The 72,089-nt window shown below is 44.0% G+C and overlaps 1 pseudogene; it reads right to left on the bottom strand.

The window, feature by feature from the left end:
- Positions 1 to 14,084: 14,084 nt before the first annotated feature.
- LOC135876295 (centromere protein F-like) lies at positions 14,085 to 29,144 on the bottom strand (annotated as a pseudogene).
- Positions 29,145 to 72,089: the final 42,945 nt, after the last annotated feature.

Genomic DNA, 72,089 nt, shown 5'->3' with positions numbered 1-72,089 from the left:
TTGGATATAAGAGGAGTCAGGGTGACCAGACAGCAAGTGTGAAAAATCGGGACAGGGGGTGGGGGGTAATAGGAGCCTATATAAGAAAAAGACCCAAAAATCGGGACTGTCCCTATAAAATCGGGACATCTGGTCACCCTAAGAGGAGTTGACTTGGACTGTGAGTCCCACCAGAGGGGAAGGTCCCTGGCCTGTCCCCCTGACCCAAGGTGGGTCAGCAGAGACTGCGGGGATTGTTCTCCTTCCTTCTCCCCATGCTGGCCAGTGATGAGGTTAGCTGAATGAACGGCAGGTTTGAGCCACAAAAGTGTCCAAACTGACGGCTGCCGTGAATCTCTGAGGTGAGCAAATCCGCCAATAAGCGCAGGGCCCACCAAGGCAGAGGAGGAACATTGTCACAGTCTTAAGATGGTCCAAAAAAGGACAGCCAGATTAAGACAGTATCGAAACACAACTTCTGGTGGAAATACACTATTCTCCAACACACAGCTTGCAGAGTTCCCCTGTGAGTCAGTAAGGCCTAAATGGCACCAGTTCTTACTGATTTCCAGTTTAAATTATTAATTATTCCAGTTGCCCCTCTGATTTCTTTACCTCAAAGTTTCTCCTGAGCTCATTTGCCTTTGACTGGCTTGCCAGTAAAGCCCGTGATGCTCTGCACAGCTTCTGTGTCAGCTCATTGGAGTTGTTTTCCAAATGGTGTTTCTCGGCTATTGCCTATGAGGAAAACACATCACATTTTATTTGTAGTCATATTTAATCTATTTGAAAAAATTAAAAATTCCTGATGTCCCTTTAAATGATGAGCTCCAAAGATACGTTATAAAACAAAGCAAAAAGAATAAGCTATGTTCTGCTTCCTCTTACAGAAAGAGAACTTTGGAGTAACTGTTGACTTCTGCGTTGTATAACTAAGAGCAGAATTTGGCCCTAATCCTTGAAACTCAGCATGATGGCTTTAAAAAAGTACAATTAAAAATAGCCCAGATATCTGAAAAATCCATCCTCCTTTCACTGTCCTGTCCCGGGTTCTAGATTCTGTATCATACCAAAAACAGTACATGTTAAGGTAACACAAATCTTTAACTCAAGACTGGGCAAGGATATGAAAAATATTTTCAGGCACATTTTCAAGTATATAGTTGTAATGTATAAATATATTCATAATTTAAGCAATATTTATAGTACAGTCTGTTAATCATTGGGAATCCTAACCACAGCTTTCTTTTAAGTTCAATCATAAGGGCAGCAGATTTAACACTTGCTCTCAATTTTTTTTAACGTAACATTTTGTCAAAGCAAGCACCTATTAGGTTTAGAAGATGCTTCCCCATTCCCACTCAGTCCTCAACTGCTCATTTGAGAGGTAACATTTAGCTGTTGGACTGATGATCAGCTATCACCAAATATGCCATTGAACAGCCAACAAACAGAAAGGATCAATACCAAACTAGACTCAATTCTGTACAATCCAAATATCAAGAGATTGACAAATTACTCTACCTTTTCCACTTACTATATATTCAAGGAATAGGTTACATGTTCTTAAAAACCAGTATTGGTACACCTTAATTCCCCGTATTTATGGACCAACAAAGACATTCAGCTTGCACCTCTGTCTCCAGAACTACATTCTTCGGGGGTAAGGGAAATTAGTGTAGTGCTATGCTCAATCTTAAATTTATCACCTGACTTTATATCACTATCTAAACCAGGAAGTTAACAAGACCATAACTGTAACACCACCAAATTCTAACTGGTTTTCAACCTTTTTAATCTGTTTTATATCTGTCATAAGAGCTCTATAGTACTCCAAATTAAAAAGGAAGTAAATTTATTACCAACATCAAGAGAGAAAAAAATGAGAATGAAATAATTTAGTTCCATTCTAGAAAGGAGTACGCTTTTCTGGATAAAAACCTTTAGACGTCCAAGTTTCAGTATGAATCGAGTGTTTCAAGAGTAAACATGGAAAGAAGAGTATGTGTAGTGGTTAGTATTTTCTCCTCTGTAGAAAATGTTTGATTAATGTGCTCACACAGCTAGGATGACACATAGCTATGCCAGACAGCGATCGTGGACAAATTTAGAACCTCTGTATTAAGTCAGTGTAGACCATGTGTATCAAAAATAAAAAAGCAGTTTTCTATTAGAGAGTGTGGGTAGAAAAGAAGCAGTGCTCAAATCCGAACAAGGCTAAAGGGAACGGTTCCAGGGCATTACCCCCAAACTGCCTTTGGGCCCATCTGCTACCTCAGTTTACCTTCAATCTTGCATCAAGCCAGCTATCACATGTGGCGATTTTACAGTAGTGCTCTCTTCCAGTTTGGTTTATTATCATAACACAACACTCAAACATACCCTTACCAGCCTCAATTATTCCTTTCCATTTATAATGCCTCAAGTTTTTCCAGGTCTTTATCAGAACATGCCCATCCCTGCAGTCCAGCCCCTCTCCTAGCTGGGACTTCTGCATCCTGCAGGTCCATCAATGGAGGCTTATCCCTGCACAGTTTCCAGTTCCTTGTAAATATCTTCCCCCAAAAGTCTTCTGCCTTAGAGTTCTGGAAAATTGTCACCTGTCCTCTTCACAGGCTCTCTGCCTGGGAACTAAGGAGAGAGAGAGTGTCTCTCTGAACTTTTGGGGCGTGGGGGGGGAGGGGTGTCTCTCTCTTGAATGACTACAGGCTGCCATGCATCTAAACCAGCAGGCCTGGTTTAGATGCATGCTTCCGTCACATGACCCTTGTATTCATTCCCATCATACAGGGAGATGGGCTAAACCTGAGAACAAGTGCAGCTGTGCCCCAGTCTTTTAATGGACCAGCTCACCCTGTGACAGGAACATACCGCAGCTTGCTCTGACCTGGGATGTATTTAGTTGCACTTAAATATTAGTCATGTCTAGATCTTTAAACACAAAAAAGAGGACAGTTAAAATTTTACATAAAATAAAAACTCAGCATCACCACTTCCATTTGACTAGTTCAGATATTAAAAATCCTACGTTGTCAAATTCTGCCCGTAGACCACGGTACTCATGCTTGGCTTGCTGCAAGTCCTGGCTGAGTTTTATCTCCTTGCACTGCTGAGCCACTGTCTCTAAGGCACGTAGCTGACGTAATACTTCCTAGAAATGTAGAAGATGGGGGAGGGGGAGGGAGCAGGGGAGAGAAACACACTCCTGTTACATGTTTCTAGTCAAGTTACTATAACTATTAACACTGGAAAACATGGGGGAGGGACTGTAAATAGTCTCTGTAAATAGTTACTAATTACACTAAAGCCCTCTCTTACAGAAGCAAAAAGAGTTTAAAAACCATTTTTAAGTAAAGCATAAATTCTGTTATGGCCACTAATGGCCATGACTCAGTTTGGCCAATCAGAGTAGCCTACTGAATCTGTTACACCAATACAGGTGGATGAAAAAAAATACTAGCAAATAATGGAATGAAGCTTATATATCAATTCAAAAGTAGATCTCCATAACAACATTGAGCATTACAACTAAGCAACCAGACTAATCCCCAATAATGATCCTTTGGGGGGGAAAATTCCCTTCTTTGCTATGATTACATGTTTAACTTACTGCTGTAAAAATGTTTTTTGTGAGGAAACTGCCTTAGTTTTTTTCATTTTGACTTACCATAAGACTGAGTAGCAACAGAAGCTTGGAAGAGGGGCATTCACTCCTCCCGCCTCAGTTCTGGGGGAGCAGAACTTCACTAATGCACACCTCCTAAGATCCTTAGGAATCTAGCCCATCTCCTGCAATCTTTAGGAGATGCAAAGTAGATATCCATCCAGGTATAATTAGTTTTTGAGGCTTCTTCCCAGCCCCACGGTCCTTATGGTTGGGGCTCTAAATGAATTTGAGAGGGGATTTATGTGGGGGAATAGGGCTATGAGGGTCACAGGACTTTTAGTAGAGGGTGTTGAGGTTGGTAAGGAAAAGAGAGAGCTAAGTGGGGGAGCAGAAAGTGGAGGAAGATAGGGAAGGGAAAGCGTCTCCTGGCAACAAACCTCTCTGCCAAACTTCTCTTGGCAGCAGTTGCAGGACTCCCCTCTAACAAATCATAGCAGGTTTGTCAGATGGAGAAGGTAGTGAAGTGCTAGTGCTTCCCCTCTGCTTTCTCCTAAGCACCCTCCTATCCTCCAGCAAGACACCTGCTCCATCCTATGTCCTCAAGTACCCCCACAGCCTGTTCCCACTCTCATTGCCAGCCAGAGACCCATCCTATGAAGTCCCCAACCCTCTTGGATCCCAGTGATCCATTTCCCCAAATCTTTATGTCTCCCCCACTTACCCCCAGCCTCTCTGCCCTCATACCCTTTCCAAAGGCCCACTCCTACCCTGGGCTGGCCTGCCAGGAGCAGAAGAATGCAGGTGGGGAGGGTCACACTCAGGAATAAGTGAGCCAATTACTAGCAAAATGTTCACACTTTTTTTCTGATTTTTTTTATCATCTAACAATAATTTGGGGGGGAACAAATTGGTAGCCTGCCTGCCCAGCCTACCTTGAAGAAATACGGATTCACTTCCTCTTACCAAGTTATAACCACCAGACTACTATTATCAACAGGTAGGGAACATGGTTTTAGTCAATTTAATTCGTGGTAGGCCAATAAATTGTTTCACTAACAAATGCAGATCCATCCAGCTGCCAAACTAAAAGAAAAGAAAAAATCCAAATAAAAGTAGCAAGGGAGAGTGTGACAAAGGAGAAAAAAATGAAAGCGGGAAGGTCAGAGTGGAGATACTGAAAATATTTTCCCACTAACTTACCCTCAATTTGAATACGAGCTACTAAAATTTGCCCCTTAGTAGCAAAATCAGAATAACATATTACAAAAAAGTTATTTTCCTTACACTAACTGGTTTCTTTTGAGATGTTTTGGCTACATGGATCCTGCTCTAGGTGTGCATGTGCCCCACGTGCATGAGATTGGGTTCTTTTGGGTTGACAGTGCACAGTGTAGCATCAGCAGGTATCTTAATATGCACGCACACACACATGCACCCCCCTCACACACACATAACACCTGCGGGCAAAGCAGGCCCAGCCACTTCTCAGTTTCTTTGCCAATACAGAATCCCAAAACTAATGGATTTCATAATAGTAGAGGAAGAGGACTGGTCGTGGGGTCCATGTGGGCAGAACAGCCAGAAGAACCAGAATTACTGTAAGGTAAGTAATTGGAGTTTTGTCTCCCAGTATCTGTTAACATGGATCTCACTTTAGGTGAGGGGGATGTCAAGAGTCTAATTTACATAAAGACTGCAGGACTGCCCTAACAAACTGGGCATCAGATCTAGTAGTTGCAACTAGCGAGTAGTGCTGAATAAAAGTATGCAATGAGCTCCAACTGGCTCCCTAGCAAATTTCTGACATAGGAACCTTCCTCAAGCATGCCCATGTCACTTGGGGCCTAGTATAGTTTGCTTTAATATGAGAAGGTGGATCTAATTTATTTAGTTCACAGAAGATCTTTATGCAGTCAAATATCCATTTCAAAAGTCTCTGGGTTGAAATAATGAGCCCTCTAGACCTATCCCAAATATTACAAAAAAAGTTCTAGGCCAGTTATGGAAAGGCTTTGTTCTATGGAGGTGGTAGAAAAGTGCCCTAAAGACACCACTCATATGAAGTTTTGCCTCTGCAGGAGTCAAATGAGGTTTGGGAGGGAAACACTGAGGGTGTATGCACTGATGCAAACAAAAGCCTGAGACCACTCTGAATAAGAACCTAGGGCAAGATCAAAGAACAGTCAGCTTGTCTTTGTGAAATATAGTAAAAGAGGTCCTGCCATTAACGCCTAAATCTAGCTTATCCTTTGAGCGGAGATAACAGCCACCAAAAATCCTGTCTTGATAGGTGATAAAGGCTCTAACAGGGACGGGGGGGGAGATCATTAGGTCCAGGAATACAATACTTTGGTCCCAGGAAGGTCCCTCACTTGGGGAAGTGTAGTTGCTGTAGCCAACTACACTTGAGCACCACAATCTCCAGCCCCAAGTTGGAGGCCACTCTTTCAAGCAGCTCCTGGTGGGCACGGAAATCGTCGGGTAGCAAAAGGTTGGCAGGTCCAGCCACCGCCTCGTCAGGGAACGAGGCAGCCATGGGTGTTGCAGCTGGTTCATCCTCGGCATAGCCAAGGCCTGGCCCTCAGAAACTACCAAGGGTGCCTGGAGAGAATATGAGCACGGCATGGGAGGGAACCCCCAAAGGGTCCAATACAACACTGGGGTGGCCATTGGGTGGATGGCCAGGGACCCGATGGCGGGCCTGCTGAGGGCTCTGGCCCGTAAGACCAGTGCTGATGATGCCTCTGGGGTGGGGAGGGCTCACTCTCAGACCCCGTGGAAGATTCCTCCCTAGGAGACTAGGGTGGAGCTGAGGTGGCCTCGTGCTGGTAGCCATGGCTTGTTGGGGATCACTGTTGCACCAGGGAGCGGCACCACAGGGAAGGTGACCGGTGTCTCAGAGCTGGAGATGCGCTTCACGGTACCGAGGATTGGTGCCGGGAAAGTGGAGGCCAGCGAAGTGGCGAGCGATGACGTGATTATGGGGAGCGTCGGGCTGGGGAGCGGTGCCACGACAGAGGCCCAGAAAGTAGTCTCATCACGGATTTCCCTTTAGAGGAAACCGCCTTGGAGAGGTCTGCCAAAGATGGGCCTAGGTCCCCAGGCATGGGTGGCACAGGGAGACACATCAAGTCTCTTGCTGCTCGGAATGCCTCCAACATTGAAGGTGACATGAAAAAATGTTGTGGGCCCCGACGTCTCCCAAGAGTAGGTGGTGGTTCCCAATTTGAGCTCGGTGCCCTAGGTGATGTGGCCGCTGCCAGATGTGGCTCTTGGGGAAATCGAGCAGCCCTGTGCAGGTCTCGATTTGTGTGGGGACTCCCGGGTAGGTGTGTGTGGTGCCAGAGAATGACCTCGTTCCAACCATGACTTCTTATGCCTCTTCTTAGGCATGGGAGAAGGGGAGCGGCACCAAGAAGGTCCCGGTGTCAGAGGGGCACTCCGCACCGATGCCGAGGTGCTCGACGCAGAGTCGGAGCGGCATGGTTCCAACGCAGGGCACAGGGCAGCCTCCATCAACATGGCTTTTAATCAGATATCCCTGTCTTTAAGAGTGCGAGGTCTGAAGTTTTTGCAGATCCTACACTTCTCTTTAATATGCGCCTCTCTGAGGCACTTAAGGCAGCTCGTGTTCAGGTCACTAATAGACATAGGTTTGCTGCACCCAGCCCATGGCTTAAACCCCAGGGACCGGGGCATACCCCGTCCTTGGGGCTATGTCCCTAATGGGACTCCGCTCCTAAATGCTAACTACTAACACTACAGTAACAATATACAAGAAAAACTCAGAGTCCAAAGTTAGAGAAACCACTATCGGACTTGTGAAAACAAGAAGCATTCCAACAACCGTCACTGGTGGAAAGAAGGAACTGAGAGGGCATGGGGCCAGCCGGGCCCAATGTACCAGCACATAAGCACAGGGCTCCAGAGGTTGGCAAAGCCGGCCCTAGGGGGCGCGCACACATCAAATATGGAATCGACATGAGCAAGCACTCAAAGAAGAAGAATCCAATCTTGCGTGCCTGAGGCACATATGCACCTAGAGTGGGATCTACATGGACAAATACTCAATGAACAACTTGTTCACTCTGGTAACAGCAGTCTGGAGGCAACTTTAAACTTGTGAAAAAATGGGTCTTGTCTTACCTTTTCCCGTTCTTTTCTTTTCTCGTCTAAGGAGCGACGATTAATTTCAACTTCGCTTTGCCATTTCAGTAATCTTTTCATGTTTTGCTCCATCATTTCAGTCTATAAAAAGTTTAATCATAAATCACAGTGATGCAAGGGGAATATTTATTATTTGTACTACAATAGCAATCCCGCCCCCGCAATCAGGATTGAAACCCCACTTTAGTAGGCACTGTTAAAAAAGAAAAAAAAAACCACATACATACAAGGAAGTCATGGTCTCTGCCCCCAAACTGCTTACAGTCTTCCATGACCTAGTGAACACCCACACAGGTATCCCATCCCAAACTGATAACAGATTACACTTGGCTATAGTACAAGTGTGTGCTAAGTTTCAATAAATGAGCAGCAAAACCTAAAAAAACCGAGAAGTGTTTAGGCACAGGAGATAAATTCAATGCAACTTTCAATTTACAGTGAATCAGCACATTGATTCAACTGAAAAAAATTAGTGAACTATTTTGAACAGCAAGAACAGAACAATTTTCATTGTTTAAAGTAGGTTAGACTGAAATTTTAAACTGAAAATCAATATGCTAAGAATTTCCTTTTTAGAGGAAATTCTCCTATTAGAAGTGTTTCAGTTTATCTGTCATTTTATTAAAATAATATATTGCTTGTAATTTTGGTGGTTTATAAAGAACTAGAGTACACTGAAACCCCATTTAATAAATTCCCAGTGTAATTTCTATTGTGAAAACAATCTGCTGATAAAAGTCTGAAAGTTGCCCAAAGCACACTACTATACATTTTCTCAGAACACAATACTACCGTCGCTCCTTTGCCTCTTACAGTTTCATTGTATTCACAGCATGTTAGGGAGACTTACAACCAATTTACCAGAAAGCTGTCCTAGCAGAATAACTGTTTTTCTCTCTACAGAACACATTTTTATTTTCTGAAATCTTTTCTTTAAGACAAGTAACTATTTTTAAAGGTAATAAAAAAGTGAACTGCTGATAAGATTTAAATCATCTTCATGGTTGGATGCTTTTAAAGCAAAAGATGAACAATGTATTTGAATATAATTTTAAAAGGATGTGAAAAATGCTACTGGCATATGTGGAGATATATTTCATTTTAATTTATGCTTTATTGAAGTGAGGAACTATGCAGAAGAAAAAATGCTGCTTTTGCTTTATTTCTTAATAGTTTAACACAGTACAGTACTGTATTTGCCTTTTGTGGGGGGGGGGAAGGGAAAGGGGGTGTCTCTGCTGCTGCCTAATTGTGTTCTTCTGGTTCCAAATGAGATTTGTATGGTTGACTGATCAGTTTGTAACTCTGGTGTTCGTAACTCTGAAGTTCTACTGTAAATTATGGAGCCACCATGAGCAAGCACATACATAGTTAAGCTTTGCTGGAGAACTGTGTAATGAATTGTGTTAGTCAAATATGTACTAAGTAATGTTAGAGAAATTATTATATATAATACTATAAGAAAATAGGAAGGAATTTTTGCTTTTTGTATGTATTTCTGCTGCTTTAGATCATCAGATTTTGCTGAAACAGTCTGTAAATCAGAAAACTGGTTTGTGTGTCTCATATATAAAGTTCTTGACCAAGCAGATAGCAGGGTAGAGAAGAGAGCTGTTAGCTTTCAGTAAGTCAGGTACAATCCCTCATCCCCCACCCGTCCATTCGACCAGCTAACAAGTAAAAACTCAAGACCACAAAAACAGATGAGTAAAAAGAACAAAAATTGCTGTAATGTAAGTACAACTGCATGGAACCAGTGAGCGTGACAGCAAGGAATAGATGCATTGGGAACTACACAGATATAAGTAAGTTTTAGCAGAATAAGCAAAAAATGTATTAATTTGGGTTAGTTATTGTGATTTATGCAGGAGAATCTTTTAATTAGGGGGTTAGAGTGGAATATATACGGATAAAGACACAGATGAGGTAGCTTGCTATACTGAGTCTGCACAAAGTTACAGAACAGAGGATTAAAAAAATAGATGATTGACATAATAGTGGAGAAGATACAGAGGAAAAATAGCCAAGCATAGCAGAGATTTGAAAAGAGTCACCCTGTCCCCAAGAAAGATAACTTGAGCATTTCCTTTTCTTGCCTTATCTTTTTTTGAATGTTTATGTAATTCATAGGTGATAGTAGCATTTTCTGAAAACATATATAATAAAGGCTAAAATAAATTGTTTCAGCCTAAATTGAAGTGGATTTGGTTCTCACCCAACAGGTTGACATTGGCATTTAAAGTGGAACTAAAAATCCCTGTTTCACAGTATAATAAATGTATCTACTTTCCAAGTTTAGCAGAGTTACACTTTAGATGACATTAAGTTTCTGCATAAAATAGTTTCTTACTTTGCCAAAGAAAACAATTTAAAAAAAATCACAATATTAATAAAGTTCACCACTTGTTCTCTCACCTTTTCCTGGGTTTTGAATATTCCAGTGGCAACCCACCCCAGACTCTTCATATATTCCATATTTAATAATATAATTTGTAATTCAGTCAGATTTCCAACTCATTTAAAGAAGCTAGACTGTAATAAGAAAAGCTCTTAACAGTCACACCTAGAGGTTATGGTGACAGAGTTATGCCAGTAACTCAGGTGATTTATAAGTAGCATCATTGTGACATCAGAAGTAGCAACCAATCAATCTTTCCTCTGCAATTTGCTCAGTAACTCAGGTGATTCATAAGTAGCATCATTGTGACATCAGAAGTAGCAACCAATCAATCTTTCCTCTGCAATTTGCTATCAGTCACTGAAGTGGAGAGGGCCTATTCACAGGTCAAAAGTTCTCATTGTTAAATTACTTGAACATCTGTATACAAACATGGTAATAACACTGGATTGGCTCAATGTCCCTGGCCTCAACCTACTCCCAGCCAAGACCTTCTCTCAATGGGGTCCTCACAGAGGTAGCAAAGAACAGCCATTACCGTACCTCTCCAGAGGGAAATTCTTAACCCCCATTCATATGATGGTATAATCTTCAGCATCCTGTATATAGGATGTAGGAAGCAGCAGAATTTTCTAACATTCTTAAGTAGGCAGCAGAATCTGCATGCATATATAAAAACCCTGACAGCAAAGGGTAGGTGACAACCATCACATCTACAGAAGACACATGTGGTGGTCCCTTTCCCCACGGCAACATAACTTCTTTAATCTAAGTGTGTATGGAGGGGCACAAAGGGGATGGGAAAAGAGTTAAGCTAAAGATAAAGATGAAGAATCATGGAATCCATGACTTGCATGAGCTACAATGTTCTACCAAATGCACAGGAAAATTGTGGAGCTGCAGCAATTGGCAGAGGCCAAAACATTCAGCTGAACTTCCCCATGTTCTCAGGAATTCCTGTAGCCCCTCAGAGTTTCTCCACTAATCTCAACTCAGAGTGCCTGCAAAGTTCAGAAGCTCCACCAGAACCTGCAGTGCTCCTGGTAACAACAGAACCTGAGGAATACAGATTGTTTAACCCCTATCGTACTTGTAAGCACTACAATGTTCCCTGTTACTTAGCTCCCCCATTGTTCTCTGCATAACACCGGGGGCTCTCTGCCAGCTTTCTTTCTTTGCATGGAAAAGATTTCAAAATGTCTTAAAAAAATAATGAAGAAAATCCCCAGGCAGAAACCAAACCAAACAAATCATTAAAATCTGTGAGTAAAGTTGACAGTACATGTAAGTGTTTTTTTAAATTCATAATAATGCTGCAGTTATTAAAAACAAACAAAATCAAGCATTAGAAACCAAGGTAATTCAGAGTTAAGATCAAAATAAAAGACAGCCTAACATTTGAAAGTAGGCAAGTCCCTCTGCCCCTATAGCAGGGGTGGGCAAATGTTTTGGCCCGAGGGCCACATCGGGGTGCAAAACTGTATGGAGGGCCGGGTAGGGAAAACTGTGCCTCCCCAAACAGCCTAGCTGCTTTACATATTTCCACAACAGAAATATGTTAGCGATGATGCCTGAGCTCTGGTAGAATAAATGCTGAATGAAGCAGGAGAATCCATATTAACCACTTATTAAACAGGCCCTCACACAGTCATATATGCACCTAACTGGATGAAGATCTAAAAGATTTCAGCCTTTGCAAATTAACATGCCAAAGCACGTCTGACATTCAACATAGAGAGCATAGCAGCAGCCTTAGAAGCGGGTGGTTCAGAGAAAAATATAGGCAGATGACTCTGCTAGTTCAGATGTAAGTCTGTGACAACTGTCAGTAGGAACACAGGATGTGTCCTAAAGACGCTTTGTCCGGACATAAGATAGCATAAGTTGGGCTTTGAGCAGGGAGTTGGACTAGATGACCACCTGAGGTCCCTTCCAACCCTGATATTCTATGATTATATGACCCAGGGCCTGAAGCTAGTCTCATTGCTTTACCCATTAAGTACATCTGGAGCAGGGCTTCTCTAGATTTGCAGGTCCTGCAAGTGAAGGACTTGCAAATAGCACATTTTCCAGGGATATTCCCCCAGACAAAATAAATATTTTAAATGCCAAACATTAAAGGGTATAGTGCCCTTGTTTGATGGGCAGTATGTAAATCCAGGGGACTTAGAAGAAGCCATCCTGGCACCAGAAAGAAATAGCTATTCTGGTTAAAAAAACAAAATGCCAATGGGCAACAACTAACCAGCCCTATCTATACTATGCACAAATTTGAAAAGAGCCAGTTATTTTGTTAGCACTGCTCACTGCCCATGTTCTTCTCGAAGCCAGGAGGCATGAGAAGAACTGAGTGGTGGCTGGCCTGCTCCACCCTTTTATGCCCTCGGTGCAGGACATGAGGCCGCTCAAGGTGCATGAGACTCTGAACATGGGTGAGTGGGGTACATTGCACACCGTCAGCAAACTGTGCATATGGATAACCACTCGAAGGGGGAAAAGTTACAAAGGGATAGCAGTGGTCTCTTCACTAAACCGATAATACACTGGCTTTTACAAATTGTCCTAGAGCCAGTACAAAAAGCCCTTGATCAAAACACCAGTTCAGTATGGAGACCTAATCTTGCAAACTCTTATGTGAAGGACTTGAAAACAACACATTTTCCAGGAAGAAAGATTAGAGGCTAGAGTCACTGACGAGGCAGAGTTGAGGTTGTTTGAGAGCCTTAATGATACATTTCCAAATTTTTAAATGTTGGGTTGCGATTTACGTTTAACTTAAAAATACAGGAAATTCAAAGTTAATACTTGTTAGTTTTAATTACTACAAATTTATTGTAAGGCACTCTCATTCTTAACTCGAGTTTACCCAAGTATTTAGCCTGCGATAGTTTAGAATCCAAGTAACTTTCCCCTGAATTTATGGTAGTTTAGGCTGAAAATGTTAAACTATATGACAGTGTCCCTTTAAGGTCACAATTGGCCACCAGGTGTCATTCTTGCTCTATGTAATATTATTGGTAGGGACTACGGTCCATTTTGGTCAATTTTACCGTCATAGGATTTTAAAAACCATAAATTTCATGATTTCAGCTATTTAAATCTGAAATGTCATGGTGTTGTAATTGTAGGGGTCCTGATCCAAAAAGGTGGTGTGTGTGTGTGTGTGGGGGGGGGGGGGTCACAATATTATTGTGGGAGGGGGCGTTTGCGGTGCTGCTACCCTTACCACTGTGCTGCTGCTGGTGGCGGCGCTGCCTTCAAGCTGGGAGGCCGGAGAGTGGTAGCTGCTCGCTGGGAGCCCAGCTCTGAAAGCAGAGCTACTGTCAGCAGCAGCACAGAAGTAAGGATGGCATGGTATGGTATTGTCACCCTTACTTCTGCACTGTTGCAGGTGGGGCACTGCCTTCAGAACTGGGTGCCTGGCCACCAGGCACTGCTTTCTGGCTGCCCAGCTCTGAAGGTAGCACAGAAGTAAGGACCCTCAATTTGAGAAACACTGGTCTCCCCCATGAATCTGTATAGAATAGGGTAAAAGTACACAAATGACCAGATTTCATGGTCCGTGATGCGTTTTTCATGGCTGTGAATTTGGTAGGGCCCTACTGGAGAAGATGTTCCAGATCTTCAGTGAATCATGCCCAAAGGCATGAGGCTGCAAGATGCTAAGTACCTGCTTGGACCCTTGCAGAAAATGGCAAGCTAATTAAGAACTTAAGGTTGTCCAACATAATGCATACTTTCAATTCATTATCCTCAGGATGTTCTAAGAAACATTATTCAAGTATCTTGAATCTTGTAAATATGACTGAATGTTTGACACACACTACTGCTAACAATAATTATAAAAGCAGCCAGAAGAGGCCTGGTGCAACATGGTACAGTACCTGGGCAGTACCTTGATCATGTTGTGCTGTCATTCTATTCAATTCATCTCTAATTTTGTGCAAAACAGAATCTTTTTTCTGTGAATTCCAATTTTGTTTTCTCCAGCTGGAGTTGAATTTCTTGAAGTTTGTTCATATGGAATTTCTTTTCTTTTTCTTGATCTTGTAGCAGATGTTCCAGTTCTTGAACTCTAAAGCTTAATTCTTAATTTAAAAGAAAAAGGATTAATATTATGCCTTCTACTTAAAGGTATTTACTGTATTAGTACTTTAAAGCAGCCTACACATTCTAATTAGACATATTCTATGCACTTGATAAGATGCAAATAAAAAAATAACTACTTAATAACTGCTTATCAGGTTAAATATGTAGCAATATAAAAAATTTTAAACATCTATTATCAAATTAGGAAAATTGAAAGGCCTTTAAAAGTCTAGTTGGCACAATTTAGGTTTATTTTTTGAGCTTGGATAGTGACTGTAGATCAGTTTCACTTTGTTTTTTACTAGCTTCATTTTCTGATTCTTATGTATTGGCACAACATCGCAGCGTTTAGGCCACAAATTTTGCAGAGGCTCTTTGTCAGGGGTTCTCAAACTGGGGGTCGGGACCCCTCAGGGGGTCTTGAGGCTATTATGTGGGGGGTCACAAGCTGTCAGCTCCACCGCAAACCCTGCTTTGCCTCCAGCATTTATAATGGTGTTAAATATATTAAAAAGTGTTTTTAATTTATACGGGGGGGGGGGGGGGGGGAGGCACACTCAGAGGCTTGCTATGTGAAAGGAGTCACCAGTACAAAAGTTTGAGAATCACTGCTCTTTGTTTATAAGAACTACCTCCACTGGAATTTTCTAAAACATTACTGAAACATTTCTATTTGGTCTTAAGTTTTGAAAAAGCTGCTTCTTAAGAAAAACTATTACAAACCTGTGTTTTGGGCCAAATGTAACCAAATAGTGTTCATTTAACTTATTCAATGCATGTCTCCCTTTTTGGAAGGGGCTTTAGTAAATATAATATAGGGTCTTTTTTTCACATCACTAAAACACTGCGTATCTAAAAATCAAAACTGCTTTTGTCATGATACACGTGTGTGTGTTTGGGGAGGCTCAGAATCTATAGTTTCTTTTCCACAGACTTCAATGGAATTTTGCACATGAAGAACAGTAATAATCAATTTCAGATTATTAGCGTGTGAAATAAATGATCTGATCATTCTTTTATGAAGACTTATTCCACTGGTACTCTATCTGAAAACAAACAGATGGCAGCCAATAGCAGTTGAGAATTTTCCTTTTTTCAGTCATTGACCCTTCACCCTGTCCCATCCCCTTCCTCCTCCCCCGCCCAACCCCCCCCCCCCCCCCAACCAAACAAAAAACAACAACCTTCAGGCTTCCAAAGCTGAAACTTCATCTTAGGTTCGCAATTAACTTTACGATGTGACCGTGCATATAAACTAAGCCTTGAATGAAAACTCTTCCCATTTAAACTAACAGTAAGCAAAGGGTGAGTGTTTGAATTGAGACAACTATCCTGCAGAACAGCATTACCATTTAAAAAATTATCTTTTCCGAAGACCATTTGCCAACGATTTTGTCTTAATTGGATTAAAGTAGAAATCTAAGAAAGGAGACCCATCCATTCACTGAAAAAAAAATGGAGGATACAGATACTGTCCCAAACACTTCCAAGAATGTAACAAAATTTACTGACAGAAAATCTGAAGACCAAAGACAGATGGCAGAGCAGAAGACATGAAATGGCCTTAAGTCACCGGTCACCTTATCTGCTGAAGATAAGGTTCATCCTATAGTGTTCATTAAATGTTTACAAAGACTTCCAAGGGGATATTCTGCACAGCTGCACTGGCACTATGGCTACACTACAGCTTAAGTCGACATAAGTTGTGTTGCTCAGTCGTGTGAATTAGTCACCCACCTGAGTGACATAACGTACACAGAGTTAAGCGTCAGTGTGGACAGCACTGTGTCGGCAGGAGACATAGCTACCACCTCTTGCGGGGCCTGGAGTAATTAAGCCAGCAGAAGATCTCTATCCCATCGGCTTAGAGTGGCTACACTAGAGAGCTTAAGCTTAAGCTCTCTAGTGTAGCCGTAGGGAGGATGGTGGGGGGAAAGACTTCTCATTTGAAGAAGCTCCAGATGCTCATTCTACTATGGTTTTAGTTTAACCAGGCAAGGATCTCCATGAAAAATGACTTCTTGATAGAACAGATTACTCTACAGGATCTTCCAAAGAATTAAATTCAAAAACACAATAAAACAAGTCAGTTTCTTAGCTCAGTTAATTTTTTCATACTGGAAAAACTTTATAAATCAATAAAATAATTAATAAACATGTACATAGTGTTTTTTACCCAGAGATCTCAAAACATCTTACAAGTTGAGTAGGTATTTTACCCCTATTTTATATATAAAACAGTCTTCAGTGAAGTCCTTAAACACAGACGGTTTTAATTATCTTTAAAAAAATAAGATGTTCTTATTTACAAAATAGATTTAAAGTCATAACTACACTTGCAAGATACCTTGGTTCTGTGTTTTTAATTGCTCGATGACAGAAGAATTATTACAATTGTCAAAGAAACTGTTGTTGAAATCTGTCTTCTTTGATCTTAAGCCACGGTGGCTAGGAGTTGCCTCTTGTTCCCATGGAGAATGGGAAAAGTAAAACTTCTCTTTAAAGGGGTTTCTTGACTGCTGGATGAAGGACAGCTTGGTGTCTTTTCTTGTTGCCACGAGAACACCGATGAAGAAGTCCGATGCCGAGCAATCTCTCTGTGACTCTTAGCACTTTGAGGATGAGAATGATTTATTTTCTATTTAAAAAGAGGGGGGGAAAGCATATCTACCTTTACACAGCTGACAATTCATAAGAGAATTAATTCACTACTGTATGGTGGAAATAAGATAGGGCAATTGGTCAAGCTGTCAGTTACAATTTTTGATAACAGAGTCAGCGACACAGATCATCCATCAACACAAAGTACTATATGATTCACACGAGTCTGCTTTTATACCCCCAGCAGTCAACTGACTGGAATACTTTGCCGATTAACATCACAGGCAGCTGAAGAGCGTTGGGAGAGTACTATCTGCAATTCAAATATATCTAAGCTGGCCAGCATCTCAAGGACAAGAAGTTTGACTTGTGGTTCCTTATATTTAGTAGAGCAAGTTTTTTGTTTTGTTTTTTAAGAGAGGCATCCTATCAATTAACATTGAGGTACCTTCCCTGCACATTCCTCACGATCAGATCAGTTTTGTAAAGCTAACTGTTGACATGCATAATATTCATTTTTGTACTTCATTCTAGACTTACTGTAAATTAGTTCTGATCCTCATTTGTGTTCTGTGGACAAATGTAGCTACATTTTAGACTATGGGCTCTATTCATCTCCAAATGTGTGGTGATCCCATTAGCAAGAATTCTACATGCAAATCATTCCACACACAGGAGAGAGACTCATTTATTTGCACTTACTTTTACAAAATACCTGGACTCAAAAAACATGTTTTGGCTCTAATATCAGATATTTTTCTGTCCCTAAACCTCTGACTGCCAGAAGCCGGGACTGGATGACAGGGGATGGATCACTCAATAAATTGCCCTGTTCTGTTCATTCCCTCTGAAGCATCTGGCACCATCCAGAAGCCAGGATAATGGGCTAGATGGACCATTGGTCTGATCCAGTAGGGCCAGTCTTATGTTCTAAAAATACAAAAAAGCTGCTATTGGTACTTACAGAACCTGGTTTTCCAATACATCTAACATTTGAATGGGGTTTTTGACTAAAGCACTAAGGGCCCCAATACTGTGTGATTATTTACATGAAAACAATATGTTTAAAAAGTCCTTTTTGTGTATTCTAATTAGTACTAACTTTTCAGAAATGCTGCCAGGAAATTAACCATACCCACTGCTTACTCTTCTTAAATCTATACTTTAATCTCAATGGCATGAACAGTGAGCAAATTTAATTTTACCAGTTTCCCTGAAAAATCATATGGCTAATTTTGAAGAACTGCACCTTTCTCCATTTCACACATTAAATGAGATTATAATGCTGAGATACTCTATACCCATACTTTAATCTGGATATTTCTCAGCTCTGCCTCCAGTTTTTTTCTTTCTTCAACTTCTTTATTGTATTTTTCTTGGAGTTCTTCAAACTTAGAATCTACAAATTGACAAGGAATATTTGCTAATAATCTGGTTCATTTCATACATAATATCTTTCCTATTCCATTTCTTATGTCTAATATTAGACAAGGGTGATAAAAGCAACAGCCCTCATTAATCTCTAGTGATATATTAAGACAATGACTCAAAGGGAGTTCTAAAACCAATAAAACTGAATAGTTCAGGGACTGAAAACTGAGATCTGGAACTCAGTGCCACAATGAAAATGCAACCACTAGACTGAGGGACCAATACCAGGGGTACAAATGTATATTGTAATATGGCCTGAATGAAGAATGTTTTCCCACCGTTCCCCTGGCATTAACATTCGTTTGTAGCATGACTGAAAAATCAGGCATTGAGATTCAAAGGAGCTTAAAAAGAAAAGTCAGTGGGAGTTGAACACCTAACTTCTTGCTAATGAGACTCACCACACATTAGAAAACTCAGCCTAAAGTCACATCACTCAGATTCCTATCTTGCTTCTCTCCACTTCCTTCATAACTGTAGCAGCCACTTTCTCAAGGAACACCATAGCCAGAATGCTTTGCATCTTCCGAAAGCATCTGAAATCTCAGCTTTCAAATGAGAACAAAGACTGATCTCCAACTCCAGTTAGTCAGGTAGCCAAATGCAAGTCAAATGGCAGTATCTTGTTTTAGTGTCCATGAAATTTGTGTGTTTTGTTTTGTATTGTAGATTCTGAATTTCACAACCCTAAACTCAAGCAAATTGTGCGATGGTACATTGTCACTGGTAAGCATTTTGAACTCTGAGCACTTACTACTAAATCCCTCAAGCCCCCGATTCGCCAGCCAGCGAAACTGAATTTCAATTGTTTTTAATGAAAACTTCACCTGAATATTTTGTTATAGAACATAATTAGTTAGGATGTACATATGTTATGTCCATATTAGTATCTGCATTTGAACCTTCCCTGAATCAAGACAAAGCATATTCTCGGACTCATAAAGCATGCTCACTTAAATTCCTACATATTCACTCATAGGAATTAATTTTCAAATATTGGAAAATTATAGACATTAGCAGATTATAAGCCAAACACATGGTCAGCTGTTTTCTTCATTCACCTTTTGTTTTCTTTTATGCTTTCTGGAGTGACATGTACTTTCAAAGGAATTTACATTTTATTCAATTGCATACTAGACACGGGGGGGTTGGGGGTTACCATTGTGATTTTGATTTGGTGTTAAAGGAGCAGCAAAATTCTTCTGTGGTGTACTCCTGAATGATAAGTCTCCTGTAATCAATGTTTGCTAACTTCTTTCAAGTTCAGATTTGTACCTGTTTAAAAGAGAATTAGAAGTGCAATTAATTAGTTACAGAAACAAATAGGGCCCAATCATACATTTTTAAGAGCCCCAAATGCACATTGAATGGCAATTTTGGTTCCTCAAGAAATATAAAATTAGGCATAATAAAGATATATCACTAAAAATATGATTCTAGATGACAATACGACACCTTCAACTAAATATTGGAATCTGTACTTTCACTTCTAGTGATATTGGGTTGTTGTTTAAATTTGTTCTTATATGACAGAGACAATTTGTTTATATTTTATATATACACTCAAGGTTTAATATTTCAGAAGACTGAAAACTAAAAGAATTATACACAAAAAGGACACATGGATGAACAGCAATTACAAGGATTATCCAGTCACAGCTCTGAGAAAGCTCCCTCTGCTGGACATTCACAAGACTGCGGTGTTTGGGTCCCAATATGCTTGATTTGTGCTCTTAAGCTACCCTTGGCCTGAATAGGCTGCAGCAACTGCCTTTTCCCTTGGCTTCTCTGGTACACTTCCAGGGCACAGGCTCCTAGTTCCACTTCCCAGAAATAGGACCACACGACCTAGCTGTCTTAAGCACCCAGGCCAGCACTGACCCTGCAGATTTAAACACACCCTTTTCCCAAAGCTTCAACATTGTGGGCACTCTGGGTACACAGTTCACCTCTTCAATGATATGTAGTAGTTGAACACAGACACACAGACTTTACAAGCGTTCCCAAAAACCACTCTCTGTTGGCAAGCACAATAAGTATACAGATCTGGACAAAAAAATAATAAAACCCTATACACAATTCCCTGCCTCAATTTCCTCACCACTCTTAGAGCATTCTTTGGACTTAGGTCAGAGTCCTCTAGTTCAGGATTCTTCCTCTCTCTGTCTGCCCTCCTGCACATGGTTTCTCCCCTGAATCATGGAGTATCTGTAGTCTTTTCTCTCCTTGCCCCCCTCCCCAGGGTTCGTTAGAAACCCTCTTTTATTATCTCCCCCTTCTTTGTCAGGTGACTCCCAATCAGCCTCATCAGCTAATGAAAGTACCTTACCACAGATTCTGTTACTTAGTTACCATCACTCCTAGAATTCAGATTTTGAAAAACTAGTTTAGCCTGGATGGTAGCCCTTGCTTTGTCCCAGGCTGCTCCATTTAAATGATCATCAAAATTTAACAGCCTATCACTGATAGCCCCATGCCCCCACCACTTGGAATTTTAGTCCAAGATGGAGGTGAAAAGACAGAGGCTAAAAGACCCACATTCAAAATGGAGTTTGCAGTCTGACACAGGGTCTCCAATATCAAACAATTTGTAAACTGTACATAGGCAGATTCCCCAAATGTTCATAATTAAATTGTTTTATTAAGAGTCCATTTTATGAAGCTACTGCTATATGTACAACAATCCCCCTAAGGGTCATATAACCTCCAAACTCTTTAACTTTATCACTCTCATTAATATAATATAGAGTGTTAGGTGAAGACTTTCAAGCCTGTCTCTCTAAAAAGTTTCACTAGAAAGTTGCAGTGGTAAAAATTCTGTTGTCATGGTGACACTGTCAAAACTATTTTGGTAAAGTGTATTTTACACTCTGCCACTTCTGCTGGCATGATGTCTACATAGCATTGAATTGTATTGGCAAAAACATGCTGCACTCTGGATAGGCATTCTAGTGTTATATTCCCAAAGACTCAGCATTCAAAGACTCAACTGAGTCTAACTGGAAAATAAATGCAGAGGCTATTCATGAAACAACCACATTTGGTGGAGTGGGAGTTTTGAGCCTGTCTAATGAGTGGTGGGACAATCAGTGGTTCTAGAACTTTTAGACGCAGAAGTTCATTCCTAGAGTTGCATGCTCAGCTCACCCCACTCCCCCAGCACAGAAACAGCAAGGCGAGAGCTGCCCTTACAGTGGGGAAACAAGTGGTGATTGCCCTATGGAATCTTACAACACCAGTTTGCTATCAATTAGTGGGGTAATCAATTTGGTGTTACAAAAAAAGATCAATGGTAAGGACACTCATCATTGAGGTATGCAAGACAAAAAAGCATTCCCATTCTGTGCTCCCCCTTCCTAGCTTCTGAGCATATTAAAAAAAGGTACCTTCAAAATTTATGCAGGCCTTGGTAGGTCAGAAGGGACACGTTACTGACAAACACTGGCTGGTTCAGAGAAATTCAGGACAACCATGGCTTTAGAAACACTGTGCTTTTTGACATATTGAAAGCAGACTCCCCACTCCATCCAACTGGAATTAATGACATTTCTGTGCCGATCATAGTTTATGGAAACTGCCTACCCTTAATTCTCTGGCTTAAGAAACCATCTACTAGCAAGCTAGACAGAAGCAAGGAAAGATTTGACTCTCACCTGTGCAGCTGAAGAAGGAATGTGAAGTGGGCAGAGTTGGAAGACAACAGGATAGGTGGAGGGGTCTCATGCCAAAGCTCCATATCAACAAGTAAAACATTCTCAGTTCTTATGCAATGCACAGCATGCAGCACTATCTGAGAGACCCTATTGCCAGGGTGGATGAGTGAGGTGGACGGGCTGGATCTAAAATAGGCTAGCTAACAGTTGCATTGCTAACACAGTTCAGGTAAAGGAAGCCTTAAAAGCTTACTTTGACAGTAGGAAATGGCCTAATCCTGTTTCTATGAAACTATTAATAGAACAGGTGTGTTTTTTGTGATATACATTACTTTTAAGGAATTTGTTATTGAAGTATGGAAAATGACCGGACTAATTGACAGTAGTTTCTATGACCATCAGCATAGTACAGGTGGTGTATTTCTAGACTCAATACAGGCTAGCACTTCTGTAATATACATGCATTGACTTTTTTTTTTTCTTTCTTTTTTTTTAAGAGGTATGGAAGCCTTTCTGGTTATATTACTTTCTAGCACTGCAATACCAAAAAGTCACAATAAAGTTGCACCAACTTTCAAGTATGTACGTTATTACCACCACGGCATGCTAGACATACAAAAAAAAAAAGAAAGATAACTTATAATTGACTTTACTAGCTATATAACTTGACTAGGTACAAATACAACATGCAGACTGGATGTCAGTGCATCACAGATGACTGTACGTGTAATCAAAGTTCTTTGTTCCCTGACATGTTGTCCATGGGAGTAGAATACACCAGGAACTGACACAAGGGGATGAGGTGTCTATATTCCTGCCAACACCCCATATTTATCCATGCTTTGGAGTGGGTGAACTAATGCAGTGAGATTCTTAATCAATAATTGATCAACAATTCATTTGAGCAGCTGGGTCAGCAGCAGCAGCATTTATTTTTGATTTTTGTCCTCCCTCTACCCCTTCAGCAGCTGTTCACACCCCTGCCTCATTGCCCTTGCATTTCACTTTTAGACCTGCATAACCTCACAGAGCATGTCCTTCTCTGTGCGCTTCCTCTTGGCTCTGACAGTGACCAGACAGCTGTGGAGGTGTTAGGGAGAATCTTGAGGAGAGCCCCACTGTCAAGGTTAGTGATAAACACAGAACTGTTAGGTGGAGAGGAAGGGAGGCAGCCTTCCCTGACATAACTGTTGCAGCTACTCAGATTTTCCCACCCTGTACAGCATAACTATGTGGATTGCCTCCAAATTACTAAGGCATAATGAGTGCTAGACCTTACATGAAGAGTAGATCAGGATTTCTTAACCCAATGCCTTGGGGAGGGGATGGGGTTCATTCTGATATAGAAAAAGGATAGTATTTCATAAAGACAACTGCACTTATTTCAGGAAGTCATGCTCCTTGATGATCCCAAAGAGACAAAGAAAGAGCTGTTTAAGAGGCCTTAGTCTGCCCATGGAAGTATGCAGTCATGCTGTTTTCTGCAATGATCCCCCTCAGAGGTCCTGGCAAAGTGGCACGGGGATGTGCCATATCACGGTGGGCTGGCCAAAGCGTATCTTCAACATAATGTTTGGGCAAGTCTTACATACTACTCACTGAAAAAAAGTTCTGTGAAATTGTGCCCACAAACCAGCAAGCTTTGTGTGTAAAAATTAACAGGCTGCTCTGTCTGTACCTCAAAGTACCGCAAGACACCAACTGATGGAGTGCCAACTGACGTGTGTTTACTTGCTTCCGTTCTCGGCCTCTGCTATTGATGCAGTTAGAACCTTCCCAGTGAAAATCGTTTTCAGTAGTTTATTTAATGCGATAATCATTCTCACCTACCATAATCTCCCTTCACCCAAGGAGGAAACATATTGGTGCATGTCATGGCTAGGTATGAAATAGCCCCTGGCTGTCACCCGCCTTGCTGTATCCCTCCTTGTTGTCCCCTTCCTGGTCAGGGCCAGATACCTCTTGCTCATCCATTGCTCCAGGGAGGGATTTCTTTCTCCTCACCAGAACACACAGTGTATCTACAGAGTTAAAGGGAGGAGGTAAGGTCCTTCCAGAATATAGCACCCAGCTCACTATGAGAGAGGTCATGCAGGTGGCTCCAAAATGTCTCTTTTCTTCACCTTCTGGTACCACTGCCTCAGCTGTTTTTCCTTTGTGTGGCAGTGAAACCCCTCTCTGAAGAGGCTGAGTTTGCCACAGCCTTCAGCAAATTGCTGTAAATATTCTTGTTCCATCAGGAGTGCTGTGGCTGTGCCTGCACATGCTCCTTCCCCCACAGTGCAAGGAAACTGAGCACCCCTCTCTTGGAATAGACAGCAGCATGAGACAGTGCTAGGAACCTACATTCAGTGAAAATGTAGCAGGGAACAGGAACAGATGTCGCTGTGAAGAAACACGCTGGCATATAAAAGTGAGGTATGGACAACTTCCAGGTCGCTGCATCCTGGACAGTGGACTTCAAGAGTGCTACCAGACAGTAACTCTGGAAGGGAAAGTTGCATTGTGGGATTGCAGCTAGGGACTGCTTATACTGGTACAGGTACATGTGAATCCATGACAACTATACTGGCAGTGGACTTGTCACTCTGAAAAGAGAAATAATTAATGCTGTAAAAAACAGAAGGCTTTGTTGGAGTAGAAAATTAAATGTGGACACACACCAAGCTGTGCTATAAAAAAAAAAGGAAAGTTGTCTTGGCAAAATTTCAGTGTAAGCAAGGGCCTTACATAAAAGGCCTTATCTTGACAGGCAAAAAGTATATATTTTTTTCAATCCTGTTAAGCTAACAGGTTTGAAACACAACTTTTTTGCCCAACAAAGAAAGGGCCAAATATTCAAATGTGCTGAGCATCTATGAATTCCACTGGGCTTAGTGGGAGTTTCAGGTGTGCATCACATCAGATAATCAAAAAACTTTATTTAGAAGCTTAAACGTTGTAGGAGCAGGATTTTATATAGCACTATAAGAATTAATGTGTGATTTGATTTCATCCTGCTAGCCACCCTTTTTGAATAGCAGAAAGAAATGATCCTCTGGGACTATGAGATTCTGTTTTCCCATATGCATTACAGATTGGGCCCTCTTTAGCTCTTTGTTTTAAGATTTAGTTAGTAAGAGACAGGATTCTGTATTGTGTCTATGTTAAGTAGATTAGAGGACCATTGAAGGCCTGGGTCCCAATGTAAATTGTCTTGGTTATTGATTGTAAACCTTAGCAAGGTTTAATTTGCAATGCCTTTTTGCTCGATATAAAATACTACTGTTTGTATTCCCAATCTGTTTGTGTGAGTAAGGAATGTACGCATTAGGAAAAGATAAGGTGGGAAGGCCATTGTTAAGCAGATGGTCAAGAAAGGAGGAGCGAAGACACTTATCGAGATTTGTTGATGCCAAAGAACCATCAACATGTATCCATGATTGAGGAAGGGCAAATTGACAACCCTGAGGTGAAGGCTGGTATCCCTAAGGACAACTGATTAAATCGGAACCAGGACAGGATGACCCTCTTGGAGGTGTATTGGAATGTTTACATGAAAAGATACACCAATTAAGAAGTAACCCAGTCACAAACTGACACAGCAAAATCCATAGACTTCAACAAAGAAAAAGGACTATAAGAACAGGGTGCTTGGCCATAAGACTTTGGGGGTTCGTCTTGCCACACTCCCGGAGCATTGGATCGCGACTGACAGAGCCCTGCTCCCCTCTGCGACCAATCTGGCTGGCCACTAGATTGATCCAGACTCTGGACTGATAACTATAAACATCAACTGGCAGGACTGTGTGCATGGTATGTGTGTGTGTGAGAGACAGGGCTGGCTCCAGGCACCGGTCGAGCAAGCTGGTGCTTGGGGCGGCAGCTTGTAGGAGGCGGCATTCGGCCCAATCCTAGGGCGGCACGGCCGCTTTTTTTGTTTGTTTGTTTGTTCCGCTCCGGCCGCCCTGTAGGGGGCGGTGGCGCAGAGGACGGGAGCACCCTGCAGCAAGCCCGGCAGGGCAGCCCGCAGGGGGCATGGCGGGAGGGGCTGCGTGGCAGCGCCCCGCTGAAGCCCTGGCCGCCCCCCTTCTCTCTCTCTCCCCCCCGCTCCCTCCCCTTGCCCCCACTAGCCGGGGCAGGAGTCCCCCTGCACCCTGGCTCCGGCCGCGCCGCAGGTATTTGTTTGGTTTTTTTTTGCTTGGGGCGGCCAGAAAGCCAGAGCCGGCCCTGGTGAGAGAGATTGAAAAGCATATGCTAACTGTTGTATTCTCAATAAATGCGGCGTGCTGCCTTCTTCCCTATAAAGATCCCTTGTGCTTCTTATAAGTATAACAACGTGGGACTCAGGAACCTTGTTTTAGGCACCCAGGTTTGAAAATTTTGGCCACAAACTCAAACTTCTATTTAAATATGGAGTACAGTTAAAGTAAGATAAAGTGGACAAAGACAGTAATTTGACAGTCATTTACATGTCTAAGCAAAATAATACTTAAATGGGATAACAGCCACACTTCAGTTAAAGCAGAACAGTTTGGTCTCACCTTTTAAGTTCCTGTTCTAGTCTTTCAATTTGTTTCTTGCTTGAAGTTAGTTGTCCCGCTTGATAATTAACTTGTGATTCTTTTACTTGAAGATCATGTGAAATTTTCTGCTTTGTTTTCTCAAGATTATCACACAATTCCATCAAGTTCTGGTTTTCTCTTTTTAGTGTTGCTCCTTCATTTTTTTCCATTTTCAACCTAATTTGATTAGTCAATTATAAAATATATATATATATATATATTTTAAGATTTTGATCAAGCCTGGGAATACACATCTTTATTCAGAGTGAAGCGTGGAGAGCACTTACAAAATAAACAATTTCTGCTTTATAAAAAAGCGGTATTTGAATATTTTTATTCACTACATTTCAAAGCCCTGACAGCACTGAACATTTTAGTTACACGCAAAGCTATATTGCTATTCTACCAATGTCCGTATCGCAAGGCTTCCCTGTGTAACATTTAAAATCAAAATACATAGTCACCACAAGTCATTTAATTTCCACCTAGGTATTAATATTAAAACGATTTCTCTAATCAGTGGCCCCACACCTGTTCTTGGAAGAGTTTATTGGCTATAAAAAGCACCTATCCAGACCCTTGCACATCATCAGAAGAGCTAAACTTAAAAGCCATATGACTCTGATCATCATCTTGCTCCTCTCCCTTCAAATCTGTCAATGTTAGCAACCAGTATTTCCAGAATGACTAGAGTAAGAGATCAATGCTCAAGTTGCGTTTCCTCAAGATAGCAGCTGGAACAGCCATCTCTGATCTGAAGGAGGGATGCAAGATAGTAATCAGAATAATGCAATTTCAAGATCCTCTCTCTCATGATCAGTGTTGCGTTATGTAGCATTGGAAAACAGATTTGATATCCCCAGCCTTTGCAAGGTATACGGCATACATTCCTATCCCTGACAGTTTACAAGATATTGGACTTAGAATGGTCCCAAAAACGTACTACCAGAGCAAGAGGCTAGTGACAGTTTAAGACTGAATACACAGCAAGGCCTGGATAGTGGGCTAGTGTCATTTTCCTTCACTACTTTACACAGGTGTCAATCACCGCTCACAGGGTGAGTATTAGCACAAAAACTGTTAGTGAGTAGTCTACATTTTACTGGTATGTCAATTTTTTGATGGCAGCAATGATGTTATGCAGATATTAATCTTATCAGCTATAAACCTAGGTGTTATGGCTTTTTTGTGACTAAAGCCCTGATTAAATTGGAAGCTCTGTACCTAAGAGTTATGTCCTTTTAGCTCAAGCGATAGCAGGCTGTGCTACAATGATGAAGGTTTGGGGTTCAAACTATGCTGATGATGCATAAGTGGGGGATTCTTACTGTTGTACATAATATTTTTAAATGTTTAAGTCAAGATTTCTCTAAAAGATCTGCTCTAGGAATTATTTCTGGGAGGTTCTGTGACTTGTGTTATATAAAAGATCAGAACGGATAATCACAGTGGTCCCTTCTGGCCTAAGAATCCATGAAAATAAAAGCAGCAATTTTTAATAAGCCATTACAACAGAACGTACTCCAATATTTTAAAACCACCACGCTCATCTAGACAAGTTGGTGTAAATTCTGAATGAGTCTGTTGTTGGGTACAAAAAAAGTTGAGCTAATCGTTCACAAAATACCAATGAGTATCTGATATGAGAAACTGGGTGCAAATTATCAACATGACAATTTCGGTATGTTTACAAAAATTATATTTTTATATAGTGTTCACAGATGTCCATTTGTAGAAATAATTTGTTTTACAAAGCACCCTGTACAATCAATTTATCAAAACAATTTACATAAAGGTATTTTTAAAAAAAATTTCTTTTTCCACGGTGCCTCATAAGATTAACGTTTGCACAGCATTCTAGACGCATTGTATAAGTGACTGTTTGCTATTACCGTAGCACCTAGGAGCCCTCGTCATGGACCAGTACCCCACTGTGTTAGGCGCTGTACAAATAGAACAAAAAGACGGTCCCTACTCCAAAGAGCTTACAATTTAAGTACAAGACAAGGAAAAAGGGGAGAGTACAAGGAAACAATGAGACACCATTGGTCACTAGGATAGGCAGCTTGCGTACTGAGACCACAGCTTAACTGTTGTCAAGTTTTTTGTAGGCATCACAGCAAAGGAGAGTTGTAAGGAGGACTTTGAAAGAAGATGAGGTGACTTTGCAGATGGTTATGGGGGGCTCTTCCCAAGCACAAGTTGACAGCATGGGAGAAAACACAAAGGTGAGTGTTTAAATATTTAACAAAATTTATGTGTTATGGGCTAGTCAGAGGCGGGAGTTGACATTTCAATAGTGAATGAAAAAAAGGATGCCTAGGTTGGGGGAGGCCATGAAGGAGCTAGGAGGTGAAGACAAGCAGCTTGTTTGTTGCAATAGAGAATTGAGGGGCGCCGAGAGAGGTGACATGGTCAAAGTGACAGGCAGGGGAATCTTTGCAGCAGCACTCTGAATGGATATGAGCAGAACAAAATTGTATTAAAAGTTACATGGTGCATTAAGACTATGACCTTCTGCTTCTGCTTTTGCAAAGCTGCCTCCAGCGATTCAAGCTGAAACTGTCTTTTCTGTCGTTCTTTTTTAAGCTTGTCTAGTTGACTTTCAAGCTCTTGAATCTTCTGAAGGGCCCTCGTGGAAAGGCCTTTTACCACTCTTCCACAACCCAGCTCATTTTATATCAGCTTTTTTCCTTAATACAAAGTGTACATCACTGAACCTGAATCATACAAACTTGTAAAGACTTTGGACAAGTCATAGAATCATAGAATATCAGGGTTGGAAGGGACCTCAGGAGGTCATTTAGTCCAACCCCCTGCTCAAAGCAGGACCAATTCCTAACTAAATCATCCCAGCCAGCGCTTTGTCAAGCCTGACCTTAAAAATCTCTAAGGAAGGTGATTCCACCACCTCCCTAAGTAACCCATTCCAGTGCTTCACCACCTCCTAGTGAAAAAGTTTTTCCTACTATCCAACCTAAACCTCCCCCACTGCAACTTGAGACCATTACTCCTTGTTCTGTCATCTATTACCACAGAGAACAGTTTAGATCCATCCTCTTTGGAACCCCCTTTCAGGTAGTTGAAAGCAGCTATCAAATCCCCCCTCATTCTTCTCTTCTGCAGACTAAACAATCCCAGTTCCCTCAGCCTCTCCTCATAAGTCATGTGCTCCAGCCCCCTAATCATTTTTGTTGCCCTCCGCTGGACTCTTTCCAATTTTTCCACATCCTCCTTGTAGTGTGTGGCCCAAAACTGGACACAGTACTCCAGATGAAGCCTCACCAATGTCCAATAGAGGGGAATGATCACGTCCCTCGATCTGCTGGCAATGCCCCTACTTATACAGCCCAAAATGCCGTTAGCCTTCTTGGCAACAAGGGCACACTGTCGACTCATATCCAGCTTCTCATCCACTGTAACCCCTAGGTCCTTTTCTGCAGAACTGCTGCCTAGCCATTCGGTCCCTAGTCTGTAGCAGTGCATGGGATTCTTCCGTCCTAGGGCAGAACTCTGCACTTGTCCTTGTTGAACCTCATCAGGTTTCTTTTGGCCCAATCCTCTAATTGGTCTAGGTCCCTCTGTATCCTATCCCTACCCTCCACCGTATCGACCACTCCTCCCAGTTTAGTGTCATCTGCAAACTTGCTGAGAGTGCAGTCCACGCCATCCTCCAGATCATTAATGAAGATATTGAACAAAACCGGCCCCAGGACCGACACTTGGGGCACTCCGCTTGATACCAGCTGCCAATTAGACATGGAGCCAAGTCATCCAAGGTGGCACCAGAAAAAGAGAGAACATCCTACCAGCAGACCAAATTGCTCACCATTTGCTACACAGAAAGAAGTTTTCTTACAACAGTTGACAGCAGTCACAAGAAAAAACAGTGCAACAGGAGTCAGCAGATGCTAAACAAAGATCTGCACACAAACAAACAGGTTTCCAAGGAGGAGTGTGCACAAGAGGGCTTGAGAAACAGTGACCTGCTGGCATTTGCTATGGAGTGTCTGCCGCAAATCTATTCCTACTGGCCAGTGCCCTGTGCAGGCTGGGGCCAGCACAGCACACTCCCTGTCAGCACAGGCGGCCTGCTATGGGCCACGCTTACACACGCAGCTGAAGCCAGGGCTGCAGCGGGTGGTTCAGGGAGGTTGATCTCTACCAGGGGTGGGCAAACTACGGCCTGCGGGCCACATCCAGCCCACAAGACCGTCCTGTCTGGCGCGCCCGAGCTCCCGGCCAGGGAGGCGAGCCCCAGCACTTCCCCCGCTCCCCCTCCCCTGACCGCCCTCCCCTTGAATCTCCGCCCCATCCAATGCCCCCTGTTCCCTGACTGCCCCCCACCCTGCCATTTGCCGTAGGCAGTCACACTGCAGGGGTGTACGTATGGGTCGGGGCGGTCAGGGGACAGGGAGCAGTTGGATAGGGTGTGGGAGTCCTGGGGGACCTGTCAGGGGACAGAGTCCTGGGGGGGCAGTTAGGGTGGGGGGGTCACTAGAGGGGGCAGTCAGGGGACAAGGAGCAGGGGGGGTTGGATGGTCGGGGATTCTGAGGGGGGCAGTCAGGGGGCGGGAAGTGGGAGGGGGTGGATAGGGGCAGGGTCCAGGCTATTTGGGGAGGCACCGCCTTCCCTACCCGGCACTCCATACAATTTTGAACCCTGATGTGGCCCTCGGGCCAAAAAAAAGTTTGCTCACTCCTGAGCTAGACACCTGGGAAAGAATTCTCTCTAGTAACTCATAGCCCTCCCCGTCTAGTGCTATTGGAGATATTTGCTAATAGCCGTTGCGGATGGGCCATATGCCATTGTAGGCAATTGCATCATACCATCTCCTCCGTGAATTTAGCAAGCTCAGTCTTAAAACAAGTTAGGATTTTTGTCCCCCACTACTCCCCTTGGAAAGATGTTCCAAAACTTCACTCATCTGATGTAAAGCCCTACATGGGACTATTTTTTTAATCCCACTCCCATCCTGCCTCCAATATCTACTCCCACCTGCTCCTGCATTGTTTCTTTTATATTTATCCCACTCCCAGCCGCAAAAAACTTAGATTGTGCAAATCCCACAAGAGAGACAGATTCCCCCGTGCTACCAAAAAAACCCAACCCACCACAATTGGTTAATATGTTATATATATAAATGGAATTCAGACACAATTTTTACCACTAAAAGAATAAAACAAATCTTGCTTTAACCATGTAAAAAAACACTTTAACTCCTCTTATAATAGACATTAATCTCTTTCAATCTCTCGCTTAAATTTCAGTTTTAAAACCTTTATTTAATAAAAAAGAAAAACTTGCTTTACACTGCTGAAATTCTATTTATGACCAACTGATGAGAGATTTAATGTTTTCCCACAAAATATAATAGTCTGATTTTTTTGCCCACCCAATCCCATCCACAACAAAACATTTTACCCGCTCCCATTAATATGACAGCCAATCCTACGGGATCCCAGTCCCACTGCAGGGCTCTACTTTGATGGTTAGAAACCTTCATCTAATTTCAAGCCTAAACTTATTGATGGCCAGTTTATACTCATTTGTTCTTGTGCCAATATTGCCCTTAACTTAAACAACTGCTCTCCCTCCCTGGTGTTTATCCCTCTGATTTATTAATAGAGAGCAATTGGATCTCCCCTCGGCCTTCATTTGGTTAGGTTACACAAACCAAGCTCCTTAAGTCTCTTCTTGTAAGGTAGCTTCTCCAGGCCTCTGGTCATCCTAGTAACTCTTCTCTGCACCTGTTCCAGTTTGATTTCATCTTTCTTAAACATGGGAGACCAAAACTGCACACAGTATTCCAGATGTGGTCTCATCAGTGCCTTGTATAACAGTACTAACACTTCCCTAACTCTACTGGAAATACCTCGCCTGATGCAGCCTAGAATTGCATTAGCCTTTTTTACAGCTGCATCATATTGACAGCACATAGTCATCCCTGTCTTTCTCCTCTTCTGTTGCTTCCAACTGATACGTCCCCAGTTTATAACAAAAATTCTAGCTGTTAGTCCCTAAGTGCATGACCTTGCACTTTATACCACTACATTTCATCTCATTCCTATTACTCCAATTTTCAAAGTCATCCAAATTTTCTTGTATGACATTCCAGTCCTCTCTGTATTGGCAATACATCCCAATTTTGTGTCCTCCACAAATTTTACTAGCTCATTCCCACTTTTTGGCCAAGGTCATTAATGAAAATGTTAAATAAGATTGGTTCCAAGAATGATTCCTGAGGAACTCAACTAGTAACCTCCTCCAGCCTGACAGTTCACCTTTCACTATGACCAGTTGTAGTCTCCTTTTACCCGACTCCTTACCCACCTTTCGATTCTTGTATTAATCCCCATCTTCTCCAATTTAACTAATCATTTCTCCTGTGGAATTGAATCAAATGCCTTACTGAAATCCAGGTAGATTACATCTAATGCATTTCCTTTGTCTAGAAAATCAGTTATCTTCTCAGCGATCTACTTTTTGTAAAAACGTGTATTTTATCCCAATTACCTTTTTTACCTCTATGTCTTTAACTACTTTCAAAATTTGTTCTAAGAGCTTGCATACAATTGAGGCCAAACTAAAAGGCCTGTACTTTCCCAAATCACCTTTTTTCCCCTTTCTAAAATAGAAGTATTACATTTGCAATTCTCCAGTCATAAGGTACAACCCCTGAGTTCACGGTGCCATTTGAAACACCTGAGAATATGATGAGCCAGATCATCAGGTGGTATAAGCTGACTTCAACAGAGTGATGCTGATTTATATCAGCTGAGGATTTAGCCTTTCGATGTTGAAATTAAAAAAACAAAAACAAAAAAACCCCCACAAGATTTGTAATGGAAATAGCTAGCTAATGTTATTTTGCTGTATTTAAAACAAAAAACTGTGGAAATAAATGTCCAGCTAAAAGAGAGAATTGTTTGCTAAAGTAATGATAAATCTGAACTTTCTTAAGGTAATGGTTGGCAATGCTCTGCTTTCCCAATATAGACAAAGCAAGTAAGGCTCAATCAATACACCCATTCCTTTGTGAACTATTAAATTATACATATTGCTAATGAATAGTCATTTAATTAGCACAGGAGCCTTCAATTTAAAAGTTGTCTATAATGCACACTGAACATAAAAAAAAATTAGCAATGACTTTTCAGCTGAAGCCTCGTTTAAAAATGCTATTGCCAACCTTTCTGTCTTAAGTTAGCCTTCTTGCTACATTTGCAGCTCAAATGCTGATACAGCGGTGTCCCATTTATTACAGAACCATTGCTATAGAAGAATTCATTCTTCTAAAACATAGGAACAAGTTACTTTTTTGCATGAATGACCTGAATTAGTTCATCGAGCTCCGATGCATTCACACAGGAACGCTCAGATACAAACGTCTGCTTCTGAATCACAATGGTGGCTCTTTGGGAAGTTTCACGTGGCTGCTCCAGGGCTTTGAAGACAGTAGCTCCAATTATTAAATATACAACAACCACCAGAAAAATCGTTGAGACCGTCTTCCATTTCATAACATTAATAGCCGAATCACATTCCTCTCGTGACGAGAGCACTGTGGGTTTTGTAGAAAACGATAGCCGTGGTTTGGAGTTCTGAGTGGCAGATTTGGGATCCAGCAAATCAGGTGCCGCCACTAATAAAACAGAAAAAGAATGTTAACGTCCACAGCGTTGGACAGAGGTGTATTTAGCTGTACACGCTTCTTGCCAGAAGGTTACAGAGATCCTATTAATTCAAAATAGAGTTCATAGATAGTTGTGTTATAAATGCATTTCTCTTGTACACCATGTTATATTACTACAGAATGACTGGTTTCAGCTACTGCTAGGACTAATAATATGCTATTTATATGAACACACATGCATACACACACTTGCATTGTTTACTATATATATGTCCTCTATAAATACTCTGCAAGTGTAGTTCTAACATGCAGTATTTTCCCTATTTTCTTCTGTTCCTTTGAATCAGTATAAAAAGATATTTTTCTGTAGAGCGTCCTCACATCTTGAACAATCTTAGGCATTGCTAATATGCTTCTCAGACTACATTTTAGTCAGCGTTAAAAAACTATCAGGAAAACAGGACTCTTTCCTTAAGTCTTACATACCCTCAACTCTGCATTCAGACACTCATTAGAATATTTGCAGTTCACTTTCAAATTCCCCACACAGGTAACTATAAAAATGATTCATTATTAATTCTAACACTTTGAAAGTGTTGGCTAAACCCTTTTAGGAAATACCAGGAACACATGCGCATGCCTGTTGGAAAAGTCAATCATCTTATTATAGGATATTTGATTGTTTACTGCTACAAGAAACCCACTGGGGCAGTAATGATCACCTGCGTGTGTTATCAAGTAGCCCCATAACGCATGTGATTACAAGTAACTACACTAGTAATTATATAAGAATAATCCACATCACGTACACGTAAAGGTCCCCTGAGGGAAGATTGCAACAACAATACAATATTTAAAATTATTAATATATTTTGAATGGCTGCAACACCACTTTCAGCTGTTGTGGGGAAAGCCTATTTCTAAATGTAGATTCAAAAGTCTCTCTCCCAGGTCTCTGGAAGCTGGGAATGCCCCCAGAGAAGGGAGGGAGTGTCATTTTCCACAGGGATAGGATCTTCTCTTGAGCACCCGCTGGAGGTTAACCTACAGGGTTACAGGAACTCTCATTGGAAAAGAATCATGCAATACAGGTCAGAAGAAAGGCAGACCTAGGAAATTAATACACTGGACCTGAACCCGGGGGGGGGGGGGGGTTAGAGGATGAAAAGGCAGCCCCAAATGAAAAAGCTCCGCTCGTGCCTCGGTGCACGGCTATGAAATAGTTACTGTTCAGCTACTAGAAAACTAGAATCTGGTTCTAACTAACCGGGAGCACCAGACCAGCATGCAAATACCCTTCAAGTGTAGTGGGCATGGAACACTGTATGAGGCTATTGATATGCCCCTGGACAAAAATCGATGTGTGAGGCTAAGTTTGGGAAGGACGCCTGATTTAATAACTGCTCCTTCAAGCTGTGCTCTCTCCTCGGATTGACACGATTTGTGATGGGGGGGGGGGGAGGAGAGAGCCATCACGTTTTCCTTTCAGTCTGAGCTCCGCTTGCCAGTTGGAATTTTTCCTATTATATTATCACGACCCTCTGTCCAAACCCAAAACTGGGGGCACCTCAGGCTACGCCAAGCCTCATGCTGTAGACTAGGAAACTGCTCCTCTTTCTGCCTGGCTTCGACATTTGCAGACAGACACACATGCATCCTAGCACCATGAAGAAGGGCAGACCTGCCCCCCCAGTTCTCCTGCTACACTCCCCCTGCAGCCCGCTGAATGCAGCTAACAAAGGAGAACAGGACGGCTGTGAGGCGCCCTAAACTGATCCACCCAGTGATGCTCTGCATCCCTCCCATCAACTTCCCCAGTCCCCTGCTGACACCCATCCATAATGCAGTTGACAAGGACATTTTCACACCCCTGAGAGGAGCAAAGCGTGGACGCTTCAGCCAGAATGGGCCCTGGCCCCTTTCCTCTCCCCCCCTCCCCCCCAGCAGCCAGCTCGCAAAGATGCGCTGGATTTAAAGCGCTTGCAAAAGGCATCCTTGCAGAGTGGGGTTTGGCTGGCGAAATGGTCCGGGTGGGAGCCCGGAGCCCAGCCTGACCCTCCCGGACAGGGGGAGCTACACCCACCTTAGACAAAGGAGAAGTGTTAAAACAAAAGCCAGGCGGGTGTTTAACCGAGCGTGCAAAATCCGGGACGGAGGCGCAGGAAGGAAAGGGGTGAAGAGGGACTGAGCAGCCCTGAGTCCCTCCTGCGAGGAGGCATTGGGAAAGCAAGGGAGCATGCAGCATTCAGACAGACTTTGATCTAGAAACGCACGCTATTGTGCCAGTACTCACTTCTTATTTACAGACCCGGCGCCCTCTCCTCGCTGCATGGGCAGGCATTTTTTCAGGGCTTGGCTAGGTGCCGTTTGACCAAATGGAAAAAGAAAGAGAGAGAAAGAAAAGGACCAGACCCAGGGCGGATTTGCTGCTGCTGAGCTCAGATTCCACGCGGAGCGGAGCCTGGCGTTCTCCCTGTCACTGGAGGGATGTGAACGATCACAGTGTGTGTGAGAGTGAGAGAGATCACCCTGTGAGAGAGAGGGAGAGGGTGTGTGTGTGAGATCACCCTGTCTCTTTGTGTGATGGCCCTGGCTGTGTGTGTAAGAATCTTACAGAAAGATCACCCTATCTGTGTGTGTGATCACCGTCTGTGTGTGTGAGACTCACTCAGGCGCCAGGTGCCTGTATCAGCCTCTTTCTGTGTGTGGCTGCCAGTCCCTGAGGTGTGTCTGTCACAATCTCAGTGTGTCTGTGTCTTTCGGTGGGGTGTGTGTGTGTGTGTGTATATCCACATCCCTCCCTCTGTCAGTGTGGGCGGGGGCCTGTCTCCTCTCAGCCCCGGTGCCTGGTTCTCACACAGTGTCTGTGCCCCCGCTCTGTCACTTTGTCTCAGGCACCGGGCATGGGGTGCCTGACTCTGGGTGCAGTTGTGTGCCTCGAGAACTCTGTGTGTGTGTGTGTGTGTGTGTGTCTTTGCTCTCCGCTTGTGTGTGTGTGTGTGGGCGCCCGCTCCTCTCCTCATTCTCTTTCCCCCAGTGTATCCCAACCGCTGGGTGCGTCTCCTCCACCCTCCCTCCCTCTACCTGGCCTGCTCCAGCACCAGGGGCAGCTGCACCCTCATCTCGGTGAGCTGCTCGGCATTTCTACACGGCCCCTTCGCTCGGCAGCGCAAGAACTAGGCTGAGGCAGATGCTGCAGGGATGAAGGGGGGGGAGAAGGGGGTGAAGAGAAGTGGTCCGTGCAGGAAAGATAAATCCCAGTCTGGTGGGCGCTGACTTCGGAGCTCCCAGGGGAGAGCAATGGGGTGGAGGAAAAGCCAACAGCCTGAGTCCATGCATGAAAAAAGTGGGAGAGATGTTTGGCAAATTTAGGGGTAGGAACAAATTGGTCTGTAATATTGGTATGGCGTCCTTGACAAACCCAACAAAATGCATGGTTAGACTGGGCTGTTGGTTCAGAAGAACCTGCTGTTGCAGATGATGAGGGGTGGGGGAGAGGCATGGTGCAGCGGTTGCCTCCTGTAATTCCTGCCTCTTTTTCTTGGGGGACAGAGATATAAAGTTCTGATAGCTGGGAGCCTGCTGGGGCCAGAACTGCTTCCTAGTTGTCACCGATATGTAGATTCCAAGCAACTTCAGTGTTGCCCTGGAATGTTTTAGACTATGCAGCCTATCGTCCATGTTTTCCAAAAAGAAGGAGACCCCCCCTCAAAGGACAAGACGACTGCAGCCACAGATCTCTCCTCATAGATATGGCAGATGCCATGTATCAAGCTACTGAGTCTGCCACATCCAAGCTGTCCTGGAGAGCTGTCCTTGCCACGAGCTTGCCCTCCTCTGCCATCAGAGTGAACTCGCGTCTCGAGTCTGCCTTTCTTGGGAGGTGTGCTCTGTACTGATGGTGTCACACTCAGAGTACTCTCTGAACCTGATGGCTCCACTGGAGGGCAAAGGGCCACCCCCATAAGGAGACACTTAAGTTTCACTGCTCTCTCTTTTAAAGCAAGGCTTAAACCCTCTACAAAAGTGTGACACTTGTCACTGATATGGAGCGCCTCCAAACACTTTAGGCAGTTGGGATGTGGGGCACTGACTGACAATGGCCTGGCACATGACCAGCAGGACTTGAACCCCAGAGAGTGAGGTATGCCTCCAGCACAAGTCCAGGTACCATGAATCAAATTTGGTCCAAAAAGGACCTAAAAACTGAAGCCTATCACTAACTGTACATTATATCTAACTAACGACTAGCCACTAAATGACAAAACAGACTATATACAGAAAGAGTGAGGGAAATAAACTTGTGACTTATTTATTTAACATTTGCATATTCACCGAGCCAAGAAATAGCATTCTTAATGGCCAAGTGGAGTTCTCGGAGCCCGCCTCTAAATTTGGCTAGCGGGCATTCCTCGACAACACGTATCATTGTTTGATCTGCACCACAGCAGATTCCACAGTCTGGAATCAGTTAAGAAGGGCCCACTGACAGTGTCGCAAAGCGGGGAGCATGGGCAGTAGGGTCTGTGACGGGAATTGATTGGTGTTTGATGTTAAGCATCAGTCTTCCCACCACAAGGCCTCTGCTGTCATGTCCTGCCATGAAAGAAGCATAGCTGGTGGGCTAAAAATAGTGATAGCAAGCCTGGGAGCACTCCAACAGTAGTCACTCATGGCAAGAAGAAACTGAGGCAGGGGCGGCTCCAGGCACCAGCGCAGCAAGTGCATGCCTGGGGCGGCAAGCCACGGGGGGCGGCCTGCCGATCGCTGTGAGGGCAGCAGTCAGGCAGCCTTCGGCGGCATGCCTGCGGGAGGTCTGCCGGTCCCACGGCTTCAGCGGCAATTCGGCGGAGGGCACGCCGAAGGCGCGGGACCGGCAGATCACCCACAGAAACGCCGCCGAATCCGCGTGACTGCCGTGCTTGGGGTGGCAAAAAACATAGAGCCACCCCTGAATTGAGGGGAGTTGGGGGAGGCTCCATCTTCTTATATCAGCATGCAGTGGCACACAACGGCAGAGGGCAATCGAGCCACCCAGACAGGTACCGCTCAGTGAAGAACTTCTCTGACAACTGCACATGAGTCATGCTCACAGCTAGTGGAATAAACATGTGCAATCACTCAAAGAAGAAATAATATTTGTTCCCCCAAGAACTTGTAGTGAAGAATCCCCTAGGAGATGTTCCCAAGACAGAGGGATAGCAATGATCTTTAGCTCCAGAAAATATGTTCAGTCTAATTTAGTTTTAATGTTTATAATTATGTAAACTGACAGCGACACGTATGGCATCAAGAAAGCATTGGCACAGCAACACCAAAAATCAAATACAATTCAGAGTCCTTCTCATTCAGAAGTTAGAATCACTGGGGCGGAGGGGGGAGAAGTCACTGTTTGCTCACTCTCCAGCTAGGTGTTGTTTGCATAGCCTCCAGCTAAGTGTAGACCAGGGGTTGGCAACCTATGGCACACGTGCCAAAGACGGCATACAAGTTGATTTTTAATGGCACAGTGCGGCCGCCGCTGGCCCCGGCAGTGGGCTGAGTGGAACCGATGGCCGGGACCCCGGTAGGCAGCATGCCATTAAATGGCAGATTTTTAATGGCAGATTGCCATTAAAAATCCTGCCCGGCCCAGCCCCCTCTTCTCCTCCCCCTGCCTACCGCTCTCTCTGGCAGGGGCAGAAGCAAACTTGGTCCTGCCGGCTGCTGCTGTAGGGCAGGCTCCGCCGGCAGTCAAGCTTCCCCCTCCCCCGCCTCTTCCCTGAGCGTGCTGCGTCGTGCCCCGCCTCCACTCCTTCCCTGCCTCCGATGGCCCTCGCGATGGAGGGGAGAAGAGGAGCCCCAGCGCCCGCACTGCTCAGACCAGGAAGGAGGCGGAGAAGAGGCAGGAGCGGGGCCTTGGAGAAGGGGGGTGGAATCAGGGCGTATCCCTCCAGCCCCGTGCTGTGAGCTTCTCAGGGCTGGGGGCTGGGAGCACCCCCCCAATCCCAGCCCACCCCCAGCCTTCTGCCCTGACCCCTGCACCCCCCTCACACCCCAGCCCCCTGCACCCCCCACGACCCCAGCCCTGACTCTGGCACCCCCCACACATACCCAGCCCGCCCACACCCCATGCCCTGACTCCTGCACCCCCCTCACACGCCCTCTGCCCTGACTCCTGTACCCTCCACATATACCCAGCCCCCCCCACACCCCATGCCCTGACTCTTACACTCCCCACATCCCACCCCCCACCCTGAGCAGCAAATGGGAGCTCCTGCACCACCACCCCCACATTCCCACCTGCACCCCTCGCACCAAATGGGAACTGCCCAGGTAAGCGCTCCACACCCAAACCTCCTGCCCCATCCCTGAGCCCCCTCCCTCATTCTAGCTCCTGGCCAGACCCTGCACCCCAACCCCCAGCCTGCTCCTTCACCCCCAGCCCTGTGCTCAGTGCACCCCCACCCTCAGCTCAGTGCAGAAAGAGAGGAAGAGAATGGGCCAGAACCAGGGAGAAGGTAGGTACCCACTCTAGGTGGGTAGGGCCGGGACCCCAGACCGGCAGAGGACTGAGCGGGGCCAGCAGCCAGGACCCTGGCTGGCAGGAGCCAGCGGATGGAACCCCAGACCGGCAACGGGCTGAGCCGCTCAGCCCGCCGCCGGCCTGGGGTGCCGGCCCCCCTCAGCCCACCGCCGGCCTGGGGTGCCAGCCCCCCTCAGCCCACTGGGGTCTCGGCCCCACTCAGCCCGCTGCCAGCCCGGGATTCTGGCTGCCAGCCCCTTGCCAGCTGGGGTCCTGGCCGCAGGCCCCGCAAGCCCCCTGCTGGCCTAGGTGAACGGAACCTTGTTTACTTTACATACAACAGTAGTTTAGTTATATAATATATAGACTTATAGAGAGAGACCTTCTAAAAAATGTTAAAATGTATTACCGGCATGCGAAACCTTAAATTAAAGTGAATAAATAAAGACTCGGCACACCACTTCTGAAAGGTTGCCGACCCCTGGTGTAGACTAATAGAAGCCATTTCTAAAGGCTTGTCAACATGGGCATATTTAGGAAAGTTAATCAAAATTAACTAATCCCTTCCAAAGTGAATTAAGATAAAGTGGCCTTAATTCAGTTTAATTCTAAACGAGAGGCACAGGGTCAAATGCAATTGAATCTACTTTCAATTCACACCTTTAGTTAATTTGAATTAATTTTCCTGAGTGTCCCTGTGTAGCCAGGCCCTAAAACTGACAGTATGATTCAGTAATCTGAACACAATGTGATTTTCTTTAGGAACATGGGTTGTCTTCTTCCCACTGCATCACCTAGAACCCAAATCTGCCATCTCTGTCTTGCACAGAACCCTGTTTTCTGTGAATGAACAGGTTTATTGCATAGTTTTGAATAAATGTGTTGGGTAAAATATATCCCTGGGGTAATCTTGTTGAAATCAATGAAGTTAATCCAGCATGAATTTAGCCTTTATTTCCCATCCCCTTCCCCAGATTACTACGACCCACAAGAAACACATCTAGTTACATCAACAAATGTATTAAGAGTTTTCTTTAGCAAAACCTGCATGTGTATGTGTGTAAACTCATTACATGTAAAATAATGGAGATGCATTCATGGCATGAAGCTTGTTAATCATATGCTAATAGCTATCTTCTTAGCTGCTTGTGTCAATATGGTGACCTCACAACTACATAGATTGTTCAGTACACCACAGGTCATCTTATGCAAGCAGAGCTCCTAATTACCGTGGAGACTGTGGATATTTAAAATAATAACAAGCTAGAGCCGTGGTTCTCAACTGATTACACATTGTGGGCCATATATGTGACCCACAATGTGTTCCCTGGGTTCAGGGGCCGGATGGCAGGGCAGCGGCAGCCCCAACCCTCACCATGCAGGGCAGGCGGCTGCCCCAGACCTCACAGGGCCGGGCGGCTGCCCCAGGACCCAGACTCCTGCCGCGCCGGGTAACAAGGCAGCCTGGCCAGAGCCCTCTGAGTCGGGCAGCAGGGCAGCTCAGACCCCTCCGTGCCGGGCAGCTGGGAACCCGGTGGACTCCGGGCCGGCCTTTAGCACACAGCTGAGCTGGGCCACAGCATAAGAGTCGCAGGGGCCCAGGGCAGAAAGCTGAAGCCCCGCCACCTGGGGCTGGAGCCTGAGCAATGTAGGTTTGCAAGGTCCCCATGCAATTGCCTTGCCTGTTACCCCCTAATGCTGGCCCTGGCTTTGATATGCAAAAAAACCAGTTACTATGGCACAGATGGGCCATGGAGTTTTTATAGCGTGTGGGGGGGGGGCGGATTTCTCAGAAATAAGGTTGAGAACCCCTGGTTTATTGTCTTATTGACATGGATGTAGATGAATTAGGCTGCTGAAAGGAGCAGCCACAATTCTTGTTAAAGTCCTAGGCACCTTGACTGAAATCCTCACCTTACTGATGTTAATAGGAACTCTCTCATAGATTTCAGTACTCCCTGGTATTGTGAAGAGCATCCCATTTACCTCTCTCTGAAGAAATGCAAGTATCCCATGGGACAGTCCAAAGTGATTAGGGGAATGACCTGGCCGATATTCCTTCTTGATATATATATCTGAAATTGTTGCTTTATTTGCCTACATTGGGATTAGCACTCAATATCCAAAAGTGTCAGAACTTGCTCCTTAGCAATTAAACAAGAGGCATTAGAGTCTTTGTCCCAGACCTATTACAGTCTTTACCAGCAGACATAAGGGAGGAGTAAACAGCATACGATTTCCAGTCACTGCTATATAGACTTGATAAACTGAGCCCTAAAGTGTGAGCCTGGTTAATTTTGTGACTTGCTCAAAGCATCTAAGGGCTTGGCTACACTGAAAACTTTAAAGCGCTGTTGCAGGAATGCTCCCGCAGCAGCGCTTTGAAGTGCAAGCGTGGTAATCCACCTGGTTTAATCCTAGTAATCCACCTCCATGAGGGGATTAGCACCCAGAGCCTGTCCACACTAGCGCTTTAAAGCGCTCAGACTTGCTGCGCACAGGGGGTGATATTTCACCCCCCTGAGCCAGCAAGTTAGAGTGCTATAAAATGTAAGTGTAGCCAATCCCTAAGGTACATTAGAGCTGCTGCAAACTGCGCAGTTTTTCCATTGACTTAGAAGGACTTGGATCCAGCATTTCAGGAGATTTGGTTCATATATGAAGATTCTTTGGGCTATGAAGGACAATGTTAATTTCTCCCCACCTTAGACCATCTTAGCTCTGCTGGCTGGTATTTGGGGGAGCAAAGCAGATACTATAGACCGTCCCTGCCTACCTGCTGGTAAGAGGAGGGTAATACCCACCAACACAGACTCTAGACCGCGCCTCCACAGGTCTAGACTCAAGATTCAGGGAGTGCCATACAAGGGGAGAGAGGAGTATGCTTACTCCTGGTGCCACTATGCATGTAGCTGTGTTAGGGGTAGCCACAATCTGACACTGAATGACTTAGATTCAGGAGAACAACAAGAAGGAAGACAAGTAAGGTCTCTCCTGTATGGACTGCAGAAATTCAGGAGAACAAAATAGAGGCAAGTTCTGCATACAGACAAATTTTAGAGAATGAAAGATGCAGTACACAGCAAACAGAAGGCATCACCCTTTCATAGCTACATACACAACAAAATAAGTTAGAACAGATGGATGGTCTTGAGGTAAAGTCCCTGAATGGGAACTCAAAAAATCTGGGTTCAATTTTCAGCTTTACCACAGGCTTCCCATGTGACCCCCCTTGAACAAATAACTCATTAATTCCATAGCTGGCTAGCTGAAAAATGGGGAGAACACCTCCTCGGTCACTCTAGTCTATATAGTAAGATCTTTGGGCAGCGCTGTCTCTCACTATGTTTGTACAATGTTTAGGACAATGGGCCCCCCATCCCTGATGAGCCCTCTAGTAATTGCTGTAATATTATAACTTTCTCTAGCCTACACCTTTTCCTGGCACACAAGTTACATCAGGTTACAACGCCCTGGAACCAACGTACTGACCTATCACATCACCTCAGGAAGAAAACCGTTACAAAGAGAAGAATGCACAGGAGCATACTGTAGGCCTCTAATGCACACTGCACTTGATTTATATCTGATTTCAGGATAAGGGAGCCGGGACATCTGCCTTCAGCAGCAGCAGCGAAGAGGAAAACCTAAATATGTTTTAAGAAACAGTACACGCCACCTTACCAGTTCCACCTCTGCTCAACACACAGCACTTAGATGTGTATATAGTGAAATCAATTCTAAGTTTATTTGGCAAAACATAGCGGAGAGACTCAAGTTGTAGCAAGTAGAAGGACTGGAAACAAATGGTCACATATAAAATAAAATCATAACAGGCATTTGAGAGTCTAGACTTAATTAACAAGATATTCTCATGTCGTGTCAAGTATTGCTCGTCCAAAATCCTTGCAGCACTTTACAACCAGGCTGGCTATGACCCTCCTTTCACAAGACAAGCATCCCATCAGCTTGCTTCCTCGGTGAAGGATTTAGTATGTCACTCTGCACGCCATGATAGATCAGATCAGTCCTTTGTCTTTATTCATAAAGAGGGTACCTCCCTCCCTCTGTTTGTTCCATCCTGTAGATTTCACTGTCTCTTATTTGGCAGCTGGCTCAGTATGCAGATAGTCATACATTATGAGGCATACAGTACACAAACGGCCCGTCAGGGAGATAGGTGTCTGTTACCTCCGGCCTGAAAGGATCATCTCCAAGGTATGTCACCTCCCGGTGACCTGCCTTAACTCCAAGACCTTAAGTACATAATTTTCAGTAGAGATACATACCTCCTTAAATATTATCCGTACGTACATTTCACAATGATTTTGACAACCAGTCAGCTTCTGGCTCTTGGCGGACACCTTACACACCACCCTTCAGGGAACTATTATTAAGGCTACATTTTAGTCACTACATTTTAGTGAAAGTTATGAACAAGTCCAGGCAGTAAACAAAAATTCATAGCCAGTGACCTGTCCATGACTTGTACTATATACCCCTGACTAAAACTTGGGCCTGGGACCCCCCAAAACACCTGGATCCTTACTAAACTGGTGAACGTCACATTTAGAGAAAAGCAGCTGTCATTTGCTTCTCTTGCACTAGCTTGTGGTACTTACCTTTATGGAAATCAAAGTTCTGGGTCCTTCTCGTCGGCGGTACTGCTGACTGCTGCACACTAACTTCAGCTTTTTTTGTTTTCCTTCGTGCATATATCTGACCCAGGAGATCCATGTCGCTCACATTACGCCACTGAAACATTTGCGTTAGAAACTTTCTCACAGACGTGAAATATTTTAGTATTCAATTCTCTGCCCCTGGAAGAAACAGCTTTCCAATGAGACTCAAATCTGTTGCTTGTTAAAGCATTATTCTGGATGAGTAATTGGATTTCCTTCTGTAAGCTACCAGCATGCTCACTAAGGGTCTGGTTCACTATTGTCCTGCACCTTGTACTGTTAATTTCCACCAGTGAGCCCCATGAATACAATGTGAGAGGGGCACTGCATGTAGCGCACCACTTGCTCAGTCAGAGAGACAGTACCTATATAGAGGGGCTGGGAGAGGTGTGTGGGGGGGATGAAAAGGGAGAATGTCAAAGAGACCACATTCCCCTAGGCCCATCTCCTCTAATCTGTGTCCTCTGCACTTGCATTAGTGGTCAGGATGCCCAGGTCCTAAATGATTAGCAGAGTCAGACTGGCTTTCTGTATCTTTCCATCATTGATATATAGGTATTATTATTTGCATTCTGGTAGCATCTGGAGGTTGCCAGTCAATTAATAGGGCCCTGTTTTGCTAGGCACAAAGTAGTAAAATATAACAGGGTATTTATACAGCTCACTGCATGGGGTTCCCTTGGGTGAGAAATTTAAAAATTGAGTTTCTTTCTCTTTTGAGTGCACAACTAAGACTTCATGGTTCCTTTCACAGGAGAAAAGATTAGTCACTGTATCCTTGACCAACACTCTACACCCTCAAAGTCCCTTATAGTTCAGTGTGTAGTGTGCCCTCTTCAGTATGACTTTATGTACTGTGCTTTGGCATCTTTTTAGATGAAAGGAAGAGAGACACATATAAATTAACAGTATTTATTATTGATGCACCAGGCATTCATTCTTCAGAAATACTGGGTATGTTATAAGAATATATATACACAACAGAGCTAAACTGAGTGTCACACAAACCAACAATGTGTGATTTATAATGACTAAGACCTTACTACAGGGAATTTCCTAGGGTTTAATGATCAACAGGAGTTAATTGCGTAAGGCTTAGGACATTGCTGTTTAAAACTCACACTGCTGCAATAGATTCAGGTAGAATCAGTTTTTGAGGAATTGGCATGAAATGTCCTTTAAAACTGTAGGGCTGTCTTTGCTTACTTGTTTCCATAATGTCTGGTGTACTCTTAAGCAGTAGGTTTTGTGGGAGTTAAACCATGTGACTTGCATGAAGATTAAATAGCAATCTAGATATTTACAAAGTAATTGGAATGCAAAATGTGATTTTGTGTCTTTTGAAGTGCCTCAATTCAGCTAGAATGGGTGTTTTTGGTAGCAGTTTAGACATTAGTCTGAGTGACAGTCAGTAGGCAGGTGAAAATCTATTGAAGAACAATCAAAGCTGAAGTTAGTGAATTCTAGGTTAATTTCATAGACTCAGGGTACGTCTTCACTACCCACCGTATCGGCGGGTAGCAATTGATTTATCCGGGATCGATATATCGCGTCTCGTTAAGACGCAATATATCGATCCCCGAACGCGCTCACCGTCGACTCCGGAACTCCACCAGAGCGAGCGGCGGTAGCGCAGTCGACGGGGGAGCCGCGGCCGTCGATCCCGCGCCGTGTGGACCCCAGGTAATTCGATCCAAGGTACTTCAACTTCAGCTCCACTATTTGCGTAGCTGAAGTTGCATATCTTGGATCAACCCCCCCCCCCCCAGTGTAGACCAGCCCAAAGGAACTTTCTGAAGTGATGCATTAAATTGAAAGGATCTGTAATTTAGTCTTGACTAGACAATGTTGAGTGTATACTGCTTAAGGTCTAATCCTACCGGATCCTGAATGCCATATGTTGTGGTACTGTGCGCCCTCAACTCCAATGGGAGCTGGAGGGGGCTTTATTCCTCACAGGAGGCACTCAGCACTTCTAAAGATAGGGTCCTTAAATGGTAGTGGATATTTTTATTCTATGCCACTGCACTCTATTTCTTACCCAAGAATTTACTGTACTGTCCCCAGGACTAAAAATTTGAGATCTGGGCATATTCCAGTCAAAATTATTAACTAACTAGAGTGAATTCAGAAAACAACAAAAATGATTAGAGAAGAGGAGGAATTGATTTATAAGGAAAAGTTTTTAAAATGCCAGATATAACTGAGGTTGGCTAAGCAGTGATTGCTGGGGAACGGCAAGATCATCTAGATGAGTTTGAAAAGTGTAAACACTAAGGAGGGAGAGGTATCATATAGAAGGGTACAAAGAGGTATAAATAAGGATTAGGTTAAATAAATGAGAAATGTACTCTGATTGTCAGAAACTTGCTGACACAGGTAAGATTGGAGAATAGTTTCCCTTATTCTCCATCCCCACACAAGGGAGGTGATGGAAGCCCAATTAATTTGAGACTTTAATGCATTGTCCCTATCAGCTGTTTATAGAAGAATCCTGCATTGGCAGGGCCTGGATGATCTACTAGATCTTCTCCACTTCTAGTTTCTATTTGTCTTTAAAACAAAGCATTTGTTTTCACTTAACATCTTCTTTTAGACCTGGGTACACAAAGCAGTAGGATGAAAATAACACACAACCCTTTCCAGAGGATGTTTGCAAGCCCAGTTGGACTTCTGGGCAACTGGACATTTGACTAGTAGGGTGGGGGTGGTTACTTCTTTGAGCTGCAAGGCTGATCTGTTCTTCCCATACACATACTCTCCAGGGCCGACTCTAGGCACTAGCAAAGCAAGCAGGTGCTTGGGGTGGCACATTTGCAGGGGTGGCAGGGATCCAGCATGGGAGCTGAGAACCAACAGGGGGCCCTGGGAGCTGTAGTTCCTTGGTTAGCTCCCTGCCTATAGAGCCAGCACTGGAGCAGGGAAAGAACTACATTTCCCAGCATTCCCTTGGCAGCTATCAACAGGAAAGGGAGGGGGAGGGAGTGAGGTAGCTGAGACCTCATAGTGCAGCTTGCTGTGAATGGAGAGCTCATGGTGGCACTGTGAATGGTAGGGATACCATATTTTAACACTCAAAAAAGAGGACACTCCACTGGGGGGGGTTCGCCCCACCCCCTATCCACTCCCTCCCACCCCCTGCCTGCCCCCCACAGAACCCCCAACCCCTCCAACCCCCCTGCTCCTTGTCCCCTGATCACCCCCTCCCGGGACCCCTGCCCCTATGTGACGTTATTGATATAATCTGGGACCATATAGAACATGGTTGCAACCAAATCCTGTAGTGGCACCAAATCTTGTATAAAGGGGGTCAAATGAGGTGTCTTAGACAAGGTTAGGGTTTGCTAGTTATAATTATGCTGTCTATATGTGTGTCTCAATTTTGTAGTTGAAGTTGTGAATATTGGCTCTATACTGTCTGTATTTCAAACTTATACTATGCTTCTGGGTGACGTCCCAGACAAGTTGGTGTTAGCTCTGCCTAGCCTGCTTGATGGCCCATTAAGGACCATCAGCTATACAATTGACCCATGGAGAGAAGGCAAATACGCCTTGTAACTCAGCAAAGTATGCAGGAACTTGCCCATGTGACTCCAGACTCCATTTTGCTGTAATTTTCCACAGTAAGAACAAAGAGGTGTTCTTACACCTGGAAGAGACTATATAAGGTTGATGCCTCGTCTCCATCTTGTCTTCAATCCTGCTTCTTACCTCTGGAGGGACTTTGCTACAAATGGAAGCTCTACACAAAGGACTGAATAACCCATCCAAGCTGTGGATGTACTCCAGAGACTTGATTTGAACCTGCAGTTTATTCTATCACTGCTACAAGCCTGAACTAAGAACTTTGCCATTACTGTATGTAATTGATTCCATTTAACCAATTCTAGCTCTCATCTATATCTTTTTCCTTTTATGAATAAATCTTTAGATTTTAGATTCTAAAGGATTGGCAACAGCGTGATTTGTGGGTAAGATCTAATTTGTATATTGACCTGGGTCTGGGGCTTGGTCCTTTGGGATCGAGAGAACCTTTTTCCTTTACTGGGGTATTGGTTTTCATAACCATTTGTCCCCATAACGAGTGGCATTGGTAGTGATACTGGGAAACTGGAGTGTCTAAGGGAATTGCTTGTGTGACTTGTGGTTAGCCAGTGGGGTGAGACCAAAGTCTTCACTGTCTGGCTGGTTTGGTTTGGCTTAGAGGTGGAAAACCCCCAGCCTTGGGCTGAAACTGCCCTGTTTTAAGTGATTTGTCCTGCATTGGCACTCTCAGTTGGGTCCCGCCAGAACCGCATCGTTACACCCTAATCGCCCCCCGGGACCCCACCCCCTATCTAAGCCTCTCTTCTCCTTGTTCCCGACTTCTCTCTCCTGAGACCCCCACACACACCCTAACTGCCCCCCTAGGACTCTACCCCCTACCTGTCCCCTGACTGCCCTGACCCCTCTCCACACCCCAGTCCCCTGACAGCCCCTGCAGAACCCCCAACTCATCCAACCCCCCCTGATCCCTGTCCCTTGACTACCCCCCCCCCCCGGGATCCCATGCCCCTTCTCCAACCCCCCGGTCCCCTTACTGTGCCACTCAGACCAGTGTGTCTGGCTCCACACGGAGCCAGACACTCTGCCACAGACACACTACTGCGCTCCTCTGTGGAGTGCACAGCCCCGTCCCCGCAGAGTGCTGCCGGTGCGGCGCGGCACGCTGACGCTGCAGGGGAGGAGTGGGGGGAGCAGGGGAGGGGCTCTGGCTGCTGGAGGCCCCGATGTGAGTGGCTCAATCTGGCCGGGCCGCCCGGTCAGCCTTGCCGCGCTCTGCATTGGGAGGGAAATCCCAGACCTTTTGAGAGTTTTACAAATTCCTCCCGGACGGCTATTTAAAACCCAAAAAGCCGGACATGTCCATGAAAATACGGCTGTATGGTAGGTAACCCTAGAACGGGGAACAAGTATGCCCAAGGAGTAGGCAGCTTTGGCCCAGATATCTCCTTCAGAAGACATCCCCAGACTGGATTAGGGATACTGGTGTGACCCCACCTTGCAGCCCCCAAAGAAAGAATTGGGTGCACTAAATGGACAGTGCGCCTCTCTATCTGAAGCCTAGCAAGGGAGGTATGTGGATCCCACTAGAATTTAAAATGAAATGTAATAGAGAGGAGGATCTACTAGGACCCGGGCAGCTTTAGATACAGTACCAGGCATGTAGGAGGCTTTCCACTTCTGAGCCATGGATGCATAAATTGACTTTTCCGGTCCAGATTTAGCTAATATTCAGAAAGGGAATCTAGCACCTGCCTTCCAGATTTGAACACCCTCAAAATTCAGGAGTGCTCAAGCTCAATTTGGGCAACTGTTACTTCATTTCTCCCAAATCAAATATACTGATCCACTGTAATGTGCTGTAGAAAAAGTAGGATAAATTTGAGCAAGAAATGCTTCCCAGTGGTTATTAGGACTGGAATTGCTATTTTCAACAGCCACTGCCATTTTTTTTCTTTTTTTTTCGTATCATTTGTTTAAAAGGAAGACAGTGATATTGCCTTGGCAAATTCCCCATAGAAACAAAGAGTGGAACAAAAAAATAATAAAGGCACCTCAACTTTTCCTCATTTATGTAGGACAGTCTTATAATATGCATCCAGATATCCTTCAATCACACAAGCTGAAAATTGTTCCACTTTACGGCAGTTCTGTAACCATATGGGAACCAATCCTGTCTGTGTTCTGTGCACAACCAAAATTCCTGCTGAATGACCCGCACTGGGAGTGAGTTACCGGTGACCCAGAGCTGGGGCGGCAGGGGGGTGCGGGTGGGGGGGGGGGTGAGCCCAGGACTGGGGCATCAGGAGGAGGTGGGGGGCAGCCAAACATTTTTTTCCTTGGAGCGGCAAAAAACCTAGAGCCGGCCCTGATACTCTCCAAAGTCAGTGTTGATCTCTCTATTCCTGATGGCAGCTGAATGTACAGCACAACGCCTCAGACCTAAACATAGAAACAGCACCTACTATGGACCCTTGCTAGGTGTGCATCACCAGAGAGCTAAGGTGAATTGGGTGGCCTTGCCCACTGTTCTTTTAACTTGCCTCTGCTGAGCCTCATGTGCCACCCAATTTGGCTTGAAGCTCTTCCTCTTATTTACTAGGTGTGATAGGGCATCCACCCCACAGTAGCGTGCAAGAGGAGCTGCAAGGATCAGCCAATCTGGGCACAGCAGGCCCATATAAGAAGAGCTGCAGGGCAGAGCAGGATCAGCTACTCCCTGGAGCTCACGGAGGGAGAACTAAGTGCCTGGCAGGCAGAAGGAAGCTATCACCCTGGACTGAGCAGTGCTCCTAGCAAGGACCACGGGAGCTAGAGAAGAACTCCTGGCTGGTTGCTGGGGTTTGCAGGCTGAGGCAAGGGTCAAGAGGGTGCTGGGGCCACAAGGAAGTGGCTGAACAATTGGCTGAAGTCACCACTGTGGAAACGGTGGGACAGTTGGACTGCAACCCCTGCCCTTGGATTGGGGTAGCACAGATCATGACGCGACTGGAGGGCTGTGTTATGAAGACAACGCTGTAGTCCTTGGAGTAATGTGTGTCTGAGAGCAGAAGTGATGGCAGGCGAGGAACCACCAGGAGTGGGCGTACTGATCTGCGGAGCTAATCCCCAATATAACAGCATCAGCCACCAGTGTGGTGAGTGGAGCCATATTATATGAGGAAGCAAGCATCTGCAGCAGCAGTAGCCTCCTCCCAATCTCTGGAGAAGAGGCAAGATAGAGCAGAATCATAGCACGTTAGGGAAGGAGATTATGTGCTTGAGTGGATGTTGGGGAGATGAGAGTTTGAACAGATAGGTTAGAAAAGAAAGAGGAGAATGGGAAAGCTGGGAGGGAGGGAACGTGTGTAGAATGACACAGGGAACGATGCACTACAAGGTACCCTGGGAAGGAAAGTGAAGGAAGGACAAACACTGGAGCAACAGGAAGTTATAATATTTAAGAAGTGTTAAAATAAAACACTCACGAATAGTGCCCTAGTGGCTGATTTATATAGAATATGTATTTATCAGTGGCAAGTGGAGGCACAGAGGGAAGTACTCTCTCTGGTGGAGTTCAGTCCCTTCACTAGTCTCCACCCTGACATCACTTTCATCCCAGGCTCAGCCAAATACTTCAGAGGAGCAATTTTGTTTGCAATTGGAATTAATGTTCTTGCATGAGGAACACATAATTCCAAACTATTTGCACTTATCCAGCCCTGGACGTTCATAAATATTTCCTTGGGCTTTATGACAGCCTTTTACCTTTAATATTAAGGAATTCAGGGGTTTTCTGACAGCCTTTTATGGAGAGACATTGTCTCCATTTTCTGCAGTAAGGATCATCCTGATTGGAGATTACTGCCTTAAGGGCTGCTTACCTTTCCCCCGATCAAAAAATAAATCTGGGAGTCCATTAACCCTTAGAAGTACATTAGTGATGCAGAAGATCATTCTCAAAATCTGTTCCATGCTCAGATTCAATTCAAGAAGCCATAAATTCCATGGGAAATTTTCTTTAAAAAAACGTATCTTCTCACATTAGGAGCCAAAAAGAGGGCTTCTAGGAATTCAACAAGGTGGAAAATGTCACTCTTAGCCCTAAGCTAGCTGCTGCAATATGTTTGTAAGTACAGCATACCATTTTGTTGGTGGACGTAGTGATCCCTCTCTGTCATTCAATTACTATTGCAGTCAGTTTTCCCATTGACTTCAGTGGGATCAGGCCCTGCAGGCCCAATCCTGCAACCCTTCTCTCCACATGAGTTCATGCAAGTAGTGCCCTGCAAGTTGAGTAAAGGTTGTAGGATCAGACTCTACATTTGCAGAGCACTTTCTGATTCTCTGGAATCTATCACTCTATGTATTTAAAATAGCACTGATCAGCTCGGTATGTGAATGCCTGTGTGATGAAAGGCACTATTTAAATACGGAATAGTGCTATGAGTAGGGCTCCTTACTAGTCTGTAAGAATAACCTATTGATGGGTCCACTTACTAGAAGGAATCTAACCTTCTGTTGACACGTCTTCAAATCAATCTTTTCTCTTGCTCACCTATTATGCTGGATCACAGATGCATTTAGCACATATCCCATAACTTGTAAGGTTGCAGTGGACAAAAGTCGGTCACAGGATAGCACAGTAAAATCTGATTACACTAGAGAATTTTGGAATTGCAAACATCTGCCATGCTTGTTGTCATAACTATAAAAGGAAGGGTAACAGCTCTCTGTGTACAGTACTAAAATCCCTCCTGGTCAGAGACTCCAAAATCCTTTTACCTGTAAAGGGTTAAGAAGCTCGGGTAACCTGGCTGACACCTGACCCAGAGGACCAATGAGGGGACAAGATACTTTCAAATCTTGGGGGGGGAAAGGCTTTTGTGTGTGTCCTTTGTTTAAGGGGTTGTTCGCTCTTGGGACTGAGAGGGACCAGACATCAATCCAGGTTCTCCCCATCTTTCTAAACAAGTCTCTCTTATTTCAAAATTGTAAGTAAAAGCCAGGCAAGGCGTCTTAGATTTACTTTGTTTTCTCAACTTGTAAATGTACCTTTTACCAGAGTGCTTATCTTGTTTGCTATACTTTGAACCTAAGACAGAGGGGATTCCTCTGAGCTCTTTAAGTTTGATTACCCTGTAAAGTTATTTTCCATACTGATTTTGCAGAGATGATTTTTACCTTTTGCTTTAATTAAAAGCCTTCTTTTTAAGAACCTGATTGATTTCTCCTTGTTTTAAGATCCAAAGGGGGTTTGGATCTGTATTCACCAGGAGTTGGTGAAAGGAAGGAGGGGGGAAGGGTCAATCTCTCCTTGTTTAAGATCCAAGCAGTTTGGATCTGTATTCACCAGGGAATTGGTGAAAGGTTTCTCAAGGCTTCCCAGGGAGGGAATCCATCGAGAATGGTGGCAGCGGGACCAGAGCTAAGCTGGTAGATAAGCTTAGCAGTTTTCATGCAGGCCCCTACATTTGTACCCTAAAGTTCAAAGTAGGGATACAGTCTTGACATGGTGGCACAGCGGTGGGATCGTTTTAAACCCAAAAGCCAGTAAGAGATTTTTTTTTCCTTCTAGCTGCTTGGAGAGCAGAGCTGAAGGTAGATGCATATCTTATCTCTCCTTGCCTGAAGGCAGAGGTGTTAAGTTTTTTTTAACAAGGTCCTTTGTTAAGAGAACGGTTCAATCAGTGAGCAAACTTTGATCTGGTAAAGGTAATTTACAATCTGAATTGTGGTTTTTTTTCTTTTTACATCCTCGGGAGTAGCTTGTTAGAAAGTCTCTGTTAACTCAGCAGCACTCAGCAGGAGCCTGAGCTAAATACATCCCAGTTTAGGGTTTTCACCATTTGAACTTGTGTATGGCCGCGAGGTTAAGGGGCCATTACAGTTGGTGAAGCAGCAATGGGAGGGGTTTACGCCTTCTCCAGGAACTAACATTCTAGACTTTGTAAGCAACCTACAAAACACCCTCCGACACTCTTTAGCCCTTGCTAAAGAAAACCTAAAGGATGCTCAGGAAGAGCAAAAGGCCTGGTATGATAAACATTCCAGAGAATGGTCCTTCAAAGTAGGAGACCAAGTCATGGTCTTAAAGGCGCTCCAGGCCCATAAAATGGAAGCGTAGTGGGAAGGACCATTCACGGTCCAGGAGCGCCTAGGAGCTGTTAACTATCTCATAGCCTCCCCCACCTCCAACATAAAGCCTAAGGTATACCATGTTAATTCTCTTAAGCCCTTTTATTCTAGAGAATTAAACGTTTGCCAGTTTACAGCCCAGGAAACTGATGACGCGGAGTGGCCTGCAGGTGTCTACTATGAAGGAAAAAGGAATGGTGGCGTGGAAGAGGTGAACCTCTCCACGACCCTGGGACGTCTGCAGCGACAGCAGATAAAGGAGCTGTGCACAAGCTTTGCACCGATTTTCTCAGCCACTCCAGGGCGGACCGAACGGGCATACCACTCCATTGACACAGGTAATGCTCACCCAATTAGAACCCCACCCTACCGGGAGTCACCTCATGCCCAAGCGGCTATACAAAGGGAGATCCAGGACATGCTACAGATGGGTATAATCCGCCCCTCTACCAGTGCATGGGCATCTCCAGTGGTTCTAGTTCCCAAACCAGATAGGGAAATACGCTTTTGCGTGGACTACCGTAAGCTAAATGCTGTAACTCGTCCTGACAACTATCCAATGCCACGCACAGATGAGCTATTGGAAAAATTGGGACATGCCCAATTCATCTCTACTTTAGACTTAACCAAAGGGTACTGGCAAGTACCACTAGATGAACCCGCTAAGGAAAGGTCAGCCTTCGTCACCCAGACAGGGGTGTATGAATTCAATGTACTCCCTTTCGGGTTGCGAAATGCACCCGCCACCTTCCAAAGACTTGTAGATGGTCTCCTAGCAGGATTGGGAGAATCTGCAGTTGCCTACCTCGATGATGTGGCCATTTTTTCTGATTCATGGACAGAACACCTGGAGCACCTGAAAAAAGTCTTCGAGCGCATCCGGCAGGCAGGACTAACTGTTAAGGCTAAAAAGTGTCAAATAGGCCAAAACAGAGTGACGTACCTGGGGCACCAGGTGGGTCAAGGAACTATAAATCCCTTACAGGCCAAAGTGGATGCTATCCAAAAGTGGCCGGTTCCAAAGTCAAAGAAACAGGTCCAATCCTTCTTAGGCTTGGCCGGATATTATAGGCGATTTGTACCACACTACAGCCAAATCGCCGCCCCGCTGACAGACCTAACCAGAAAGAAACAGCCAAATACAGTTCAGTGGACTGATAAGTGTCAAAAGGCCTTTAACCAGCTTAAGGCAACACTCATGTCTGACCCTGTGCTAAGGGCCCCAGACTTTGACAAACCGTTCCTAGTAACCACAGATGCTTCCGAGTGAGGCGTGGGAGCAGTTTTAATGCAGGAAGGACCAGATCAAGAATTCCATCCTGTCGTGTTTCTCAGCAAGAAACTGTCTGAGAGGGAAAGCCACTGGTCAATCAGCGAAAAGGAATGCTACGCCATTGTGTACGCGCTAGAAAAGCTACGCCCATATGTTTGGGGACGGCGTTTCCAACTACAAACAGACCATGCTGCGCTACAGTGGCTTCATACCGCCAAGGGAAATAACAAAAAACTTCTTCGGTGGAGTTTAGCTCTCCAAGATTTTGATTTTGAAATACAACACATTTCGGGAGCTTCTAACAAAGTGTCTGATGCACTCTTCCGGGAAAGTTTCCCAGAGTTAACTGGTTAACAATTGTTTTTGGAATGAAACATATTGTTAGTTTTTATATAATCAGTAGTATGTCTAAAGGTACGTGTGTCTTATTAACTCTGTTTTCTCCTAGAGCTCCAGGAAAGAAATCACAGCCAGTGTGGAACCAAACGTCCAACACTATCTGTGATTTGGGGGGCGTGTCATAACTATAAAAGGAAGGGTAACAGCTCTCTGTGTACAGTACTAAAATCCCTCCTGGTCAGAGACTCCAAAATCCTTTTACCTGTAAAGGGTTAAGAAGCTCGGGTAACCTGGCTGACACCTGACCCAGAGGACCAATGAGGGGACAAGATACTTTCAAATCTTGGGGGGGGAAAAGGCTTTTGTGTGTGTCCTTTGTTTAAGGGGTTGTTCGCTCTTGGGACTGAGAGGGACCAGACATCAATCCAGGTTCTCCCCATCTTTCTAAACAAGTCTCTCTTATTTCAAAATTGTAAGTAAAAGCCAGGCAAGGCGTCTTAGATTTACTTTGTTTTCTCAACTTGTAAATGTACCTTTTACCAGAGTGCTTATCTTGTTTGCTATACTTTGAACCTAAGACAGAGGGGATTCCTCTGAGCTCTTTAAGTTTGATTACCCTGTAAAGTTATTTTCCATACTGATTTTGCAGAGATGATTTTTACCTTTTGCTTTAATTAAAAGCCTTCTTTTTAAGAACCTGATTGATTTCTCCTTGTTTTAAGATCCAAAGGGGGTTTGGATCTGTATTCACCAGGAGTTGGTGAAAGGAAGGAGGGGGGAAGGGTCAATCTCTCCTTGTTTAAGATCCAAGCAGTTTGGATCTGTATTCACCAGGGAATTGGTGAAAGGTTTCTCAAGGCTTCCCAGGGAGGGAATCCATCGAGAATGGTGGCAGCGGGACCAGAGCTAAGCTGGTAGATAAGCTTAGCAGTTTTCATGCAGGCCCCTACATTTGTACCCTAAAGTTCAAAGTAGGGATACAGTCTTGACACTTGTAAGAAACCATGCGTCTGTGCACACACACACAAAAAATGCTTGAAGTGGTTCACAAGCGCTGCCAGCAGTTACAATTACACCTCTTTAAAGGAATTCTTGCTGCTAGCCGTGTTGCCGTTCTAGTGTAGATAGAAAGCACATTGGTGCTGATAGACTGTTAAAATTGGTTCCCCCAGAACAATCACAGAATGTCCTGCAATTCTTTCATCACCATGCTGCGGTTATTCTCTGGTTAGAAAACGCCATGAGGACAGTCTTGTGCCACAAGTAGTTACATTTGGCTTACTTAAACTCACTCTGCAGTTTCAACTTGATACGGTAGAACTTTTCACTTCCCACACCACGCTATTGCATAGCGCTGCTGTGCTCTGTTAAACGGCTATTATATTTCACCCCAGCACTGGCTGCATTTTGTTACTGATTGAAGTGATCCTGGGCTATGTAGTCTGAATAGTGGAGTGCAAATCTCTTTGGGAGCTTGTAGATGAAAGGTGCTGAATAAAAAGAAAGATATCAAGTCACTGAGTCTCCTTTTAATGAGCTAAAAGATATAAATGAATGAGATGGTGAGGGCAAAAATAGTACACCTCTACCCCGATAAAACGCTGTCCTTGGGAGCCAAAAAAATCTTACTGCGTTATAGGTGAAACCTTGTTATATCGAACTTCCTTTGATCCGCTGGAGTGTGCAAACCCCCCCCCCCCCCCAGAGCACTGCTTTACCGCGTTATAGCCGAATTCATGTTATATCAGGTCGTGTTATATCGGGGTAGAGGTGTATCTACATTGATTGAAACCTTATTCCAGTTTGCTTTTCTGAAGCCAATTGAGTATAGAGAGAAATTAGCATAGAAGGCATATTTTAAAGCAATGATGTACTGCCAAAAATCAGATGTTAACACGGCTTTCAAATAATTTTTTGGGGAGAAAAGAATGAATAGGAGTGCCGAATGATGTACTTTTCAGCATGCAGCAGTGTAAGTAAGGTGTTTGACAGGGAACTGTTGTACAATACTGGCTACACTGGAGGGAAGAATAATCAAAGCTGAATTGGTGAGTTTGTAGAAATCTCTCCAGTCCAATCTGAAGACAAAATAAGAATTTTGTGAACTCCCTCTGCTTGCTAAGAGTAACCCAGCTATAGGCCCAGCTTGGATAGAGGACAGGAGAATAGCTTTTCCAGCAAAATTCATAGACTATACTAGATGCAACAGCTATAACTGCGGTGACAGAAAATGGTCTATTAGTTCCTAGGCAGGCTGTAATCAAATCATTTCCACTCACAGTAAAGTATATGTGCTCGAAAACAAAAAGGAAGGAAATGCCCAATGAAATTTCGCAGTTGCAGCATCTTTCATTTTAGCAGCTCAAAGGTTCTGACAAGTTGAGCCTATCTCCACCCTCAGAGACAGGAGAGTACTGGTATCAATCTCAGTTGTAGCACAGGATAAACAGGCATAATGACTTGCCAGATGTTTATGCAGAGTCAGTCTCAGAGTGCTGCCTTCCAAAATTCAGCTTACCCAAATACAAAGGAGCTCGACCCAAAGCCACGTTTACATTTAGAGGCTCTCGCAGCCATGCTAAGGACATGCTAAGGAGCTTGGCTGATTAGGGGGCCTATAAAAGAGGCCTCCCAGCCTAGCAGCGAGCAGCTAGCAGCGAGCAGCGGCCGGCAAACAAGGCGGCTAACAGGGGAGTTTAAGTGGGAGTGAGTCTCATTGGAGGAGAAGGTATCTGTACTTGCGTCTGTCTTTGTAGTGCTTGTATGTGTAGAGGCCTGTAGGGGCAGTGTGCTGAGCCCCGAGCCCTGATTAGGGGGCGGAGCTTGGCTGATTAGGGGGCCTATAAAAGAGGCCTCCCAGCCTAGCAGCGAGCAGCGGCCGGCAAACAGGGGAGTTTAAGTGGGAGTTTACAGGGGGAGGTGGAAGGGGAGGCAGGAGGGCGCGGCGTTCGGTGTGCTCTGTGTCCCCAGAGGCTGCAGGCACAGACCATGGCAGCCATGAGCCAAGCAGCAGGGGACACAATGCAGATGAAAGCTTGTAGCAGCTGCGGTATGTATATGGTCCTAGCAGGTGCACCAGATCAGAGGTATGTCTGTATGAAATGCCGCCTAATTGCCCTGTTAGAGGAAAAGGTTCGGGGGTTGGAGATGCAGGTAGAAACCCTGGTGGAGTTTAGAAGGGGGTTTGAGCAGCTAATGGAGCAAAGGCAAGAGGTAGCTGCAGGGGAATGCTCAGGGGTGCAGATGGAAGCAGGGGCTATAGTCTGTGAGGGGGGAATGTCGGGGGGAGAACAAGAGCAGTGGAAGCATGTGACCGTGAGAAGCAGGCCAAGGAAAAGGAGAGCTAGTGAGGGGGAAATAGAACTCAGGAACAGGTTTGGGTGTTTGGCTAACGAGGAGGGGACGCAGCAGGTGGTAACTGATGGTGGGAGGCAGAGGAAGAAAAGAAGGGCAGCTAGTCCAATAGACAGGGGGGAGGAGTTGATGGAAGCAGCATCAATACTCAGCCCCGGGAGGATACAGAATGGCAATAGGGGGACTATAAGGGAAAATAGAGACAGACAGGAGTTACGGCCACAGGGAACAGGGGATAGATTGGTAGATTGCACTGCCCCCAGGCAAAGGCAGGTTTATGTGATTGGGGACTCCTTACTGAGGAGGTTAGACAGGCCTGTCACCAGGGCAGACCCAGAGAACAGAAGGGTGTGCTGTCTGCCGGGCGCTAAGATACGGGATGTGGACCTGCGGTTGAAAAGGATCCTAAAAGGAGCAGGTAAGAACCCCTTGATCGTCCTTCACGTAGGAACGAATGACACGGCTAGGTTCTCGCTAGAGAGAATCAAGGGAGATTATGCCAGGCTGGGGAAGACGCTTAAGGAAGTCGAGGCTCAGATTATCTTCAGTGGGATTCTGCCTGTTCCTAGAGAAGGACAGCAAAGGGCAGACAGGATTGTGAGGATAAATAGCTGGCTAAGGGAGTGGTGCTATAGGGAGGGCTTTGGGATGTATGGCCACTGGGAGGCTTTCGGGGACAGACAGCTGTTCTCGCGGGATGGACTTCACCTGAGTAGGGAAGGAAATAGACTTCTGGGAGGGAGGCTGGCTCATCTCATCAAAAGGGCTTTAAACTAGGAACTTGGGGGAGACGGTTGGGAGATGTCCAGTTAATCTCCACGCCAGATTCCAACACTGAAAAAGAGGGCAAAGAGATAAGCGCAGATATAGGTAGGGGTAGGGAATTGGACATAAGAAGGAGGGGGCGGATGGACACTACGGGGTCCATACCAAAGTGCATAACTAATGGGAGAAAGGATAGACAGCATACGGTAAGATGTTTATACACAAATGCAAGAAGCCTAGGTAACAAAATGGAGGAATTGGAGCTCCTGGTCCAAGAAATGAAACCTGATATCGTAGGAATAACCGAAACGTGGTGGAATGGTAGTCATGACTGGAGTACAGGTATCGAAGGGTATGTGCTGTTTAGGAATGACCGGAAAAAAGGTAAAGGTGGGGGTGTGGCATTGTATGTCAATAATGAGCTAAAATGTAAAGAAATAATAAGTGATGGAATGGATAAGACGGAGTCTGTCTGGGCAATAATTACACTGGGTAAAAGAACTACTAGAGCCTCCCCTGAGATATTGCTTGGGGTGTGCTATAGACCGCCGGGATCTAGCCTGGATGCGGACAGAGAACGATTTAATGTTTTTAAGGAAGTAAAAACTAATAAGAGCTGTGTTATCATGGGGGACTTTAACTTCCCAGACATAGATTGGGGAACAAATGCTAGTAACAATAATAGGGCTCAGATGTTCCTAGACGTGCTAGCAGATGAATTCCTTCATCAAGTAGTAGCTGAACCGACGAGGGGGGATGCCATTTTAGATTTGGTGCTGGTGAGTAGTGAGGACCTCGTTGAGGAAATGGTTGTAGGGGACAACCTTGGCTCGAGTGACCATGAGCTAATTCGGTTTAAACTAAATGGAAGGATTAACAGAAATAAAACTGTGACTAAGGTTTACGATTTCAAAAAGGCCAACTTTAATAAATTAAGGCAACTACTTAGGGAAGTGGATTGGGCTAACATACTTAGAGAGCTAAAGGCAGATGAGGCCTGGGATTATTTCAAGCTGAAGTTGCACGAGCTGTCCGAGGCCTGTATCCCGAGAAAGGGGAAACGGTTAGTGGGCAGGAGAATTAGACCTAGCTGGATGAGCGGGCGTCTCAAAGGGGCGATTAAGAAAAAACAGAAAGCGTACAAAGAATGGAAGAGGGGAGAGATCGGCAAGGAAACCTACCTTATTGAGGTCAGAGCATGTAGGGATGCGGTGAGAAAGGCCAAAAGCCGTGTAGAGTTGGACCTCGCGAGGGGAATTAAATCCAATAGTAAGAGGTTTTATAGCCATATAAATAGGAAGAAAACAAAGAAAGAGGAAGTGGGGCCGCTGAAGCATGCAGATGGAGTGGAGATTAAGGATAATCTAGGCATGGCACAATATCTAAATGAATATTTTGCGTCGGTCTTTAATAAGGCTAATGAAGGGCTTAGGAATAGAGGGAGTGGGACAGAGGGGAATAAAGGAGGGGCGATTGACATTACAGTATCAGAGGTAGAAGCCAAACTTGACCAGCTAAATGGGACTAAATCGGGCGGACCGGATGATCTTCATCCTAGAATATTGAAGGAGCTGGCGCGAGAAATTGCAAGCCCCTTGGCGATAATTTTTAATAAATCTGTAAACTCGGGGGTGGTACCAATGGACTGGAAAATAGCTAATGTGGTTCCTATTTTCAAGAAAGGGGAAAAAAAGTGACCCGGGTAACTACAGGCCTGTTAGTTTAACATCTGTAGTATGCAAGGTCTTGGAAAAAATTTTGAAGGAAAAAGTAGTTAAGGACCTTGAGGTGAATGGCAATTGGGACAAATTACAACATGGGTTTACGAAAGGCAGATCGTGCCAAACCAACTTGATCTCCTTCTTTGAGAAAGTAACAGACCTTCTAGATAAAGGAAATGCGGTGGATCTAATTTACCTCGATTTTAGTAAAGCGTTTGATACTGTCCCGCACGAGGAATTATTGGTTAAATTGGAAAAGATGGGGATCGATATTAAATTCCAGAGGTGGATAAAGAACTGGTTAAAGGGGAGACTGCAGCGGGTAGTACTGAAAGGTGAACTGTCGGGTTGGACGGAGGTCATCAGTGGGGTTCCTCAAGGTTCGGTTTTGGGTCCGATTTTATTTAATCTATTCGTTACTGACCTCGGAACCGAATGTAGGAGTGGGCTGATAAAGTTTGCGGATGACACAAAGTTGGGAGGTATTGCCAATTCGGAGAAGGATAGGGATATTCTGCAGGGAGACTTGGATGACCTTGTAAATTGGAGTAACAATAATAGGATGAGATTTAATAGTGAGAAGTGTAAGGTGATGCATTTAGGGATGACTAATAAGAATTTTAGTTATAAGTTAGGGACGCACAGGTTGGAAGTGACAGAGGAGGAGAAGGACCTCGGAGTCCTGGTTGATCGCAGGATGACTATGAGTCGGCAATGTGACGTGGCTGTGAAAAAAGCTAATGCGATCTTGGGATGCGTTAGGCGAGGTATTTCTAGTAGGGACAGGGAGGTGCTGCTTCCGTTATACAAGGCGCTGGTGAGACCTCATTTGGAGTACTGTGTGCAGTTCTGGTCTCCTATGTTTAAAAAGGATGAACTCAAACTGGAACGGGTACAGAGAAGGGCCACTAGGATGATCCGAGGAATGGAAAACCTTTCCTATGAAAGGAGACTCGAGGAGCTCGGTTTGTTTAGCCTAACCAAAAGAAGGCTGAGGGGGGATATGATTGCTCTCTTTAAATATATCAAAGGGATTAATACCAAGGAGGGAGAGGAATTATTTAAGCTCAGTAGTAATGTGGACACGAGAACGAATGGATATAAACTGGCCGTGGGGAAGTTTAGGCTTGAAATTAGACGAAGGTTTCTAACCGTCAGAGGGGTGAAATTTTGGAACAGCCTTCCGAGGGAAACGGTGGGGGCGAAAGACCTCTCTGGCTTCAAGATTAGGCTTGATAAGTTTATGGAGGGAATGGTTTGATGGGATAACGAGATTTGTCAGTTAGGCATTAACGTGCCATCGCGGGTAAAATGAGGGTCCGGCTGTAGAATCTTGCCTGTATGCTCGGGGTTCTGCTGATCGCCATATTTGGGGTCGGGAAGGAATTTTCCTCCAGGGTTGATTGGCAAAGGCCCTGGAGGTTTTTCGCCTTCCTCCGCAGCATAGGGCAGGAGTCGCAGGCTGGAAGATTCTGTTGTGGGTGGGTCAGCTTTTGTGGCCTGCATCATGCGGGAGGTCAGACTAGATTACCATATTGGTCCCTTCTGACCTTAAAGTCTATGAGTCTATGAGTCTATAACCTCATTCTAGTCAATTCAGTAGCCGTTCTATTTTCATGTGACTTCAGTAACTGAAAATAATGCTTTTCATACAAGGCACCAGCCAGCTGCTGTGTAAGCTTCCCCAGGCTGTTCTAGCAGTACACCTCCATCCTGACTTGCAGTTTCAGTTTTGGGCCCCCTATGCACAGACTGCCAATCATGTCCAATTGAAGTGAGAAACTTACTTCTCCGAATTCCCCAGCTCAGCAGTCATGAAAAGCGAGTGTATTAAACCCTCTTATCCCCAGCAAATCCTAAGGAGAAGAGAACTGCTGGGTTTTTTTGTGAAGAAATCCTAAACATTTTGATTAGGTAGCTTCCCAAATACTTCAGTCTAAACACACTGGCTTAGATAAAACAACAAAACAAATGTACTGACAACAGAAAGATAGATTTTAAATTACTACAAGTAATGAGGCATCTAAATCAGAATTGGTTACAAGTTAGGAATTGGTTGTTTTACCTTTTAACAAGCTAAGTGAATACAAAGCAAAGATCTCTCTCACCACATGTTCCAGCAGTCTCACTGGGTGAACCTCTTTCAGTCAGGATCTCTCCCCCAGTCCAGTGCTACTTCCTTTGTTCTTCAGCTGTGGATGATGCCAGGGGCAGAGAGCAAGGGAGAGATGATTTGAGGCATCGGCCCTCTCCTCTTATAGCCCTGTCTCTTGCTCAAGTATCATCTCCAGCTGATGTCTGGCCAGGTTACAAACTACTTCATTGTCAAAATGTAGATGTTTTCCCCCATACCTCTCTTCTGCCAAGGAGTGGCCACTTACACAGGTGGTGGTCCATTTGAGCTCATTAACACCTGGCTGAGCCATTGGCTAGCCTTTTGTCTCTGGGGGACTTGTTTGTGACTGCCCTTCAGAACATGTTGGAACATATCTTTGGTTAGCTTTGAAAAGTCATGGAAGATGGGAGCGATTCCAGAAGACTGGAAAAGGGAAAATATAGTGCCTGTCTATAAAAAGGGAAGTAAGGACAACCCAGGGAATTACAGGCTAGTTAGCTTAACTTCAGTACCTAGAAAGATAATGGGGGAACTAATTTGCAAACAGCTAGAAGATAATAAGGTGATAAGCAACAGTCAGCATGGAATTGTCAAGAACAAATCACGTCAAACCAACCTAATAGCTTTCTTTGATAGGGTAACAAACCTTTTGGATGGGGGGAAGCAGTAGATGTGGTATATCTTGACTTTAGTAAGGCTTTTGGTACTATCTTGCATGATCTTCTCATAAACAAACTAGGGAAATACAACCTAGGTGGAGCTACTATAAGGTGGGTGTATACCTGGTTGGAAAACCATTCCCAGAGAGTAGTTATCAGTTCATAGTCAAGCTGGATCAGTTCTGGGTCCAATTCTGTTCAATATCTTCATCAATAATTTAGATAATGGCATAGAGAATTCACTTATAAAGTATGTAGATGATACCAAGCTGGGAGGGGTTGTGTGACAGAGTCTGCTTACCCCCGCACTAGCCCAGACAGGGTTAGGCCCATATTATTGACAGCGGAAGTCCCGCCTCCTCGGCGGGACTGGGCATGCTCTAAATGCTCTAGTAGTATAAAGGGAGGAAGCCCGGCTCATTCTGGGCTGGCAGCTGCAGGGGAAGGACCTGTCTGGGAAGCTTCTGCAGTAGGCCAGCCACAGCCCCTGACTGCACCGGGAATCAGAGCCTCCCCAGGCCCGATTGAACTCGGGCAACTGGAGGAGCCAGAGAAGGCGGCCAGCCCAGCTGTCCAGGGAGACTCCGAAGGCTCATGGGAGACCAACACAGAGACCAGTAGGAAGTGACCCAGGGAGGGTGATGGAGTGGTACCTCCCGCCCAGGAAAACTCAGCGTGTTTCGGTAGGACCCCCTGCTGAGTCAGTGGCAGGATGCTACACAGCTGTTAGGTTAGGGGCCTGGTGGAGTCGGGTGGGCCTGGGCCTCCATACCGGGGCCACCGCACCCCTTGGTGGGCACTCCACCCTTGATAGACTCTGGCCAATAGGCCTCACTGCCCTGCACTAAGGGCTGCTCAATAGACTCTGGTCATTAGGCTGTGCTGCCCTGCACTAAGGACTGCTTAATAAACTCTCACCATTGGGCTGTGCTGCCCTTGTCCTAGGGGCGTCACAGTTTGCAAGTGCTTTGGAAGTTAGGATTAAAATTCAAAATGATCGGAACAAACTAGAGAAATGATCTGAAGTAAATAGGATGAAATTCAATAAGGACAAATGCAAAGTACTCCATTTATGAAGGAACAAACAGTTGCACACACATAAATGGGAAATCCTAGAATATCAGGGTTGGAAGGGACCTCAGGAAGTCATTTAGTCCAGTCCCCTGCTCAAAGCAGAACCAATTACCAACTAAATCATCCCAGCCAGGGCTTTGTCAAGCCTGACCTTAAAAACCTCTAAGGATGGAGATTCCACCACCTCCCTAGGTAACCCGTTCCAGTGCTTCACCACCCTCCTAGTGAAAAAGTTTTTCCTACTATCCAATCTAAACCTCCCCACTGCAACTTGAGACTATTACTCCTTGTTCTGTCATCTGGTATCACTGAGAACAGTCTAGATCCATCCTCTTTGGAACCCCCTTTCAGGTAGTTGAAAGCAGCTATCAAATTCCCCCTCATTCTTCTCTTCTGCAGACTAAACAATCCCAGTTCCCTCAGCCTCTCCACATAAGATATGTGCTCCAGCCCCCTAATCATTTTTGTTGCCCTCCGCTGGACTCTTTCCCATTTTTCCACATCCTCCTTGTAGTGTGGGGCCCAAAACTGGACACAGTACTCCAGATGAGGCCTCACCAATGCCGAATAGAGGGGAAAAGACAGTTATCTTTTCCGTAACTGGTGTTCTTCGAGATGTGTTGTTCATGTCTATTCCACAATAGGTGTGCGTGCTCGCCACATGCACCGGAAGTTTTCCTCCTAGCAATACCTGTAGGGACGAGCGCCACACCAACCCCTGGAGTGGCGCCTCCATGGGAGTCTTCTCTTCTCCAGACTAAACAAACCCAATTTTTTCAATTTTTCCTCATAGGTCACGTTTTCTAGACCTTGAATCATTTTTGTTGCTCTCCTCGGCACTTTCTCCAATTTGTTCACTTCGTTGCCAAAGTGTGGTATCTATAACTTGCCACAATACTCCAGTTAGGTCTTATCAGTGCTCAATAGAGTGGTAGAATTACTTCTTGTGTTTTGCTTACATTTCTTTTTGACTTTCTCAGAAGAATTGAGAACCCTAATTGATCGCTGCTGACCGAAACTACTACTACTATATTATTTCTCAATTATATAATAAATCCAGGCCATTCATACTTTTAAAAATCAGTAGTAGCACAGTGTATTGAGAGTTACTTAGCACAAGGCTGAAAGAATAAAAACAAATACTTATTTCAGTGCAAATCAATGGAAAAAAACAATTCTGCCTCATTTGCCTCTAAAAGATGTAGGACAATGAAACCCAGAATGTAGAACATGTTAATCTGGTCTGGATTGATTGCCTAAATGTCTGTAAATTAAATGTTTGTCTTTTCAGCAATGTTATTAGAAGCATATACATTATGTTCCACACCTACTCTAAGTGGCTCCCTTCAAGGAACTCTCAACTCTCAGAAGACAGTATGGAATATTGAAAACAGACTCTCACTAATCTGTCATTTTTCTATTTAATTTATAAAATGGGACACAGAGAGAACACTGAGGGCTGTGGATTTTGCAGTGCACAGATCAATCTCAGAAGCATTCACATAAACATCTGAAAGCTTGAATTATGAATATAGACTGATTTGTCAGGCATTCAAAGAAAACAAAACAATGCAAATATATTTGAGGACACTGAATTGTTTTAAAGCTACCCTCTAGCTTTTCAAAGTGCTGTTCAGTTTCTGAGCACATTACACATTGAAAAAAGGTTTATATATAACCATACCATCTTTGGAAAAGCAGTCTTACCAGTTCCATTTTGATGCAAATCCAGGAATTTACCATGGGTTTATAAAATCAATTTCAGTACTATGGTGGTTGAGATTATATTGTAATCCACATTTTATAGAAGACAACCAAATAAATACTCATCAGCATTGCCAGAAAGTTTTTAAAATTGTTTTGAACAACTGAACTCTCCACAGAGGATTGAAAGCCTTAGTATATCTTGCTTAATAAGGCTGATGCTAGGTAGGACATGTTTTCCTTCAGAGTGGTGATGGGAATTAAAGCCATTACATGGGTCAAGTTGGCCTAAATCCTTATGAACAGGAATATGAAGCAGCCAGGCAAAACCAGTCACAGGGGCAAATCTATAGGGAAGGGCTGTAATCTACACCAAGGGCCAATGTTTTTCTTCAGGACAGGGCACATTTACCTTAGTTCGCCAAGTTTTCATTTGTAAAATGAGCACATTTGTAATTCATAATGCAAAGAAAATCCAGTTTAGTACACATGTTCTAGTTCCCTCTCTGATCTTCTTCTAAGAATTGTAGGACTATGTGGAATTATATTCCAATGTACATGTCTGAATCTGATTTGGATATAGATAGCAGCTCCACCTAATATGTTATTAACATTTTCTCCTTAACATGTGACACAATTGTGTGCAATCAATACCAGCAGCAGACAACAGAGAGAAGCAGAAAAAGCAACAAGATGGATGGTGTTGAGGCATTTCTTCCCCATCTCAAGAAAAATCCTTACAGGACTAGAAAATTCTTGTGAACAGTGTGATGTATAGCTAGCATTAACTACTGCAGTGGTGTACACAACAGGGCAGCCCAGTGTTCCCTTTGAATACTGGCGCTTCAAAAAGCAGCATAGGATGAGGTTTGGTAAATGCGTTTAGTTCAGTTGAGAGCTAAATATGTATACTGTTGGACATGAATGAACTGAGTTGCTAGGTGGACTGTAGCTGTCATGGCAAATGTTGAGAAATCATGATATGTGGAGAAAGTGAATAAGGAAGAGTTATTTATTCCTTCACCTAACACAAGAACCAGGGGTCACCCAATGAAATTAATAGGCAGCTGGTTTAAAACAAATGAAAGGAAATACTTCTTCACACAGTGAACAGTCAACCTATGGAACTCATTGGCAAGGGATGTTGAAGTCCAAAACTATAAAGGGGTTCAAAAAAGAATTAGATACGGTCATGGAAGATAGGCGATTACCGAGGATGGTCAGGCATGCAACCCCAAGCTCTGGGTGTTCCTAGCCACTAACTTCCAAAAGCTGGGAGCAGTGGCCATGTCAGAAGACCAGATATTGGTCTAGATGGACCATTGGTTTTGACCCACTATGGCCGTTCTTATGATAGGTCAACTCACTAATCATGGCAAAACCTAATTACTTCACTATTGCTCAATCCCAGGACAAATCTTCTATTGATTTCAATGGGAACAGGTCAGGTCCTCACTGTACATCAAGGGTTCTTTCATCCCCATATGCAACAACTTTGTCTCCTTTTCTTTATGCAGTTGTCCTGTATGACCCAAGCACTAGGTCACCAGGGTATCTCACAAGAGGTCCACTGAGCTAGCCTTGAGTGCCTCTACAGTGTGGTCACTGACACATTGCTCTTGGAGTACGTGTAACCCTATGGAGGTTTTGTGACAGAGGGTTCCTAGTGCTTTTCTAGTTTGAAATCCCATTGAAATCAATGGTGTCGAATGGGTTGCAAAGAAGTCAGAGTAGAGCAGCCTAGTGAACTTTAAAAATCCAAAGTACTAGAATCTAACTCAAAACATTCATCCTTGGTAATAATCCTACAAAGGAGCAGCAGCCAAACAAATCTCAGTTTTGTGCTTTTTCTTTCATTACTAGGTAAAAATGAGAAGACTATTTCAAGACCTGAAGGATGAGCTGAACTGCACTTATCAACTAGGCCCTTCCATCAGCTACATTGGCATACAGCATAGTGATACCAGCACCTTTAAAACATGTTTTTAGCGTATTACTATCAAGTCACATTGATTTTTTTTTCCATTTCCAGACACTTCAGGAGACAAACATAGAAAGACAGCAAACTGGACTATATTAGCATGAATTGTACTGCGAGCCTTGCACAAAAAGGAAACATCCAGCCAATGCATTCTCTGCAACAGAATATACAATTGTTTAATATCACTGTTGTAATAGTCAGGTTACTGTGCGCAGAACAATACTGGAGTGCCAATGACAGCATTTGTATGGAGACTTTCATAAATCAAAATGGAGTGCTAAGGACAAGTGTGCTTTCACTGATGATTTATCAGCCCTGGCTCAGAAAGTTGCCTTAATTTATACAACCATCTTACCAGGAATTTACTCTAGGAATTCTTCTTGTTTTATGTACCACACACCTGATTATAGATAGATTAGAAATTAAGAACTGAGGGTAAAATGTTCAAAATCACCTAAACAACTCAGGAGATCATGTCCCGTTTATTTCCAGAGACTTAAGCTCCTAAGCAATTTGGGAGCCTTTGAAAATTTTATCATGCAAAAAAATTAAGTTTAGAGGGAGTTAAGGTAGAGAGTCCATAGCACTAAAACACATTACAGGAATGCTTTAAATTTTCCCAAAACTAAGCACCACAAATGCAGGAAATTCAACATTAAAGTTACATTTAAAAAGTAGTACAAATAGGTTAAGAAATGAAAATACACAGTTAACACAACCTTAACTCTTCCCTGTAGTGACACCATGCAATAACCGTAGGACAATAAATGTTTTAGTTTTTGTGACCTCAGTTCAGCTAAAACTGATTTTTTTAAAGACTTTTTTCCAAACTCGTCTCCCTCATGTCGTCACTACAAAGTCAAGATGGGATGGGAAAAATTATAAAACCCCTATAATCTTTTTTACCCTTACATTACTGATATATACTCACAACCATAACTTCATCTTAATGTACATTTTGTATGAGTTTCGTTAATTTTTAATTAGCGAAAATTTCACACATGATCACCAAACAAGGAATCAAAAGAAAATGCTACTATGATATTTCTAATTATTAGAAGATATGCAGTGTCAATCTTTAATCATTTTATTTTAATTTTAACTTTCAAGGTCAGATTTGCTGGTATACCAGAACAGCCTAAAGCAGCAAGGACGCATTGGCCATTTAAACTTAATGCTAAATGGCATCACTAGAACAACACAAAGCCGATAAAGTGTACCGGTGAATCTGTCTCTTAATTTGCAATTGACTTGTTGCTTTAGAGAGCGGTATTATTGAGATTCATGCTATGTGAAAAGGGGGTGGGTAAAGCACAGTCTGCAAGTCTCAATATCTGTGAAATTTAAAGACTCCTCCTATGCACCTCAGTTTCCCTGCAGGGGCTGCCTGGGTGCACAATAGAGCTAAGGTAGCAGTGTCATCGGGCGCCTTTCCGGCATTGATACCCAAGCTAGTTTGCCAGCATGGAACCTTCAAAGAGCTGTGAAATTGGGCCAACTAATCTACCAATGAGCACTCCACTCATGTCCAGTCTCCTTCATCCAGAGTCATTACACCCCATAGAACTATGGCATGAAAAATAACTTGAGAGAAAGGGGGGTGGGATTGGTGAAATTGCATCTGATGTCACAATGGTCCCAATTAAAAGTTACCTGACCGGTTGAACTGACCCTGTGTGTAGTCTATATAACAATTAGATTAAAAAATCCTTAAGATAGCTTAATTGCAACCTAATTTCTTGCAATATAGCCTACACACAAGTTTTCAATTAATTTTAACTATATAAAACATTTGAAGAGTTTGTGTTAAGATCATTTGGGACATAGAAAAGAGTGATACAAATGCTAAATTTCTTAAGGGTCCCAGTTTTCAATTAATTTAACTAATTAATTTATTTTCTTGTAATTCTCAGAAAATTCATTCTGTGCTCAAAAGGAAAGTACTGTAAGTTTGAGCAGGCAGGATAATGCTGTGTTTTCCATACATAAAAGACGTTGAATCCTTATTTGAGTCTAAAGCTCAACCTTAATTACGCTGTCAATACTAGTACCTTCATGATAACTGAACAAATGAACCATTAACACCAGTTTAGCTTAGAGCAAAATTGTACTGTTTGCTTAGTTAATAAAGCTCTTGAAAGATCGATTTT

The sequence above is a fragment of the Emys orbicularis genome, chromosome 3 (assembly GCF_028017835.1).
Source record: "Emys orbicularis isolate rEmyOrb1 chromosome 3, rEmyOrb1.hap1, whole genome shotgun sequence".
NCBI lineage: Eukaryota > Metazoa > Chordata > Testudines > Emydidae > Emys > Emys orbicularis.
This window is presented reverse-complemented; position numbering and strand designations above follow the sequence as displayed.